A 72089-nucleotide genomic window follows, 5' to 3' on the forward strand; every position below is an offset into this window, starting at 1 on the left:
AAAATAAGTTACTTACAAATTATTTTCGAGCACGTAAATATTATAGCGGCACCACACAAAACACGTTTATCTCTGTCAAACAACTAAACGTGCTTATGGCTGGCGATCTTGTTGCTCGCTTCTCTCGGTAGTATTGTGACGTCACTTCAACGTTGTCAAAGTTACTATTTCTCTATGTTTAACATATTGTATAGAGTGGGCGGTATTTGCCGCTGGGCGGTAATACCCGCATTTCCCCTACCATTTCTGAAATTATGTCAATTTTTTGTCATCAACTTCTCAAATTAGTATGTTTGAATAGGTATATTAAAATAATTGTAATTTCGCATGTAATTAATAAAAATATTCTAACGTTCGCTTCTGGTTAATTGTCAAAAAAGTTGACGTTGGAGCAAAAACTATTAGAGAATTGAAAAACGTCAACTTTTTGACAAGTAACCTGAGGCGGAGGTTTTAATATTGATTAATTAAATGCGAAACTACAATTTTACTATTTATTTAATTTATTCATGAAAATAAACTCAAATAAAATTAGTATAATTGAATAGGTGTTTTCAATACCTTTCAAACGAGGTATCACTTGCCATAAGATCCCATTTAAAATTATCTGTCTATATGGCGCCGTAACGCCATCTGTCACTATTACGTCACTTGTTATAACTAGTTAAGGAGCCTACGTCTGTTTATTACCTTCCTCCAAATTTCACTATTATAGGTATAACCATTCAAAAGGTACGATGGAGGAACAGGAGAAATCCTCTCTCCTGTTGCCGAACGGAACGTAGCTTCGATTTTTTTAAATAATTTTAAACTGTTTGGTTCTTGTTTAGTGTAGTGTTATGTTTAACTTTATGTTTAATTTTATGTTTATGACATTCTGGGATTGTTGGGTAGCCCAAAATTGACGAAATGCGCCTGAAGATGCTCTAGTGAGCGAAAGTACTGGGGCAAGATTTAATTATTAAAACTGAGCTCGATATCTGCCTTTATTTTATAAAGGCAGATACAGTATATTTTGTATATTGTGTATTATTTTATTTTGTTAATCCATTTTCATTTTGGTAATACACAATAAAATTTTTTTTGTCATCAGATATAAGCCATGGGTCTCTCAATTCCCTATGAGCAAAATTCACTCACCCTAAACACCTAGAGTATCAAACTTAGTAACCTCTATTGCGATACTTTCCTATTATCGAGTCCTAGGTGATCTAGTATGCTAAAGTAGCCGTAACAAATTTTCTGAAACATCTGAATATCACAATCATTAAACCACAAAACCCTGATTAGGTAAGTTGAGTTTGATACATGTAGTTGTGGTTCCATAATCGACCACAGAAAAAAAAACCATTAATTAAACATTTAAACATTTTAAGTTTGAAATAATAAAAAACATTAAATATATAATGCAACCTGGCAATCTGAGTACTTAATACTTGAACGTTTTGGCTTCGCTTTCGTTGAACAGAGTGCACAACATCTTGATGTTCCTTTTTTTGGCATATAATTGCCAACATCGTTTAGCCTCACCGTGCTTTTAACGCTTACAGTGTTATGTGTTCCTTCCATTGTCTTCAGTTTATTTCTTTCTATTGTTACCTTAGGTCCTGGCCTCTTTCAGTTATGAAAATTACCTATGAGCTCCTAGACTAATACACTTCTAAAATACACGTGACTCATTGGTTTCGATTTAATAGACCTTATTTTTATCGTAGTCTTATAAGTTATATATTAATTTACCACTGCTGCATCAATCAAATACTAAATAATCTTCATATACCATCTTTGGGATCTCCATGAAATTAGAGAAGAAGCATAAAGATAATCGACTAGACCGGCTCCACCCATATAACAATTGTAATCACTGCTTTTGAACACTTGAGACTTTATTGTTTATCATTCGCTTTTCTTCGCAAAATTGAAGTAATCTTATTTCGATTATGTATAGTACTCTCAACTAGAACATATTTGCGCCCCCAATCTTTCCATTTAACAACAGACATATCATTGGACATGAAATAATCGTGTTTTCCCATTTTCCTTGTTTTATCATTTCTCATTTGTGTTATAAAGCTTTTACGATTTATTTTAAAAGTTCCACAGCAAAACAAATCATAGAATTATCAAAATAAATGAAGTAGTTTCCGCCTCTAAGAGACTAAGTAATGTTTAATACCGTTTTGGCACCTAAATCATATTTAGCATATTGTGATTGAGATTTGCCTTTATATATGCAAAATTTTTGACCGTATCCAGTTTCGGAGCATGCAACGACCGAGATTTCGAAGCCTCTTTTTATGGTAGTCTTGGTAGTCCATGGTAGTTTCAAAACGTGTACACCTAGAAAAACTGATGATGGAATACAGATTCCGAAAACGTTTTGTGATGTAGCCCGATTGGGTATTTTAATTATATACCTTTTATAAAGGATTTTAAATAATTTTTTTCTTTTTATGGGTTTTTTCGGCATATATTATTAGAGAACTTCGACCCTTCAAAGCAACCATACTTTCATCTACCGCAACATTTCTACTTGTACAAAAGTTCTTTCAAAAGTGTTACTGCAGTTGTGTTATTAAAGGTCTTACTTTAAACAGTTTGTCAAAATTGAAGCTATTTTGATTTCTTTCCATATTTTCGTTATTGTTTAGATAAAGGGAACGACAATTTTTTAAGAATCGTTTTTGCGTAAAAATTTGCGGAACTCTTGGCACGTGCATGTTGATATCTGTTGACTAGTAATCTCTCAAACTAGGTAGTTTATGAAATCGCATGATTATAAGAACCCCTAGAAATGATTTTAGTTCTTCCTCAGTTAGGTCGAGATTATTATGATTTTGTTGAGCATAAAGGTTTGACTGTGTAATTATATTAGCTATAATATCTTTGCTCAAAAACAAAGAAATCACGTCGAATGGTGAATTTATATTGACCAGTTTTGCTAAGCTAAATGGTCTGGTAAATGGCGCATTCGAATATTTTTGTGCATCAGAAGCTTTCTTTCTTCATTTATATGTTTCATCGCACTTTACTGTATTCTTTTGGTTCTTTTCTATTTCGTCTTCGCCTGAGGAAGTATCTTCTTCTTCTTCTTCTTCGTCTAGCCATTCACGTCCACATCTGAACATAAGCCTCTTCAAGTCTTCCTTTCCATTGTTTTTAATTGTACGCTACTTGTAGCCAATTTTTCCCGGAAGTCCTTTTCAGATCATCTGTCCATCTCATAGGAGGTCTGCCTCTGGGTCTTTTGTGTTGGTATGGTCTCCAGGTTAAAATTGATCTGTGCCATTTGTTTAGATCGCTCCTAGCTACATGTCCAGCGTATTCCCATTTCAACTTTAATGATTTTTGCACCACATCGGTGACTTTGGTTTTCTGTCTTATCCATGTGTTTGTTTTCTTGTCCTTAAGTGATATACCTAGCATTGCTCTTTCCATCGCGTGTTGAGTGACTCTAAGGATATTCATATTCTTTTTTGTGATTGTCCATATTTGTGCCGCATAAGTTAATATCGGAATAATGCATGCATCAAAAACTTTAGATCTAAGATGTAATTGAATAGGAAGTATCTACGTCGTCAAAAATTCGATTTGTTCTTACCTGAGGGTGGAAAGCTGTATCATCCATGGAATCATCTAAATCAATATCAAGAAATTCAACCGCCATCTGTTCTGTTGGAAATTGGAAGATTGTCTTCTACATCAGAATCGCCCTAAAAATCTGAATTTATGGATTGTTGATATGAAAAACCATCTATGTAATCAAATATATCATTCTTAGTCATATTTTGTAAATTTTACAGTATATTGCGGTGTTCCATTCTACTGCAAAAGATACGTTTAATTGTTGTATCAAATAATTTGTAAAATTTAATGGCTTGAACTACAGCACAGCAAAAAAAATGTAATTGTACAGATTTAGAATACACAAGAGCACAAGAGAACAATACATTTCAATAGAACAATTGTAAAATCAACATATGGTACTTTGAGGTTATGTTCAGTAAATCAAGATATATTATATTAACGGTAATAGAATCTGAATAGATAATAAAAGATTATAATACTGCAATGTGTTACCTTGAGTTTGATGTATAAATCCTCTGTTAATTATTTTTCTAACTTTTACAAACGGCAAAAACCTGTGATCACGTTCAACGGTAACTTAAAGTGTATGACAGGTTGTGGCTGGCAAATCGACCACATTACTGCCTGTCGACGGATTTTGTTCTGTGGTCTTCATTTCGGGTACAGTTCATACAAACACTGAATTTGCACTTCGGTAAATTTTCATGTCAATTACTATACTTGAGAATCAAATTTGTAGGCATTAAATTCTCCGAACTGTGAATGCGATAAACCAACAACATCGTTGCCAGTTTGTAATGATAGATATTCTAGCAATTTATCATTTAATCATTGACATACAGCAAAATTATCATATTAATAATCTTTTTGTATTTGTTAAGGTATATAATAAAATGTATTTAGTAACATCAATATTTATGTATAATATTATATTTATATACAATACTTATATATAGAAAACATCTAAAGTACGACAATATTCTTTGTAAAAGTAATACATGACAACATCGCATTCTAGGACTGGTAGAAAGGAATAGTAGATCAACGTTGTCATAATATAGAGAGAGATAAATTGCTCATTGACTTCCTAGCTTAGCATTCAATAGCGTATCGTTCACACTATTGCAGTGACTTTTAAAAATTAATCTTAATATAATATGATATGAGACTTATATTTAACTTTGAAGTGTATACTTCTTATCACAAAAAAACACTTACTTTTAAATTCCATAATTTTGTACAAAACATACGAGACAAAGAAACTTTGACATTTTTTGTTTGTTACAAAAAGTTATCAAAAAGGCAGGTAGAGAGTTTTTTTTTTTTATTTTAAATTAAAGTGTCTCGGCAACTATGGGCCATTGACACTGGTACAAGTTTATTACAATATACTTATGTTTACATACATATACAATCTGTTATGTACAAGTTAAGATACATTAACAACATCTTAATATAGTTACACTAAGTAGTAAAGGTGACAGTCTTTTAGGAAACGAATTATGGCACTGTACATGTTTGTAGAACCAAGTAGATCACTTAAATTATTTGGAAAGTTATAGTAGTCTCTTTGAGGTTTGTAGTGGACGCATTCTAGTAATATGTGCTGGACTGTTAAGGACTCATTACAATGTTCACAGCGAGGATGGTTTTCAGACGATATCAGATATCCATGAGTAAGACGAGTGTGACCTATTCTGAGCCTTCTGATGATAATATTGTCTTTTCTGCTCATTTGTGGCATGGTGGTGGAGGTAACAGTTGGTTGAATTGTGCGTAGTTTTGTATTTTGTACATTCCAGTGTGTTTGCCAAGTGCTTAGTACGTTGTTCTTGATATTGGCCTTTAGGTCTTGGTGAAGTTGTATGTTTTCCATATTTTCTAAGGAGCAGGCCAGTTTTGCTGCATGATCAGCGTTCTCATTTCCATTGATACCAACATGGGATGGTATCCAGATGATAGTTACTGAAACACCATTCTTTGACTGCTCTTGGCAGATACTGTGGATGCACTGTACAATGGGATGGATGGAGTATATGTTTCTGATTGAGTCAATGGCGGAGAGAGAATCGGTGCCAATTGCTAATGATTTCTCATTAGCAATAGGCGAGTCTAATGCCTTGAGTATTCCAAACAGTTCGGCTGTGTGTATACTGCATCTGGGAGAAAGCCGATATGATGCTACTGTTGTATTTGAGGTACTGACAGCACAACCGACGGCCTGTTCTTCTTTGGAGGCATCTGTGTAGAGAATTTTGTCATAATGCTGTGTCTGTATAAGTTCCTTAAATGCTTGCACCAAGAGAGTTCTGGGCGTTTCTTCTTTTTTGTATCGGTTCAAGCTGGTAAGGACAGTAGGTAGCTTTTTGGTCCACGGGGGAATTCTGGACGTAGTAAACGGAGTTGTGAGTTTTAGATCTGTGTCTTTTAGCAAACTTTTTAAAATTTGTGAGAGAGAATGTGCTCGAGGGTGACTATTATCTGGGACAGAGTGGGGAGTATTAATTAGTTTAATTACTGGGTTTTTTGGATTAGCAGAAATTCTAGAGAAGTAAGATAGAAGTAAACGTTGCCGTCTTATAAAAAGTGGAGGTTCTGAGGATTCGATATAAAGACTTTCAGAAGGACTTGATTTAAAGGCGCCAAGGCTAATGCGTAAAGAAGTGTTGTGAATTGTATTTAGACTTTTAAGGTGAGTATCGGAAGCAGATATGTAAAGAATGCTTCCGTAATCCAACCTAGAGCGGATCAATGTTCTGTAAATTCTTAAGAGGACTTTCTCTTCTGCCCCCCATTGATGATGAGCTAGAGTTTTTAAGATGTTGATTCTATTTAGGCAGTTTGTTTTTGTATTCTGTATCTGATCTGATAGAGAGATTTACCCTGCTGTTATTTCAATGAAAGGCTTGTTTTCATTGGAATTACTTATATTTTAAACATACTAATTTACATAATTATGAAAATCCACTTCTGAACTTGCCGATTACATGAAGTGAACTTTTACTTTTAGTGAACATATAAACACTCACACATATATATTATAATTAAATAAAATAAATGAAATCGAATATACCTAATATATATAAGAAGTATTCATTTTTTTTAAGAGCAAAGTATATTGGTACAAAATGTATTTTAGTTTGAAAACTAGGTTAACAAAACAAACTTACTTACATACGAAAGTAATCTTAATAAAATGGTTCGACCTCCACAGGAAGTTAAAATATTAATCATCGTATGAAGACGACTCGTCGGCTGATGAAGAGCTATCGCGATCACTATTATTTACATTGATAAAAAAATGGTTCAACCGAAATGTCCATTCTTGTGTCCAAGTCCCACATTTTATCTTCTTCTTTTATAGTGTGTCTTATACAATTTTTCCAAGACTCAGGTGTGACATTTTGTATGGCAGTAGCTAACAAGCACTTCACCTCCTCCATTTTAAAACTCAAGTTTTCCCTTGCCACTTGGTTTTTTATTTGAGGCAATATGAGCTCGATATGGTTCAGCTCACAATGATAAGGAGGGAGGCGATGTACAATTATGTTTTTTGCACGAGCCATTTCATCGATTGCACATTTCTTGAAAACGGGTATATGTATCCTCGCGAGGTTTAATAATTGTACTTTCAACATATTGTCATTGATTGGTATATTTTTTTGAGAGAGCAAGTTGATTATTTCACCTGTTCGCCAGGCAGTCGTTGGTGATGGCTCAAACCGTCGACTGTGGGATGACGCATTGTTCATAAAAACGACAGAATTTGCTTCAAGGCTTGGTAGAATATTTGAAAACCAACCTTTGAATCTTTGAGCGTCTATTTCCTCATGGTAATCATTGGTTTTCTTGGATACGAATAGTAACAAGCCGTTGTCCAAAAAACCCGAATCGCTGCCTATATGTGTTATTATGAGCCTCCGTGCTTTACCCACTGGTGTTTTTAATCCTAATGAAAGCTCTTCAATGAAGGCTTGTTGACGACTTTTAATTTCCAAATCTTGCCACACCTTTGAGACAGTATGACCTTGATTTAGCCAAGTTTCATCTAAATACTATACTTTTCGTCCTTCACGACGATGCTCTCGGATTTTTTGTAAGTAATTTCTCCGCCACAAAACAATTTCATCTTTTTCTGAAAGAACACTATTCCTGCTTCTTTTTATATATTTAATGTTTATTTGTTCTAATGTTCGCAATAAAACACGTCGTGATATTTTGGATATTGAATTATCGGAATTTATTTCAACTTCAACTTTCTTTAAGGTTGGGATTTCGTTCCGAAAAAAGAAAGCACGGAATTTCCTCCGAATAGCATATTTGGTTTGATCTTCAAGCTGTTTTCTACCTCTGGTTTCAATGGTAACAACAGGTCCATCATTCAATTTGCCTTCACTTTGTTTAAAATTGTTTACAATTCTGTATACACTTCTCGTCGAAAACTTTAGTTAAATCACTACACAGGGTAACTACATCGTTGACCGACATACTTTTATTCCTTTCAAGGAGTTCACAATGCACATTGAATATAATAGTTTTTTCTCCCATCGAAAAATTTGGACGTTGTTTACTTTTACTGCTTTCACTTTCCATATTACTCACAACAGTAAAATAAGTGTTCACTGCTTAGATAATCTAATCGATATGTGAGTCATGTCCTGCGGTGGGGCTACGATAAGTAGAATACTATTTTGCTGACGTCACGTTGCGTAGCAACGGCGAATAGAATCGACGGTTGCTGAGCAACGTGACGTCAGCAAAATAGTATTCTACTCATCGTCATCACACCACTGTTTACTTCGATAGCAAAACAACTGAATACCTGAGTAGCCGACTTTCACCGACTATCGCGGTTTTAGGGAGGTGTGACTATTACCTTCTAAACTAAAATTATTATTTATTGTAATTAATTCAAATTTATAAAACAATAATAAAAAAATAATGGGTTGTACAGAGATGTAGTATATCTTTTCTAAGTAAAAATATTAAGAGAATAAAAGTTTTGATTCTAAAAGTATGTCGAGTGAGAGATAAAAAAAATTGAACGTATTAAACGAGCACTGAAAGATGTATGTGGCGTCCTTCATCAGTTTTAGTGGCGAATTTTGATTTCTCGTCCCAAAAAACTCCAGCTTACCAAATTTCGTGTTATTATCCCATGCCTATCACGAAATATTTAAAAATAAAAGTTTAACTTTGACCCCTTTTATTTTGGTTATTATCAACTTTCGAACTAAAGTAAGTTAGTTTAAATCGGCCTATTTTAATCTCAGGAATCTAAGATTAAGTTATGGCCATTCGTTACCAAACACCATGTATATTATGTTAATATATATAATAACCCAAAAGTCAACAATAATCATTTTAAAATTAACATAATTATAAATAGGTACATATTTATTTAATACAAATAGCTTTGTCGTAACTTCTTATGATATTTTTCGTACGCCATTGGAAGACCTACAATAGCAATGAACCATTACTATTACTTCCAAGAATTTACTGCCTAGATTTCTGACTATAGCTCATATGTATTATTAAGTGCAGTGGTCGAAATATCGACCACAGAGGAGCTATAAAGGGTTAAGCTGTAAATTTTTATAATCGGCTGTAAATGTTGTCAATTTATTATTTATAGTTTTTCAATAGCTCTTACATACATACATATATATATATATATATATATATATATATATATATATATATATATATAATATATATATATATATATATATATATATACATAAAGCAAATTAAAATATCATCCTAAAATTTTAAATCAAAATAAATATTTCTGCGTAAAATATCCAAACGAACAAATCCGTTACATAAGGTAAATTCGTTAGTTCAAATAGATAAAAAAATGTTTAAATTAATAAACGAATCCAACAGACAAACATTAATAACTCTCACTAAATTAACTGTGTTTAATATTTTTATATTCAATAAATGTTTCCTAATCAGTGGTCGAACTTTACCTGTATTTCTAGTTTAAGAAAAAAATGTTACAGAAAAAACCCTAACAATTTTGAATAATTACCTTAAAATCAAAGGCTTATTAAGAATGAAGCACCAAGTAACTTGTGAAAAGAATAGATAGACAGTTATAAGAGTATCGTTCTGAGAGAAGACTTTGCTTTGTTGTTTTAATTTTAAAAATGAACTTAATTATCTCAAACATAAAGAACCACTAGAAAAAGGGATTCAATGTTAAGGAATTATAAAAATATGAACCTTTTTAAGAATCTGTATTGAAAGCAAACGGCGCGGCGTCTCTTAAAATAAACGTAACAGACTCTTAAAACAATAAACAACTGAGGCATTATTAAAATAGAAATTGTGATGGGGTTGCGTTCTAATACTGCTAAATATACAGTACGGTGCCATTGAAACCAATAGATTAATTATATTGAGTATAACAGAAAAGCCGGAAAAAGCTTTTTCAACTTTTAGTTTTTCTATCCGTTTTTTTCAACTTTAATTTTTCGAAGGCCCGTTATATAGTTTTTAGTCAGAACGTCATTATATGAGCATGATGATTTCATCTATTTTTTAAACTGGAACATGCCTCATTCAATATACTTGATAAACGTACGGAATTGGAATTGAATGAGTACAGAGTAAAGTAAAGGTTTAGATATTTTTGTAATAAAGTTTTGTTAGGTATTTTAACCAAATATTAACTAAAAACCGAGAGGAGAAACCATTGTACGCTGTTGTCTTTTTCTTCTATCTTCTTATAAGGTAATTCTGTCTGTTTCTGTTTCTGTTTCCTTGGATTGTGCCTTCCTTAGAAGTGGTCTGCCGACATTTCTTCTGCCCGACGATTTGTTTCTTGCTATCTTGACTAGCCTATCGTCTGTTATTCTGCTTAAACGACTGTTTCATTCTCTCTTCCTATTTAGTATCTAGTCGCCTATTTTTTCCACTTTGCATGCTGTTCTGATTTAGTTTCTTCTTTTTGGATGCTTCATTGTGGTTCCTGTGATTTTTCTTAGTATTCACATTTCTGTTGTCTCTAGCATCCTGTTTGTTTTTGATGTATCAGATCTCGTTTAAGCCGTGTATGTCATTATTGGTATTACTGCAAATTTTTTTTAGCAGATTTACCCTCTTCCAGTACATAAATTACCTGTATATAAACGGTTATTTTGTGAATTGTAAGCAAAAATGTTATTAGGACTTGAATATACGTATAATTTAAGTACCGTGAAATTGATCCAAAGAGGCGAAATTGATATTTGCGAATGGTTCTGATTATTTTAATTTTCCCTGAAATCTAATAAGCTTAACAGACGGTTGAAAACGTCGCTTTAGTTAGTAAACACTAGCGTGAAACCTACGATTGTTTAGTTGAAGTAAGTATATTTTTTTATGGAAAGTTTCTTTAGCTTCCTTTTCTTTTCTTTTCGGTGACGCAGAAAAACTACAAAAAATGTGCGATTTTAACTAATTATCTTAATAGTTACATGTTCCCTGTAAACACATGTAAACACGCTATTGTTCTGAGTATCATAATTTACGCGGAAAATTTAAAAATTCACAATGGGGCTAATTTGGTCAGATCTGTGAAGAAATTTTAAATTAGTGCTTTCGTTATAAGTGATGGTTGAAAATTATATAAGAAAACTTGTTGCTCGCCCATATAAGGACAATGACGAAGTAAGGGTGGAAAATGCCCCCCAGAAAGTTTCTAAGGAAGGATGGTCCTTACATCGTGCTTCCGAAGAATATGAAATTCCCTATAGAACCCTTTATAACTGCTATAATGACCGACATGGAAGAAAAAAATGATGGGCAGACTGTTTTTCCGCGAACGAAGAAAAAACCAATATATAGCGTGCTGCAATATGCAGTGAGTTGGGATTTCTGCTTTAATTGCGAGATATAAAATATTTAGCCAAAAGTGTTTTGAATGCCCAGGGTCGACAAGTGCCTCTTTTAAAAAACAATTTACCTGGAACTGACTGGGTATATTCGTTACTGAGACAGCATGAAGTAGAAATTACCCAAAAAGTGCTAAAAGACCTAGAGCTAATATTTCAAAAGAAACACTAGTTGCCTGCTTCAACAATCTTCGTAGAGAATTAGAAGATATTCCACCCAATAACATATTCAATTATTAATTCCGGTAACCCCGGAAATAAGATAATGATATTTCAATGCGGCACCAAATATTCCGAACGGGATTTAATTATACTAAAGCAGCAACGACTTTAAAGATGTGTGCTTCGGCTTCAGGATTCAAAAATGTGGTTACAATGCACTGAAGATGGTCCAAAAGGATCACCTGGCTGTACTGACAAATGCTGCTCTGTAGGTTCTCGATATAATCGCATCCATCATTGATGGATAGATTCACAGACATTTACGGATTGATTTACTTTGACCTTTTTACCACATGCAAAACGTCTTTGAAGGCCGAAAAATCCTCATAGGAGATAACCTTTCCTTACATTTTGCCGATGAGGTGATATCTTTATATGAACAAAATAATGTGGGCTTTATATGTTTGGTTAAAAACTCAGCATGTTTGACCCAACCACTTTAAGGTAGGTTTTTTTCGTCCCATTCAGATGGCTTGAAGGGAAACTCTTAGTGATTGGAAAAATTGTCATACCACATTAACCATAATCTTCTTCTTCTTACGATGCCTATCCGTTCCGGATGTTGGCGATCAACATGGCTATCCTAACTTTGCTTGCTGCTATTCTAAATAGTCCAGTTGTCGATGTATTAAACCACTTTCTCAGGTTTTGAAGCCAAGATATTCTTCTTCTCCCTGGTCCTCTCTTTCCAAATACCTTGCCCTGAAGAATGAGTTGCAACAAGCCGTATCTCTGTTCATTCTTCATAACATGGCCAAGATATTCTAGTTTGCGCTCTTTGATAGTGTTAATAATCTCGCATTCCTTGCCTATTCTACGTAGGACCTCAACATTAGTCACACGATCCACCCATGAAATTCTCAAAATACGTCTGTAACACCACATCTCGAATGCCTCGAGTTTTCTTAAAGAAGCTTCGGAAAGTGTCCAGGCCTCTACTCCGTATAATAACGTAGATGATACATAGCATCTAATGAGAGAGATTTTGGTAGCAAGTGGTAAATCGTGACTTCTGAAAAGAGACTTCATAATTATTATTAACGCCGATCTCGCTTTTCCTATGCGTTGTTTTATTTCACTGGAGTGATCCCATTGGCTGTTAATGTTGGTACCAAGGTATGTGTAGCTGTCCACTATGTCAATTGGATGTTGGTTAACCAAAAGCTGTGTATTTAATATTTCGCGCTTACTGACTACCATGTACTTTGTTTTCTTCGCATTAACCACAATAGATAACAAATATTTTTTAAGCTTGTTAAACACTACCCTTCAGCACATGGACAAAAAAAAACAAAAACAGCGGACGAAAAGACCGCTATAAAACGAATTATTGTTTCCTTTTTTGCAGCCATTGTAATTTAGCCTTTCTACACCGAGAAATTTTTAAATAAGTTATCTAGAGAAGATGAAGAAATAGAGGGCCAAATCGACAACCTTTTGGTACATTATCTAAAGAAGAATAGATATTCAGCTGCACCATTCAGGCGAATATTAAGCGATCCCAACTACATGTCGAACCAGGAAAGTGTTGTAGCTCAGCAACCCGATGAAACTGAAAGCGACAGTAAAGAAGAGCCACCAAGTGATAACGAAATAGAATATAAAACGTCTAACTTGGATGAGTCTGACAATAATGTGGTTGAATATTTTGCCTATAGCAAGGATGGCATCGAAGAAGGAGTTCTGTTGGTAAAGGTATTGGAAGCAAGAAGCAATATTATCGCTATGTTGCTAAAATTCAAAAAGCCAATGAAAAGGACCTAGACGTTGTAGGATGTAAATCTATGGATGATGATAATCCTGAATTCCTTAATTCAACAGCTTCAACACATTCAAATAGCTTGTATCTTAAAAAAGTTGATGTAATAGAGATGTAGAATATCACTTTAAACTTAATATATATATATATATATATATATATATATATATATATATATATATATATATATATATATATATATATATGTTCAAAGATCTTTAAAATTGTGTTTTTTAAAATTCTAGATTGCTTACTTTTAAAGTTTACTTTTCATGACCTATTTCTTACGATTACAATTGTTAGAAAATATTAGTTTTTAATGAATAAATATGTGTCTCTTTGGTTCAGTTTTTTTAATACCATTGGTACCTTTTGTTAGTAAAACCTAATTTAGAGCGTATTAACATATTTTTGTTTTTTGTGTGAAAAAAATTAATCTGTAGAAAAGCAACTTGTGGTTTAAATCGTAATAATTAATTTCGCCCCAGTATACATTTTTTAGAATGCTTACATTCAATGATGAATATAAAACTCTTAATTGTATATCAAAAATGCAAAATAACTATTTGTTAAAACCCAAAAAATTTCAAACATTTCAATTTCAATTCTCAAGCGGTTTCAGAGTAATAAATAAATTATCAGTTTGTAAGAAAAACATGAAAATGAAAAGAAATGAAGCGTCTAAATATAAGTATCTTTGAAATAAGTGAAATGAGATGGCCAGGGTCTGGAAAAGTAACTGTAGATGATCACATTGTATACTATTCAGAAGAAGACAGCTCAAAACACAAAGATGGTGTAGCAATAATTTTGTCGAAGGAAACAGATAAAGCTGTAAAAAACGTCGTCCTATTCTCAGACGGGATACTGATAATACAAATACAATCAACAACAATCAATGTGAACATATTACAAGTATATGCACCCACACAAGACTATAAACAAGAAGAAATTGAAAAATTCTATCATGATTTAGAAAAAGTATTAGCACCTACAAAGAAACACGATCTCAATATTATCATGGGAGATTTTAATGCAAAGATTGGTGAAGGTGAACAGGAAGATATCATAAGAAAATATTGGCTGGGAATACGAAATGAAAGAGGAGATATGTTCTTGCGTAGAAAAGCAATTAGTAATAACAAACACAATTTTCGAACTTCCAAAACGTCGTCTTTACACCTGGAAATTTCCAGCAGATACACCTGAACGAGTTGTTCGTAACCAAATAGACTTCATATGTATAAATAAGAGATACAGAAATTCAGTATTAGCAGTAAAAACATATCCAAGCCCAGATGTACCAACAGATCACAATATTTTAGTAGGAAAAATAAGACTGAGATTAAAAAGAGTTGCAAGGAAGAATAAGCAAGCAGTTACTATTGATAGAGAAAAGATGTTTAATGATACTGTAAAACAAGAAATAACTAGTATATTAGAACAAAAAATAAAGTTAACATCAAGCAAAGAGGAAAGTACTAAGGAAAACTTTACGAGAATTAAAGACATCTTAAAGACTGTTCAACAAACAAAATTGAGTGCGCTAAAAGCAAGAAAAAACAAGGGTGGATGACAGAAGAAATACTGAGACTTATGGATCAAAGAAGAGAAGACAGAAATAAAGATAAAAACGAATACAAGAGGATCCACGCAATAATCAGGCAGAAGATAAGACACGCGAAAACACAATTTCATAGTAAAGAATGTAATGAAATTGAACAATATGAAAAGAAACACGATATATTCATCTGCGCAAGAAATTAAAAGAGGTCACTGGAAACAAACGGAAACAAGTATCCCAAAGTTTAGAAGACAGAAACGGACACAGAATATTAGACATCAATGATCAGTTAAAAGAATGGGAAAAATACATTTCTAAATTTGTTGAAGATGAGAAAGTAGAACACTATACACCGATTGCTATATCAGGTCCATCTATAACAGAAAGTGAGGTTACACGTTCAATACAAACTGCAAAAAATGGAAAAGCACTTGGCCCCGATGAAGTAAGTGCTGAAAAACTAGTAATCTCTTTAACAGAATTTATGACACTGGGATATTACCAACTGATTGGTTAAAGTCGACATTTGTCACAATACCTAAGAAACATCGTCCAAAGACATGCGGTGATTATAGGACAATAAGTCTGATGAGTCACGTTTTGAAGATCTTCCTGCGAGTAATACACAGCAGAATTTACACGCTGTTAGAGGACAGAATTAGCAATACTCAATTTGGGTTTAGGAGTGGCTTGGGTACAAGAGGAGCCTTGTTTAGTATACAGGTGCTAGTACAGAGATGTAGAGATATAAATCAAAATGTGTACATTTGTGCAATCGATTTTGAAAAGGCTTTTGACAAAGTCCGACATAACAAAATGCTAGAAATACTGGAAACTGCTGGATTGGACGATAAAGATCTACGAATAATTACAAATCTATACTGGCATCAAGTGACAAGAATAAAGGTTGAACAAGAACTGTCGGATGAAATAAATATAAAAAGAGGAGTGAGACAAGGCTGTATATTATCGCCCTTTCTTTTTAACTTATATTCTGAGGAAATATTTAAAGAAGCCTTAATGGAGACAACCGAAGGTATTATTGTGAATGGAGTAACTGTCAACAATATTAGATATGCCGACGATACCTTAGTGCTTGCTAATTGCGGAGAAGACCTTCAACATCTAATAAACAAAATAAAACAGACTTGTGATCAGTATGGATTAAAACTCAACGTTAAGAAAACTAAATATATGATAGTTAGCAAACAAAATTATATACAGGATGACGGTATAAAAGTCGAAGATGCCACACTGGACAGAGTAGAGAAACTCGTGTATCTCGGCAGTAATATCAATAAGAGCTGGGATCCAACCGCAGAAATTAAAAGCCGAATAGAACAAGGCCGAGCTGCCTTTGTAAAAATAAGAAACGTACATTGCAGTCACGATCTTAGCATTGACCTTAGAGTTCGAATGACATCTTGCTACATCTTTCCTGTTCTGCTGTATGGAGTGGAAGCCTGGACTCTAACTGAGGCTATCCTTAAACGCTTGACAGCCTTAGAGATGTGGGTATACAGACGACTACTGAAAATAAGCTGGGTCGACAGAGTTAGAAATGAGGAGGTCCTTAGGCGGCTGAACCAAACAACACAACTGGTCAATATAATAAAGAAACGCAAGCTGGAATACTTTGGTCACATTATGAGACACCCTGAAAAATATGATCTTTTACATCTGATCATTCAGGTAAAGATCCAAGGTAATCCCGGTCCTGGTAGAAGAAGAACATCATGGCTGAAAAATCTAAGGCAATGGTATGGAAAATCAACTACATCGTTATTTAGAGCTGCTATCAATAAAGTCACGATAGCGAATATGGTAGCCAACATGATACCCAACGATCGATAACGGTCATGGAACTAGAAGAAGAAGAAGAAAAACATATCGTATCTCGGAAAACGAAGCATTTGCGGACATACATTTATATAGCAAGCTATCATTATTTTTTCATTCAGAATCACCCATTTAAGTTTGTTGCACTTATTTACTAAAATCTTGGATATTATTCAAATAAAATAAAAAGCGACATTTTGAAGATCTGAAGGTAATTGAACTGAAACCATTTTCACATAAAAAAGTGTTGCGTTCCTTTTTAACTCCCTGTAAATATTTTTCTAAAAGTCCAATCTGATCTATAAATAGATGCAGATCTTAGTCGCATTCAGTAGATATTTTAATTTATTTTGTAATATCTAAATAAATATAAAACACTACACTGGTGTTTAAATACCGGTTTTAAAAACTTGTATTCTAATAAACAAGAACTAAAAAGATTTATTATCAGAGTCTCAAACTATTAAATAGATGAAAATTAATACATTTTAATACTTATATTCAGTAAATTCGTAATTTACATCCGCACGAGGTGTCAATGTTTAAGAAGCGATTAATTAGAAATATCTGACCTTCATTAGCGATAATGTATTTAGATAAATATCATCCTTGATATCTACAAGCATTTCTCCGTTGAGTAACGTATCGTCAACATCAAAATATGGCTCCAAAATTATACAAAATGAATCTTAGTCCGCCCGCAAGGGCTGTGTTATTGTGTGCAAAAATTGCAAATATAGATCTAGATTTAATTGAAGTGGATTTAATCGCTGGAGATCAAATGAAACAGGATTACATAAAGGTGAGTTAATTAAAAAAATGTAACATTTTTATTTGCCTTTAGATCGTTTTGTGTTTATATAGCTTAAAAAAATGTTTAGAGGAAAAATACCACTTAGTATCTAAAGTAATTAGGATGGTATATTTTAATTTGCTTAAATATACAGGTATGTTTTAATCTTGTAATTTTTATTCTTTGCAACATTAATTCTAGTTCCGGTTTCATGTACTTTAGGCTATTGATAATGTACTTTAGAAAGGAACTACAACGTTAAAAGGGTTTTATTTTTGCATATGGTCAATGGACCCCCAAGTACAAACAAACCACAGAGTGCTACCATTTAAAGGGATGCGTTTTAAGAAAGGGGTGAATTAGTCGCTCTGCATTAGGGTGCATTTGGGTGAATTATATACACTTTTCGTACATATACACCTACAGAAGAGTTGTTTAAAATAAATTTCTTATCAAAATGTCACCTTTTAAAGTCAAAAATTATTTTTTTTACAAAAATATATTCAAAAAACTAAGCAAAAAACACGAAAAAACGCGATTTTTCTTTTTTACCACATTACTTTTTTCCATGGGGATATAGACATTTCTTTACAGAAAAGAAATTTCTATCCTTTTTACTTTAAAATGACGTTTGTTAGAAATATTTTAGATTTATAGTATCCATGATAGGATTTTTTTAAAATTCACCACTCTACCACCATCATTTTTACGAGTCCCGGACAATTGCCCGAAAACAGTTTTTCGAAAGACAATTCCCCGAATGCAATTCACCGAATGGACAAATCCCCTAATGGACAAATCCCCGAATGGATAATTCACCGAATGGACAATTCCCCGAATGGACAATTCCCTGAATGGACAATTGCCCGAAAAGAGAATTGACCAAAAAATATATTTAAATAGTTATTGCTTTATATGTATTTTCTATATACTAATACGGTAACTTACGTGCTATTTAAATAGTTATTACTGCTTAGATTGTGTTCGACCTAGCTATCTCGTTAATTAATTTATTATTATAATATACATTTTTTAAAATGAAAAAGACAGTCAAGATTTGATTTCAGGTACAAAGCGTCTATTTATCTGTTTATACGTATTTCTCCTTAATAAGGCTCATCAGAACAGATATTCATAGGCGTTCTCAACGTGAAAAATAAATCTTTCCTGTCTTTAAGAAGCAACACTAAAATAGCTTCGAAACGGACGCAATAGCGACATCTGATAATAAATCCGTAAAATAGTTTCGAAACACAATTCAGATTTCTGCCTTAATCTGAGCCTTCTAAAAATTGCAAGGCAAACCAGACGTTGATAAAGATATTAATAGAGACATGGGGAATCTAAAATTTGCATTCCATGTGTTTCGAAACTATTTTACGGATTTATTATCAGATGTCGCTATTGCGTCCGTTTCAAAGCCATTTTAGTGTTGCTTCTTAAAGACAGGAAAGATTTATTTTTCACATTGAGAACGCCTATGAATAGCTGTTCTGATGAGCCTTATTAAGGCGAAATACGTATAAACAGATACATAGACGCTTTGTACGTGAAATCAAATTTTGACTGTCTTTTTCATTTCATTCGGATCTACTCTGTATGAGTACAAGAAACCAATTCGCTAATGATTTCTGCTTAGTTGAGGAGACATGTCGTGGAATGCAAATTTTAGATTATCCATTTCTCTATTAACATCTTTATCAACGTCTGCTTTGCCTTGTAATTTTTAGAAGGCTCAGATTAAGGCAGAAATCTGAATTGTGTTTCGAAACTATTTTACGGATACATTTTTTATTTCACGTTCCCTTCACACTTTACTCAGGCTTAGGACTGGCAGCATACCGCTGGCGTGTCTTGGAACAAACATCCAATTTGTCATTTTTTTTGAGATTTTTTGTTTGTTTGTTGAATTTTTTTACAGTTTATTTTAGATTTTATTAATCTTTTTATTTTTTTTTACAGTTTATTTTAATTTTTATTAATTTTTTTAAATTTATTTATGCATATGATCTTTATATGTATTTCCTATATACTAATACGATAAATTATGTGCTTAAGTATTCGTAGGGTCGTAATTGTTTACCAGACTTGCAATCCGCTTTGCACAATCTCTGTATTTTTTACGTGTAGGAGGGCCTTCCAAGCCTCCTATATACTGTTCAATTTAAAGTTCATGTAAGTTCATGTAAACGACATTGTCTACATCTTTGTGGATGCCCGATCCAGGTATATTCAAAATAATCAATTACTGACTGGTCTTCTGCTGGCAACACATCTTGCTCGCAAATCGTTTCAAATGCCTCCACTACGTCTGCAGTAGAAACGAATGCTAAGGCCGCTAATAATCGGAGCTTTAAAGTAAAATCTGAATCAGTTTTATATCTTCTTTTTAAACCGTCTGACTGGATTCTTCTAAAGAGACACTGAGTGAAATGGAAAAAACACCCACGATGTCTTGAGCCGGGATATTCTTGTCTTATAGCACTTATCACACCGCTTTTAAAATCTGTTAATATGGTTGCAGACGAAGCTCCAGACAAAAGTTCTTGTAATTTTGAAAGTAGCCGAACATAAGTTTCTTATGTCTTGTTAGGCAGTAGCGCGTATACTCAAGTAATCGCAGTATTAATAGTGGACTGTATATAGTTGATAAAAAAGCTGAGGTATAGTTTTGAAAGTTTTGTCGGCAAACGAAAGGTAAAGGTAAAAGGGTAAAGCCGGAGCGGCTTGCTGAGTACTTCGTACACGCCTTATTGTTCTTTTATTGCTGCTCACTTTTGGAAATGTGACAGCTGTAACTTGACTAAGCTAAACAGATGCAGTGGATATTATATGATGTTGCCCATCGTAGGTTTGAGTAGCGTTTTCACGTATTTCATTGAAAAATTTAAAAAAATAAAATAAACTGTAAAAAAAATTCAAAAAAATAGAAAATCTCAAAAAAATGACAAATTGGATGTTTATTCCAAGTTCTAAACACGCCAGCGGTATGCTGCCAGTCCTAAGCCTGAGTAAATCCCAAGTCAATTCTATTTTCGGTCAATTCCATTTTCGAGCAATTGTTTTTTTGTCAATTGTCTACTCGGACAATTTTCCATTCGGTCCATTCGTGTTTCAGGGAATTGTACATTCCGGGAATTGTCCATTCGGGGAATTGCTTTCGGGGATTTGAATTTCAGGAAACCGTTTTCGAGCAATTATCCTAGATCCCATTTTTACACCATTTTTGGTTAATTTTTTCTATTTTTTCTCAAACATTGTTCTATAACTTTTTTCTACCCAAGTTTAGGTAAGTTTAGTGGTACGTTTAATAACAAAAAATAATTTACCTTTAAAATTGTCTGCTGTAGAAAATCATATGATTAATTTTAGTCAAAATCTTTTATGTCTTTTTTTTTAATTCCTCATTATAACTTTTTTCTTGTATATTTAGGTGGGTATATAAAACATAAAGCTTATTATCTGTACTTTAAAATTGTATATTGTAAAATATTCTAGGACTAACGGTAACCAAGATTATCACCATAAACTAGTATGCGTCCACTGTTGGACATAGGTCTCCCTCAGCTCTTTTAATATAGGTAACCAAGATACGGATTAAAAAATTTGCAAAAAATGTCGAAAAAATACTGTAAGGTAAGTTACACTGGATTAAATCGGCCTAAAAAATGAGGTCACAAGTGAAAACATAAATCTGGATTCATATAAGTTTGAATTACTGGCAACAACTTAAAAGTATACTTGTAGTATACATATTTTCTTTTAGGCAAAGAAAAAGCTAGTGTTAACAGCAAAACAAAAACAACACAGGTTCATTTGGCAAAATCTAAACTTTCTTGGTCGGTAAAAGATTGGTCCCGAGTAATTTTTGGTGAAGAATTAAAATTCGACGTATGTGTTGATGATTACCGCAAACGAGTTATTCGCACTATATTACAAAAAAGAAAACCCTACAAAAGTTATAAACACAAAATTGACTAAAGGGGGAGTTATAACTAAATATACTGACGAAGTCGAAATATGAAAATGGCGTGACAAGAGAGAAATATATTTTATTTCTACAGAATATAGCGGTGAAATAATTAGTGTACAGAACAAGAGAAGGCAGATGATCTCAAAACCGAATGCTATTGTGCAGTATAACAAATACATGTGAGGGATTGATCGCAAAGATCAGATGTCACATTATGTCAGTGAACGGAAAACGATTAGATGGTACAAAAAACTTGGCATTAATATATTGTCGACAATGTTACTAAACAGTTTTCATTTATTCAATAAACACTCTATTAACAAAAATCTCCCCTATTACGATTTTCGTCATAAAATTATAAAGATTTTACTATCAGAAATTGAGGAGAAACCTGTCAATGTAGAAAAAAATAATCATCAGAGCTCTACTACTCACCTTCCGGAAAAATACCATTCTGATCCCAAGTGAAGACAAATATGAGGCAAATATGTAGAGTATGCAATGAAAATAATATACGTAAGAACACTCCATGTTTTGTGATTTTTGTACCGATAAGCCTGGGCTTTGCCTTGGAGAATGCTTCAGACTATATACTATCAATTAAAACATATTTCATGGTTTTTTTTTTAATTTGTTGTTGTTTAATATGCAACATAAGTTTATATGATTGATGTATGTTATTTTTATTTCTAAATTTAGATTGTAATTGTGGTTTAGTTACATGACTCCACTGTTGAGTCATCGGCCTATATGTGTGGATACATTTTCAAAGGCCTATGACTCAACTGGTGACTCAAGGTTCAAAATACTGTTTGACATATATATACTTCAAAATGTATATAATTGTGATAATTTTGATTGGTTTCTATGTCCATATTAGTAATGCACTAGTACCGGTTTTTCCGATACTCTCAACATTCTTAACGGCATTGAACGTTTTAAATTGGAATAGAGAAGCTAGGTAAACTGAAATCGTTGTTGTTGACATATTGTCATTTGTTATAAAATATTGAAACTTTTGTTTCTACAATATTCTTACAAACAAGTAAAAAGATGTTATTTTTTATTAGCAACTTTTAATTAATACTAAGTATACAGGGTGTTTCAAAAAAAAGGTAATCCCATCTCTAGGGTAGTTAAAAAATTAAAAAATAATTGGGGTTTGCTTAGTTAAAAATTTTCTTTACGATTTTACCGAAACTACTGGCAACATTGTAATGAAATTTTTTACGAATATGTTTTGGAACCCGATATATCCCATGAATTTGTTTTTATATCTGATTCTCATAGAGGGCGCTAGTTACACGGATCGTACTAAGTATTAGTCAATATAACTTTTTTAAGAGTATAATTATTAATCAAAATTTCAAGTAAACTTAAACATCATTCAATTTTACACGAAAAAGATACTCTTGGTAAAACTCGATACTGTGTACCGTTTTCGGAATATTTTATGAAAATTATGAAGTAATAATTGATGCTGGTAGTAATGATATAGTTCTAATAGGTATACCTCTATTTTCTCCAAGTGTGCCATGGAAATCTGACATTTATTGATTGTTATGACGATAAATCAACAATAATTAGAGTTTTGAAACCTTGTTATTTGTAAAATCAAATCAAAATGTACTCAAATGTTGAAGACACTGACATGTTATTAACCTTAGGCGAATGTTTGGGATGTTCTAGTGCAGCTGTGACACGTTATGCAGAAAAGTTTCCTAGAAGAAACTTACCAAGTAAAAAAACATTTAGAGCCGTTGAACGACGTTGTCGAGAAACTGGGAATGTGAGACCAAATAAAATAAATTCTGGTAGACCAAGAACAACAAGAACAATTAATAAAGAAAATAATATTTTAAATTTACTTGATCAAGATCCAACAGTTAGCCTAAGGAATATAGCAAGACAAACAAATACTTCTTCTTCAAGTACTTGGTGGATACTGAAAGAACAGCAATTACATCCTTATCATTACAGACAAGTCCAAGAGCTCTTGCCAGATGATCTACCGGTTAGAGTGGATTTTTGTAAAACATTGCAACAAAGGACAGCCCACAATCCAAATTTTTTAAAATGCATTCTTTTTACGGACGAGGCCACCTTTACGCGACAAGCTATGTTTAACTCCCATAATGCACACTACTGGTGTGATGAGAATCCACGAGTCAAAAGGGTAACACATTACCAACACTCATTTAAAGTTAATGTTTGGGCAGCAACTTTAGGTAACAAATTAATAGGTTATCATATTCTACCTGGAAATTTAAATGGTGATATGTATCTTGATTTTTTAAACAATTCCTTATTCGAGATATTAGAAGATTTAACGCTAAACAAGCGAAGATCTTTATTTTTTATGCACGATGGAGCTCCACCACACTTTGATAGAAGGTGTCGTAATTGGTTGAGTAATCATTTTCCGAATCGATGGATTGGTAGAGGTGCAGAAGCTCCGATTCATTGGCCTCCTCGGTCATCCGATTTTAACCCTTTGGTTGGACTACGCAGTTTGGTCGTATATTAAGGAATAAGTCTATGCTACAGAGGTAAATTCACGCCAAGAATTGGAAGAAAGAATTCAACGTCAATTTAATGACATCATAGCTGATCCCCTACCGTTTAAAAGGTTAATGGAATCTTTAGAAAAAAGAATAGACTTGTGTATTCGCGAAAACGGAGGGCATTTTGAACACTTATTGTAATTGAATTTTATTTTATGTTCTTAGTCATTAATTTAATTTTCTTCTTGTGAGTTTTGTTTAATTACTAACTATTTTATACCAGCATCAATTATTACTTTATAATTTTCAAATCAAAATATTCCGAAAACGGTACACAGTATCGAGTTTTACTAAGAGTACCTTTTTCGTGTAAAATTGAATGATGTTTAAGTTAACTTAAAATTTTGAATAATAATTATACTCTTAAAAAAGTTATATTGACTATTACTTAGTACGATCCGTGTAACTAGCGCCCTGTATGAGAATCAGATATAAAAACAAATTCATGGGATGTATCAGCTTCCAAAACATATTCGTATTAAATTTCATTACAATGTTGCCAGTAGTTTCGGCAAAATCGTAAAAAATGCGTAAAATTTTTTTTCTTCAACGCCCTGTATCTTGAAAACGGATGGCGTTACAAAAATTTTTTACTAAGCAAACCCCAATTATTTTTTAGTTTTTTAGCTACCCTAGAGACGGGCTTACCTTTTTTTGAAACACCCTGTATATCTGTAAATATTCGCCTGTTAACTGTCTCCTAAATTTATAAATAAACTTTAAAAACAAATTATAAATTTTTGTTGACATAATGCGTATTGCATAATTATCTATTATACTACTATTATACAATAATTGTACAGTTTTATGTTTAACTATCTAATTTTAAAAAAATTTCTTTTGTCCTAATGTTGTGAGAAAGTCCTTTGTACCATAGTTTCATATAATTAAACTGCTTGGCCTTGCTCCAATATCAGAATTTATTCACAAGAATCAGTTGACAAATAAATAAATAATTTAAATAACTTCAAAAATTAAATATGTGTTAAGTACAAGATACAAGTGAAGTAAAAAATAGGAACTTATATGTTGCACTGTCATTTGTCATAAATTTTGTTAGCATAAGACACTTTTTCAAAAATTGCCGGTTTTTGTTTTTTTTTAACACTTGTACCGTTGTGCCTGCAAATAAATTTATAAAACTTGGTACTTCGCAATGTTTTATTAGTGAAAATAGCAAACTTATTTATAGCTTAGATAATAAACATAATAACATGAACATTAATTAATTAATCATCATATTCTTAGTCCAATAAGTCTAGAACATCGTTGTCTATATCACCTTTAATTTCTAACGGCTGAGTTGATAGTATATTTACATCTACGTCAGGAGACGGCGGTAATATCTAACTTTGTTGGATTAGCTGTTGGAAATCAATATAAAATTGGTGATGGCAAGGCGGTATATAATATAATATTGTCCTTAAATTCTCATACTTTTTATATGAATTTTTAATGCGTCGTTGTAGAGTTGTTTATGGAGGTTTTCCAATGTGAAGGTTGGTCTTTTCCTGGTTAGCTTAGAGCAACTTTCGGTGTAAATTGGAGTCCAGCTTTCATTTCTGGACATCCTAAAAGAAAACTTTAAAAAGTCATTCTTTGTATAAATAAACCAGACATTTTTACGCCATCTAAATATCCGGTTTTCTTGTTTTTCTTTAGATCTTTTATGATGTCATGAAGATATTGGAATGAGATAAAGTCGTTATTACTCATGCATGTGACAATGAAATTTTTGAATGTCAACCCAATCATCAGGTGCAAATACATGAGGGTATTTCTTCTTCCTTTTTTTTAATTTGGCCAAAAGATCTATCGCATTCCATATATGAATCCCCACTTTCATAAAAATGTTTCTATTCTTTCCAGATTAATACATTGAACCAGATAAATGAATAGCTTAGCTATGTATTTATTATTATTTTGTCCTCCACAGGAATCAGAATAGGCAATTAGATGTTTAACATCAGGGGGCAGCTGCTTAACATACTAAAAATTGAATAAAAAAGTTAACATTAAATTTTCAGACAAATTCAGAGTTTAAAATTTACCTTCACCAGACAAGAACCAACTTCTTGAGAGCCTCGTCTAGCAGTTGTTTCATTTCAAGAATACATGTAAGATTTACCAGAAATTACTTCATGTATGCAAAAATTATATGTCCACAGCTGTCTGAGGTAATATACCTTATTAGTAGTGAGCAGGGGCATGGCTAGCGTTTTTTCTAAATCGAAGCATATTAAACAAATTGAGGGAGAGAGAGTGTCCTGAGCAATAATCGATGTCTTATTTCTTGTCAGCTACGACACTATCTACAACTCTATGATGTACCTCCAGTTCTGTTTTACTTTGTGAGATAACTTCGATACTGAAGCCATTTTTTATTAAATTGTTCAACCGATCACATGTATCTGAATGAGATTTATGAAATTTCAAATTAAACTCAGTACAAAAAATATGCCTATAGTATGTTTCCTTTACTGGTACTTTGTTCAATTCTGAGCACCATTCAAGATAGAGCGTGTACATCTTTTTGATATTTAGATCAGTTGCTAGATATCTAGAGGAAGAATTTTGTAATCGAGAATAATGGCTCTTATATCTCGGAAACATTTTGATGTCTCTCTTTACTTATTTTGTTCCATGGAGGATATTTGCCAAGTTGATCGGCTTCCTTCCTTGGATAGTTTTTTAAACACCGTATTAAATCTGCGATAAGTTATTCCTAACAGTTTCAAAAAGAACGTCTTGCAGACTCTAAAACCCATCAGGAGAATATGGGTGGCAAATTCTTTGTGATAGCGTGCCTCAGCTTTTACTCTCTTGGGAGGGACCTTCTTAATGCAGGAACCAATGTAATTTGTTTGTAAGAGATATGTCTGAAGTTCATAAAACTTTGTAAAAATATTTATTGTATCATTTTCGGATATTTTCATGCGGTCATGCAAAGTGCCATTTCCCTTTTTTTGATAAGCTACCATTTGGAGCTAAAACGGTACAAGTGTGCTTGTACCGATTTGCCGGTAAATGTTTCAACATTTTTAATTTTATGCAATCTTCAATACACAATAGATGGCACTACAGGTATTAAATTCATTTGGATCATTATGCCAATATGTAATTTGGTAATTTAACTACCCAAATCTGTACATAATTGATTTTATGGCAAATATGCACTTGTACTCTTTTGCTTCTAACCCCTTCAAATGTACAATTTCAATGCTTATTTATAATAGACAAAGTGAATTACAAACTAATTAAGTTATGCATAAAGAGAATAAAAATTTAAATTTAAATAAAAAAAACAAAACATTTCTTTACAATAACATTAAATTAAATTTAGGCAAAAACTACACGTTTTTAACAAAAAATATTAAAAATAGTTTTTGATTCCTCAAGCATTTAACTATTTCACTATCATTGACCGAATATGGTTATTAGATTTCTTATAAGATCGCTTACTTACCAATTTCTTAAATTTTATAAACTTATTTTCCATTCTAATCAGATCTGTGATAGGCAGTCTCTGTGCAGGCAAATTCTAGTTGATACTGTGGCTTCGTCTACTAAAGTTATGCTTTATGATGTTTATTTCAAATATACTGTTTTTATTTTTGAAGTCAAGTAGTAAGTAAATATATCTATGGTACAGTTATGTCATTAAATTCTTTAAATTTTCCTCTGCAAGAATCTCTTAATTTCCAACAAAGTAATATCCAAACTATTTTTTTTTTAATAATATAAACTGGTTTAGCTTTGGTACTTTCTCCCCAGAAAATTATCCAAAGTCTTATAAGTTAGTGGAAGTTTGCAAAATAGACAACTCTTTTTGCGGTAACATCTGTATATTAAATTACTCCAAATCCTAAACTGTTGTTAGCTTAGCGCATAATTTACCAACCTGTATTTCGAAGTCTAAATTCTGGTCGATGTTTCAATTTCAAATTTAGCAATTTGGTGTTATCTACTAAAAATACTTCCTTTTCCTTTATCTGAATATTCTTTGGTATTGTACTATTATTCATTTTAATTTTGAAAATCATGTAATTTGTTGTGTCCTGATTTACTTTCAGTCTGTTTATATTGAACCACATCTGAGCCTCCTTCAAAGTATTGTTTGTAATATACAGAAGGTTTGTTTAAAGACAATCTAAAAATCAAAGTATTCGTGTCATCGGCAACAAGATTAATGTTGTACCTATTATTTATATTCTTAATAGCTAGATCTTCTTCTTCTTCTAATGGCGCTTGAACTCTTTGTGAGTCTTGGCATGCTTAACAACGTTCTTCCATTCTGCCCTGTCGGATACTTTCCTTCGCCACTGGAGCCTTCCTCATGTCCTGTTTTCTTGTGGTTTTGATTTCTAGATTACTTTTACATATTGCTTATCTGGCATACTTTTTAAGTGGTCAAGATAGTTTAGTCTTTGTGACTTTACAAATCTTACGATATCTGCACTCTGCATTAATTCGTCCAGCTCATAGTTCATTTTTATTCTCCATTAACCATCGCTACAACGGGTTGGGCCAAATATATTTTTTAATATTTTGCACTTACATATTTTCAATTGATTTTCATCAGTGGTTGAAAGGGTTCAAGTTTCACATTCATATGTGATCGCTGGTCCAATTACTGATTTGTAGATTCTAGGTTTAGATTCATGAATCAGGGATGTACTTTTCATTAAACCTTTGTACTGTTAAAAGCACTTTTAACCGCCAAAAATCCGTGCTTGTATTTTTTGACTGACGTTGTTGCTGTCATTTGTTATTGAGCCTAAATAGCGAAAGGTGACCACATATTTGTAGGTATGGTAACCTACTTTTAGATTTTCATGCCGATTCGATTTTGTGCACTCCATACATCTTGCCTTCCTTTTATTTATATTTATACCAAATGCAACGGCTCACTGGTTTAAATATATAGCTTTTTCACTCAATACCCTTCTAGTGCGGTTTATTATGGCAACACCATCCACATATGTGCATATTTGAGTGGATTTTACCCACTCTGCATAGCCTCTGTACAGCCGTTCATATCTAATTTTCTAACACTAGCTTACAAAGTTAGATTAAAAAGTATTGTTGATAAGGCATCACTTGTCTAACTCTGTTTTCAATAGCAAATGCCTGTCATATCTCCATCTATTCTCACCATGGTCTTGGAACCCTTCAAAGTCATTTGTATAAGTTAAACTAACTTTTTCGGTATTCCTAACATAGTTGTTTTAATATTTTTTGTCTATCTACTCCATCAAAAGACTGTTTGAAATAAATACCTATACAAGTTTTAAATTCGTATGTTATATTCAATACATTTATGTATACCTCTTAAAATGTGTATTTGGTCTATAGTTGACCTCTCTGGTCTAAAACAACATCGGTATTCACCAATTATTTCTTTCGAAAATGATTAAAGACACACGTATATAATTCCTACTTTTCTATCCTCTGTGATGATCTCTAGTATCCATCTGCGGCAGATTAGTTTATGGATACGCTTCCATAGCACGTGTCCACCATTCTTTATCAGTTCTCCAGTTATTACATATGTGCCAGGCACTTTATTATTTTTTAGATATTATACGACGTATAGTTTCTTTTAAAGTTGATTTCTCAACTAGTTGTTCTGCTGTGTAATGAATTTTTTCTTCTTCTTGGTTTTGTTCTTTTTTTGGGTTTAAGAGCTCTTGAAAATGCTTCTTCCACCTTTTCATTAGTTCCTTTTTCTCGCTGATAATTGCCCCTTTTTGTTGTTGGGCACTGTTGTTTTTGTCAGATGTCCTTAACGTATCGCTTGATTTTCTTGTAAAATTTTCTAGTTTCTCTTCTGTTGTTATAGTCTGTAATTTTTTGTATTTTTCCATTTAACACTTCTTTTTTTTCCGCTTCTTAGATACCTTGTATCCTTGCATCGTCTTCTTAGTTCTTTATATACCCTTCTATTTAATCAAGAATTGCTTTATAGACATTTCTGCCTAGCTCTATGTTTGCTATTTAATATTTGTTGGCAATATTGGTCAAACCATTCCTCATTTCTTTTAATTGAGGTTTGGTCTAATGTTTCCCTTGCTGTATTGGTAATTGTCGTGTGAATGATATTCCATTCATCTTCGATGTTATTTTCTTCTCTTCTTTTATGTAATATTAGCTTTATTTTCTGCTAGTACTGATTTTTCTTCTTATAATTTTTAAACATATATGTGTTATGTTTTCGTTGTTATGCGCCTTTCTCTTTTCTTATTATTGATAACCTTTATGTTATCTTAGATGTAACCAAGAAATGATTTGAATCGCAATTTGCGCCTCTATAAGATCTAACATCTATTACGGAGGTCGCCCATCACTTAGATATAAATCTATCATCAGTTTGATTAAATTAGCTACAATCAAGGTATCAACATAGCTAGATCAAAATAACAAATGGCTTATAATACTGCCCTATGGGATGTCTATAGTCAAAGAGACCTCCTCGAAGGAGGAGACCTCCTTAACAGGACCTTACGTCCTGTTAAGTAAAATTTTGTTCAATAATAAGCCATTTCCCTAATACCACATCTTTCCCATTTCTCCAGTAAAATTGAGTTGTACAAACTGTCAAAAGTCTTTGACAAATATAAAAAAATTCTCAGAGAAAGATGTTAATTTTCATAACCGGCAACAATACTGTCCATAAAATTGTAAGCAGCAGTCTCCAATAATTTTTCCTTTAATTAGCCATACTGTGCACGACTTAATAAATTTTGAGGTTTAACTAATGTTAATTTCAGTGTATCGGGAACTACACTTGTTGAGAATGTGTTATTATTCAAATGATATATTGTATTGCTAGTTCAAAAGTACAAAACTTTATTAAGTTATTTAATATTTTATCATATTCTGATTTGCAGGATTACCAGGTATTTTAAAACTTCTGGTCGTTTGATTAATACCTCTAATTTCTCTGACTATGATAAAACTAATTGCAGATAACGAAAGTAAAGGCCTAGACTTAATAACAGCGCTATTCAATAAGATATATGACACAGGTAAAATACCAACAGACTGGCTAAAATCAACATTCATAGCATTACCAAAAAAAAACGAATTCCTCACAATGCGATGATTATCGAATATTAAGTTTGATGTCTCATGGCCTTAAAACTTTTCTCAGAATTATCCATACACGAATTTACAAGAAGTGCGAATTCCAGATGAGTGACACTCAATTCGGATTTCGAAACGGATTGGGAACACGAGAGGCTCTTTTTGCTTTAAATGTGTTAACGCAACGATGCAGAGACATGAATGTAGATGTATATGCATGTTTTATTAACTATCGAAAAGCATTTGACTGCGTTAACCATCAAAAGAGGATCGAAATTATGAGAACAACGGGAGTTGACGAACAAGACTTGCGAATTATCTCAGAACTATACTGGCACCAAACGGCAACAATTGAAATAGAGCACACAACATCCGAAGATATAAAAATCCGACGAGGAGTGAGACAGGGTTGCGTCTTATCACCGCTACTATTTAATTTATATTCGGAATCTATATTCACAGAAGCATTAGACGAGGTCCAAGGCGAAATTAAGATTAACGGAATCAGCATAGACATCAGATATGCTGATGATACCGTCTTAATAGCAAGCAACGCACAAGAACTACAAAATATAATAAATGCGGTAGTTCACCACAGTGAAATGTTCGGTTTACATCTAAACGTTTCCAAAACTAAAACTTTAGTATTTTCAAAGACACCAATAAACGTACATGTGTATGCCAAGGGTCAAATCATAGAAAAAGTAAATTCCATAAAATATTTGGGAGCAAATATCAATAGTCAGTGTAATCCAAAAAAAGAAATTCTATCAAGAATCGAACAAGCAAGGAAAGCATTCATGAGCATGAAAACATTTTTTACAAGATCAGACCTTATTTTGCAGCTTAGAATCCGAATGATCAGATGTTACGTTTTTTCTGTCTTACTGTATGGCTGTGAAAGTTGGACAATGGGCTCTGAAATAGAAAAGAAAAAAGCATAGATGCTTTTAAGATGTATATATACAGACGAATGCTGAGAATTCCATGGGTACAAAGAGTTACTAATGTTGAGGTACTTCGTTGCATGTGTAAACAAATAGAATTACTAAGAACAATCAAAGAGAGGAAAATGCAATACTTGGGTCATGTGTTGAGAGGCGAAAGATACGAATTACTTCAAGTTATACTGGAAGGAAAAGTACAGGGCAAAAGATCAGTAGGAAGACGCCAGAACTCGTGGCTGAAAGACCTGAGGAGATAGTTCGACCGCTCATCCGCAGAAATATTTCGCGCAGCAGTTTCTAAAACTACAATTGCCATTTGGATCGCCAACCTTCGAAAGGAGACGGCGCCATAAACATTTTGAATTTTAAATATTTTATTTATTATTTAGTTTTTACCTATTAATTATTTTCACTGTTTTAAAATCGATATTGTACACTGCAACTTCCGTGACTCTACTAACAAATTGTTATAGTTTCGTTTTATTTGCTGATACAGTTCCACATATTTACTATCTATCCTGCTAAGCACTAATAAAAAGTCAAGGAGCTGTTTACCTTGTTCCTGTTCGCTTTCATAATGTGTTACCTTTCTTCTGTTAGAGATTACCTTATTTTAAGCATCAATTGAAAATAGAAACAAGTATTTGCATAAAAATTTACCATAATTAACATCTTCAGGTGTATCAAATATTTGTCTAAAGTGTTTCTTCGTATTTTGTTGATTAATAACCATTGTTTTCATATTACTCACATTGTGGTTGTCAGACATCTGAAAGGTTATCTTTTGTGCTGAGTGCTCAGAGATATATGTGTGACTGATACTTCAGCTTTAAAAAACTCACTGTTTTTAGTGATTTCAATATATGATTCAGAGGTTCCTAATATGCGTGTATAATCTAAAATTAAAGAAAATATATTAAAGGTCTTTAGCTTTGAAAGAAAATTTATTTTGTTGTCGTTTTCAACACTCAAATTTATGTTAAAATCGTCTGCAGTAAACACAAGACTATTCTCGGTAAAATATATAAAAGATCCTGACGGATGAGACACACACAAAAATTTATACTTTCTTATTACTCAAAATTATATTTAAAACTCATTGAACTCAATTGAAAAAAGAGGATTAAAATAATAGCCAATATTAATTTTTAAATGTTTATACACACATTATATTAGAAGGAGGCAATGTTTTGACTCCTCTCTTAGTCTTTTAGACATAATCAATAGTAATACAATTACACTAGTGATTCAATTTTCGCGATAAGTCTGTCGATTTACTTCTAAACGAAACTGAGTTGCTTGAAAACACCACGAGTCCGTAGGACGAATGGTGTTTTCTTTAAGAAACTCAGTTGAGTTTAGAAATAAAAGACAGACTTATAAGCTTAATTAAATCACGAGTGGTATTTTATTAGACTATTTCATGAACAAAGTGATAGGTCAAAAATTCAGTAGAATGAGAGGAAGGAATTTAATAATAATACATTTGATCTAGGTAACCCAAATCTACCCATTTTTTGAATAATTCACAATTAGTCATAATCATGAAATATTTATTATAACATCATAAATTGTCTCCATATATAAGATTTAGATTTTCTTGTGTTACTCGGTATATTTTCTTCAATGTTTTGGTTTATAACTTCGTTTGAAGTACCACCGAAACGACTCATTTTGACGTATACAGCTACAATCATTTTTTTGGCAAACGTCAAACTTTGCTTTGCGATCGGTATCCATGGTTACGTCGTTGAAAACACGAAGCTGATAGACCAATCAGAATTGAAAGATAGTTGGTGTTTTCGCGATAACACAAGCTGTCTTTGGTTTGTGATTGGTCAGATTATGTGAAAATTTTAAGATGAGTGAAATAGTCGTCAAAATTTAAGATGCATTTACAATATTTACACGCATTAATGAAACTCCCTGTATAATTTACTTCATAATATATAAAAAATAAAGAAAAATACAATTTATCATTATAATCAAAATAATAAAATAAATAAAAAATCTGCCCCCATAGTACTAAATGTTCATTATTATATTCTTGGGTACTTTGCTTTAATGGATCTCATTATAGATAAATAAAAGTTTGAAGTATAACAAATTTTCATTAAAATTACAATTTTGGATCGAAATGCGATGTGACGTTATATATACGGATTAAATAAAATATTTATAATTTTAAATTGTTGATAGTTACCAAGAATAAACATGATACAATACCTATATTATTAAATTTTGTATGTACGTAGTAGGCTAATAAAAGTTAACATTAAGAGTGTCCTTGTAAATAAACTACACTTATTAAATCAGTAAACAAGTATTTGAAGTCGAAATCGAAAATTTAACACCGCCGACTATAATCCGGTGATAATAAAAAGGTATGTATCCGAACTTTTAATTTTTATTATTAGTCCAGGATATGGACTAATAATGAAATTTTCTGTTCAGAATTCTTTTTATACCCATTAGTCTGAGATCGCACTGCAGGATCACTACGTTTATAAAGTAATAAAATTGTCAAAGTCACATTTGTACATACATTTAAAATTAGGGGAATACATTGGTACAATAATAGGTTGCCAGTCAAAAAGTGGCAGCAAATATTTTTAATTCAATTAATACTGATTCGTTTTTGACAAAACTCTTATTTTGTTCATTTATTTTTTAAATAAAATACACTGTTCATGTATTCATTCATAAACACTGTTCATATGTTCAAATTTACGATATTTTTTTATTTTTTAATATGATGATATTAAAAAATAAAAGTTGAAGTTGAGAGACTTAATTAGAGATTAAAAGAAGGACACAATTGTCATGGGCTGCTTTTGGTAAGTTGAGCTTCATTTTAAAAGACAGAAAAAATCCCAATATACTTAAAACGAAAAACCTATGACACTTGTATATTACCAGTTGCAACTTATGGATTGGAAACTATGGCAATAACAAGAAAAATGGAAGAACAATTAAGAGTAACTCAACGGGCCATGAAGAGGGCTATGTTAAATATAAGCCTAAGAGACAAAATTATTAACACCGAAATATGCCGAAGAACTAAAGTAACCGACATCATGGAAAAAATAGCGACATTGAGATGGCAATGCGTAGCACATGTAGCAAGACAAGACACCAACAGATGGTCTCATAAAGTGACATTCTGGAGACCTCAAAAAATAAAAAGAAGCGTGGGAAGACCCAAAAAGAGATGGATAGACCATATAAAAGCTGTAGCTGGAAAGCAGTGAATGAGAATTGCAAAAGATAGAAAAGCGTGAAAGCAATTGGCGGAGGCGTATGTCCAACAATGGATAAATGAAGGCTGCAGAAGAAGAAGTTGAGAGACAGTTGAAGATCTAGATTTCAAAAACTCGAGTAGATTGTCATCGCGTGCCTCAGTCTGTGGACCAATGAACACGTCGATGCACATCGCCTCGCCTTGAATGCCTTCCTATTAATTAATCGACCTGAGAACTCCTAAAATATTATGTATATATATTAGTGAATTTCAGGCCAAAAGTGGTGCAATAGATGGAGAGTGACTATTAACGCCTCCAAAACTCAATTAATATTATTTAAATTTCCCCACTGCCGTGATGCTCAGGGTCGGATAACCCTGCTAGGGGAAGATCTTAATTTCAGAAACTCGGTGTCGTATTTGGGAGTTCATTTTAGCAGGACTCTCAACTGGAAGACCAACATACAAAACACCCTAGACAGGGTAAAAAAAAGGACAAAACTCCTGGCCGCGCTGTCCGGTAAAATGGGCAATACAATGGGTCAAATAAAACACTATTGCACGCCTACAAAACCTATATAAAAATAATAATCGAATACAAGTCCTTTCTGTGGCTATAATGAACACCATTATGGCCACAGAAAGAAAAATACTTACATTCAGCAGGAGGAAGAGCAGAGACTACCCGTCAGTACTCATCCACCAAGTAGCCAACATAACATCAATTTAGGACAGACTCCTGACCCTCAACAGGATATCTCCAGCCAGCATGTCCTTCGCACTATAGCTGGCTCAAACAACCGCGCCAAACAAACACTTAAAACTCCCTACCATCGCCGAGGGCAAATACTTATCAGGATTCCCAAAAGAAAAGTTTTATTCCCACCCATAAAACTTCTTCATAACACTACAAACCATCTTCCTGATGAGTATTCTGATATATTAGTATTAATCCCCATGAAATATCGCAGGTAACAACTGCAAGCCAAAAACGCTAATTAAGAGCCGTTCGTAGTATGGCTGGTAACACCTTAAAGTACCTCCCCTTCTCTCCTTCGTTTGTTTGGCTTAGCAACAATTCCGCTTTCTGAACCCCAACTTTTTAGCACTCCACCACTAAAATCACCACACGCATATCACCCTGACTTTAACCACAACCCCCTGGCTCCACAAAAAAAATGGACCACGCCTTCCTGGGCAAAAGCCTAAACAAGATAAAACATGGTCTATCTATAGGCCAAAAGTCAGTTAATTCTCCGGTCTCCTAGAGTTCCTTACACTCAAGGGTCCTCCTGTCGGGGCTCTACCCCATTCTACAACTTACAGACTCTTCTGTATTTGCATGTTTCATGGACTTCGAAAGGGCATCCGATAAAGTACAGCATGTAAAATTAATGTAAATACTAAAAAACATCGGAATAGATGACAAGAATATTCGTGGCATTAAAAATTTATACTGGAATCAAACTGCTATCGTAAAAATTGGAGATAACTACACCGATAAAATCTCCATACAACGAGGAGTCAGACAAGGTTGCATTTTATCGCCAACATTGTTCAATGTTTACTCGGACCAGTTATTTAAAAAGGCACTCGAGTGACAACCGGGTCAAAACAAGCCTGGTCACTACTTCTAAAACTAGGAGGCAGTAACCCACCCGACCCCCCAGCCAATCTAGTAACACCTCAAAACAGACCTGTACTTAAAATCTACTTGTCTACTTGAATCAGAGTATTCCAATCCTTTCACCTCTAAAGAAATTACAGGAAAGCTCTTAATGAAATGAAAACCAATCAGGATTTCGACCAAACCGTAGCTGTACAGATCAAGTCCTAGCATTGACTAATTAAAAATAACTAAAAATATCTACTGTTTTCATTGATTTATCAGCAACGTACGATACCGTATGACAGGGTAATATATAAATGAATATGAACGATTCCATGCAAAAAGATCACTAATGTCATTAATGCTATGCAACAGATGTTTTCAAGTCATCATCGACGATAAGACAAATTTTAGGATGATAGTCTTTGAACCATTACTTTTTCTTTTCGAGCTCTTTCTCGATAAATATTCGATCTTTATAACATATATAATAATAAAAAAACGATCGGTATTCGCTCCGTGCGTGACTACGATACCTACGGCCTTCATCTGACAGTTTTGGACCTTCCAATTTCAGGTTAAACATATGTTAAATACATACGAAATTGCCAATTATTAATAATTAGTTTTTTAATTATATTTGTTCAGTTTGTGTACAAAATGAATATAGTATTAAGAACTGGATTTCTAAAAATTCATCATAACTGGCAATTGACGTTTGTCATGTAAAAGAGCATGTAATTAAAAACCATTATAGCACAGAATACACCACCCAATAATAGTAAAAGTTATGATATAAAAGCTAAAGTCATCAGGCACGCTGCAGTTAGCTTGAAGCCTTATGAAATATCATTTAAGGTATTAAATATAAGATAGGTCCAATATTGTTATATTTCGCCGCTATGCACGCTGGCATCGTTTCAAGGTACCCCTACCTTGAATACGCACGAAGCGAATAGTGTGTGAAATTTATTAGAATTATGTACAATAGAATATTTTTGATAATTTTAATATTTTGGATCACTGTATTTATCTCAATATTTTTAGGATACCTCTTTGATATACAACATGGCTACGAGCAAGCTGTGGTCGGTGGGAACATCGGCACTGGGAAAAGTTTGCGCACTTCTCCTAATTCTACTTCGATATCTTTAATTAATTACTATCTAGTCTATCGGATTTCTGATGCAATTTTCTTTATTCTCTTGTAGCGGTTTCCAGATTTCGCAGACATAATCTGCGAGTTGGCAGTTTGAACCATGTATTCATAACAATCATGATCTGTTCTTGGCAAAACTGAAGTGCTCTGTCGCCTCTTTTATTCTGTAGTCGTTCCGTAATTCATTCCATAGTAGATGTGTTTAGTTTTGCCTGTTCCCACTTTTGTAGATCTCTACAGAGCTGTTTATTCTCAGTATCGGGTTTATCGGTTGTTAAAACATAGACTTGTATATTATTTATGTTGATTAGGTTTCCTTGCAGTTGTAGAAGTAGCATACGATCTGAGTGATAGACCACATGTATAACGCTTTTTTCTATAGCTTTACTTATAATTCCAACACAGTAATAATACGTTTTCTGTAGGAACCTGTGTTTCCTACTATTACCTAAAAGGTATACTATAAAGTATACTATTTTTTGTTCAAACGTAGCAATTTTCAACCATAAATAGTACAATTCATACGCTATTTTTACTCGAAATTAACTGTGACAACTATGAGAGAAAAGTCGTCTAGATGTTAGAAATTAAAATAATTAAGTCGTCGGTGGGATTTGCGTCTCCCTGGTTACAGTTGTTTGCAATTATTAAAGACAGCTTATTGTTGTTGCAACCGCAAGCGCAAATTTAGTGCGAAAATGGAAAACCTAAACGTCCGAAAACCTAAATTGAGTCCGCGGCTAATGATGCAGTAGCTCGTTTGGGGCCCTCCAAGTCCGGAATAAAGTATCGGTTAGCGTACAAGTACTTCCAAGAGTGGTACGATACAAGGGATTTGCGATACAAATTTTAAACCCTCATGATTCGCCAACATCGGGAATGATTGCTGAAAGTTGTTCTTGACCATCAGTATCATCAACAATTACCAATGCTTATCAAGAGTCGGTAACATTTTTTCACGGTTTCAATTTTGAAAATGCCTCATTAACTAATTGTACTTTTAATATTACTATAAATAAAAATGATGTTTAATTGTTGTTAATGATATTTGTATTGTTGCTTTGTGACATGTTTCATATTGTTGCCATGACAACATTTTTCCCTCCGCCGTAAAGAAATGGGAAAAAAACTGCTGCCGGCGGAGACATCAAACTTTGACGGGATCAAGTTAGATAAGTAATGTCATCATTATTTGACGTTTGAAGAAAAAATAATTTTATGTATTGCAGAATAACTGATACTTAATTAATAATGACTGGCATTTCATCTTGAACCATTACCAGATAAGAATTATAAAATGTAAAGTGTGTTATTTAAATCAATTATATTCGCATTTTTCTTTTAAACAGATAACATTGTTTGCAAAAAAATGTGGATAAATTAATGTATCTTTTTATTGAAAATTTGCCCATTTATAGTCTTAAGTGATAAAACTTTTAAAATAAATGTAGGTACCTATAAAGTTTTAATTTTTATTTTCCGAATCAAACGCACACGCGCGTTTTAATTACCATTACACGTATGAGTATGTGTTTCACATCGCTTATTAGAGTTGCTAACAGTTACAGCACAATATATTTTATTATTCACAGTGATAAATACACAGATAAGTTTTTAAAGTTATCATACATTTGAACAATTCTATGTGCTCTTTGATTAAACAAACATGATTATTTTGAATGTATTCATCGATATAGAAAAATAATTATTTTCAGAAATCGTGATCCAAAACACAATAAATTATTATTTTTAAATGTATATAATGTCCCATTTTCATAATGGTATTTTAGAGGAGATATAATAAATACCCACCTCGAGCCTACTGAAGATCTAGAAATAAGTCAAACTCGTAGAAGTCACATTCGAACCATTAATATACTCGTAACTAATCTACTTTATATAATCTGTATTTGGAACATATATATGTACACATATTTTTGTATATGGCATTAAATTTCATCCAATATATTATGCAAAATTAACGTTGAAGGTTCCAAAAATATCAATTTTTCTTCATTTTTAGTTGCGAAAATAACTTTTGTAAAAATTATTTTTTTTGCAAAAGTCATTAAATTTTATCTCTTTTAATTCTAAATCGAATGAGACTTTCTGAAATCCGATCGGTGAATGCTTTTTTGAGAAGTTTAATTGTTTCTAAAAATTCTGAAAAATTCCCTTTCTATTAGCGAGATCTTTTCAGTTTGAAGCGAAAATTCGTGTTTTGCTAAGTACAAAAATCATCTGGCTCCCAAATAAATATTTTCAAAAGATTCCAAGACAGCTGAGCAACCATAAATAAAAAGTACTTTTGAATCGGCTTTCACAGATTCTGCTATTAAAGCTATAATTTCAAAGAATCGCAAAGACATTTTTTCTATCGCCATAAAACATTTGCAGGGAGTTTAAGCAAGAGATGACTACAAAGAATTCTTGGAGTTATTAGTGATTTTTCTAGGTGGAGTACCAAAGAAAGAGGTTCGTTTCTATCATCCTAGAGCCACACATATCGCGAAATTGATGTGTTAAGTCATATATGTGACAAAGATCTGGTTTAATTTGTAATTTAACAGTTTTCTTAGTCATCGTATAGCTAAAGGCCTGGATATAAACACCATTACCTATTGAAGTGCCATTTGATGATTTTCAGCTTATGCAACAGCTCCTTAACTACCTGCACCAAAGAATTGCCACTGTAATGATTCAAAAACTTCAGAAACACTTATGGTACCTCTTCGAACACCTCATCCCTATGAGTCTTTTTGATTCCATGATACTTCCACTCACCTTTCTACCCACCAAAATATACTACTGATATAAAATCTTCTGCATTTTTGGAGAGCAGAGGTCTGGAGTAATTTTTTACTGTAAACTCCAAACAATTCTTTAACATGCTTCTACCTCCTGATGACTTTTTGAAAGGAGATCGAATTCAGTGGAAAGATGATGAAAGTTTCAAGGTAGTCAAAAGATAGTGAAGAATTTTGTGACGACAAACGATAGGGCAGAAAGAGGAGTTGCACTAATTGAAGACCTCAACAAAAAACTCACTAATGGAAGAACAGCTATAATACCCCTTGCAAGTAGTTGCAGATCACTGAAAAATATTTCTGGGCTCTACAAAAACCAAAATCTTAAAAACAAATCAACATAAGAAGTAGGAGCTAATGAACTAATGAACTTTTCATTGTGTTAAAGATCATCGAAATTTGAAGGAAAAAAATTATGCAAATTTCTTTATTCTATAAAATATGATTTACAATAAATTCACCTCAAACGTGAAATAAATAAATATATCTCATATCTACCAATTATTTTATAATGGCAATATAGTTACTAACTTGAATAATGAATATACGAAATTTCCCAATGACTTGGGGGTCACCTATAAATATTCACCGATTTTCGTGAAATTTCGCACGTTTAAATTTTATGTATAGTGGAACACTTTTAAGGGGGTTAGAGGTTGAAATTTCAAAACTTAAATTTTTTCACATATTTTAAGGACCACCCTAATCGTATTACTTCTTCTTACTGAAAACTATTAAAAGACGCTAGGAATAACCTTTTACATCGACATGCATCTACAGTTGACCCTTGAAAACACTATCTTTTTTAGCCTTTAGGTAGAGAGAAGACGTTAAAATTAAATTAAAAAATTATATTTCATTTCAATTCCAATTCCGCCATTGTTTTACAAGTGTTTTAAGTTATTTCACTCCTTATCTGGGAATATTTCAAATGCCTCATATTTGTAGCTAAAACTCAAAATCTAAATTTCATGTTATATGTTTTGAAGATTTATCAATGAAAATTCCATAGCGACAGGTCAATGAAAGTGATAAATTTTATTGATCTCATGAGAATCGTAAAAAGTGGCAAAAATCGCGCAAAGTTTATTCATTTAACAGCTTTTTTTAAAGTTTACTTTAATTTTTGTCGATAGGACACTGATAGTCAATGGACGACCCATTTCTGTTGTATAACCATAATGGCACATTATATTGGCATTTGGCACATTATATTAAAAGCATTCGAAGATTGCTTGAAATTAAATTAAAACTTAAGTTTTAATTTTGAAGTCGTCTATATTATGGGATTTTTTAAACTTTTTTAACAACGAGTGGCAAACAAAACAGCTGTTGTCATTATCATTATCATCCTTTTGTTTCGAAACATTTGTCTAAGCTATTCGTTGCTCTTATATTCCTTCAAATATTTTCTTAGTAATTTAATATTAAAAGCTTCCAATTCTATTTTGGAACGATTTTTAGACGAACATAACTAATCCAAATTCATCTATATTTGTAACTAAATCACGTGCTTAAGTGAACGGTAGCATAGAAAACCAGTGATTCCAAAGTGAGTGTCAGCACACGCTGGCCATGGTTAGGCGCAAGTACAACTTCAAATGTGCGCTTTTGACGCATTTAGTCAAAAGCGCACGTTTTTTAGACTTTTATTTATTTTTAATAAGACTCATTTGCATGTATACCATGTTTCATATGCTTCGAATAAAATTTATATGGTTGGAAGCATGCCTTAGCCTAGTGCCCGTTAAGAGCTAGTCATGGGAACTAGCTATAATAGTCTAGAGCACCGGTAGGCAAGCTTTTTTGTATAAGGTCCATTTACTCCCGTTTGAATGTAATGGGTACAAAATTAACCCTCCTTCCCACGGGTGGGGTCCATCAGGACAGCTATAAATCAAATTGCTTAATTTTTTCAATTTTTTTTTTGTATTTTTTTCCTACACTCGGTGTACCTTTTAATGGCAATGAATAGTACACTTTAGCATAATTTGGTGAAATTGTATGAATTCCTTCAATTGCTACCTGTAAGAGTGTCCTGACAGACCCCACCCGTGAGTGGGCGTTTCTTGTTTTTGTGCTATTGCTTGGCTAACATTGCAGCTATAAATGCATTTATTATATACTGATTCAATAATACGAATGCATAATTTCGGTCTTCTCGTCAATTGTTTCTGAAGTCTTTAGTAATTGCGGTAGTCCAGAAAAAAATGAAAATACGAGCACCAAATATGCGTATACCGAGAACAACACGGTTACTTGCTGCAACATTTTCTGGAATTGAGCAAACGACGAGGGATGACCCAGCCCCAGGGATGTGTAAGTATTGTAAAAAAAGAAAAACTAGACATTTTTGCCAATTGTGTAAAAACTGCTTTTGTATGGAACATATATAAGCGTGTTGTGCTGATTGTGTAGAAACAAAATTAACATTATTTAACCCCCTCTTGTATTACTGTAAGTATATAGAGTAATAATGTTGTCTTTTTTATATTTTTCTTTTGTATTTTGCCGTTCATAATTTTTTTAATAAACTCTTGTAAACAAATAATGGTGTTAGTTATTTTGCACTAAACTATATCAATACATATTGATACACATATTATATGTACATTTAGGTAGTACAACGTTGTATCAGTAAGTTTCCTTAAAAATATTAAGAAAAAATTTTTTTTAATGAGAAATAGGATGTTTAAAATTTGGTCCTGATAGACCCCACCCATGGATTTGTGTCACAAGAAAGTCACCCGTGGAAAGGAGGGTTAAGTAAGATTTGCAAAGGTAATGCGATTATTGAGGTTGTACTTGAAAGTTTTTTAATGTCTGCTTCCCTTTGAGACGTAGAAACGCGCAATATCGTATCCAAATGTTTATCGGTCAATCGAGAGCAATTCTTGTCTTTTTGATATTTAAGGACTGAAAAAGTCTGTTCACAAAGATATGTAATATAAAACATTGTAATCATTTACTGAGCAAACTTTTTTTAATTCCCTAAAGAAACCCACACCTTTGTAGTAGTGTACCAAGCTAGCGCTTTGCAAATCTACCATGTTCATTTGTACTAGCAGATATACTGAGAGACTTTAAAATCTTTTTTGTTCTCTGGACATAATTTTTAGCCGATTGCTAACACACAATATTTTACGAGTTCACTCTCTGACCCGAATCTGCTAACCCGAAATTAACACTAACACTTGATTTATTGTTGTCTATCACAACATTGACGTTTTTTTTTTATTTTTATAGTGATGGTTTCAAACAAAAAAATTTATATTTTTGTTATTTTTTTTTCAATACAGCCTTTAGATTTAACTTTATGATCAGTATCCTAATGTCGCTTCGGGTTATATTCCTTTACAACACAAATATTCTTTGGCAAATTATATAACGGTTTTCCATTAAACTTAAAAAAAAAGTGAGTCGGTCCATGCTTCATTAAAAATCATATTTTCTTCAACAAGCTTCTTTTTTTAAGTCATGCTTAGCCTGTTATTCTAAAGAAAAAAAATGAAGACATAACTTCAAGTACTATCCTAGGCTCCACAAAAGAGTAAAATAATTAAATTATATAATCTATATATATATATTCCTCATACCGTGTCGGTGTCGTTGTGAGGATCAAAACAAAGACTGTCAAATAAATAATTTGTGTTAAAGATAGTTCAAACACTCCTGACCATGGAGCTGCGCGAAGGCGGAGTCAAATTCACGTAAAGGCAGAAAGGTTCTATTGTAAGTGGAATTATACAGTGCATAGTACAATGCGCTTTGCATGGAAGTGGGGACTAAACCAAATTTCGTCTACTGCGCCGTGGTCAGGAGTGCTTGCACTATCTCTACCTGTGCCACTACTGACGACAAAGTGAGCGAGCAGAAAAGAGGAAGCGAAGAGGTAGTGGTGACTGAGATAGGAAACACAACGCGCGTGCGTTGGGTATTATAATAAACAGTGCAACATCGCGCGTGAGCTTTGACTACCTCGCGCTCATAAGGCACATTCTCAAACAAAATAGCGACAAATCGCGTCACAATCTAAAGGCAAGTTTTCACGCTACGTCTTATTGTACGTTTTGTTGGATAGGACAAATCTTATACAATAAAATGTGGCATGTAAGCAGCACAACGTACGTCTTGTCGAATCGAAATGAAATCCAAGGTCAGATCGTAGAAATGATGGGAGAAGCATAGTTTTCCGAGAACTGATAGGATAAAACGTTACGTGAAAATAAATGTTCAGACAAGTCGTCCGATCTTGACTTATTTGACGACTAGTTTCACTGCAGTTCGCTTCATTTTTCTTAAAAAAACCTAATAATGTCAGATTTGCGGCAATGCATCCACGATTTTCTCGGGGAATTTATTGAATTGTATAAAAGTTTTTAAGTAGTTCTGTTTAAAATCAAGTAGATTGCATTACAGGTTTCAGGAATTATTTGGCTTAACGCTGGTTTGGATATTATGGTTGTGAACTCTAAGTCCTTGACGCTGCGTCTTGTTGTAAGATATCTGAGAGTTGCTGTGACCTTTTCTTATGAGGTGTCTTATTTCAGTATGTATGGTGTTACCAACTCTAGCAATTGACAATAGGCTGACATTCGCAAATAATTGCGCCAGTCATCTGGTTCGCCTCTCAGTTCTCTTAGTAACGAGACGTGGGAATACTGGCTTCTTTTTAGAAGCCCACTCTCCTGACCATCTTGTCTTTTCCCTCCTCATCCCCTTTTTCCTCAGTCATAGTATCGTTATGGTTGAAAAAATAAACTGTTTCATCCATAATAAAAAAAAATCACTAAACAAACTTCACACAACTCAAGACTCTGAATTAGAAATGAGGTAGAAAATGGAAGGAAAAACGTAGTGTGTATGCACTGGAAAAAACGTACATTTTGTCGTACGTTTTATATGACCCACAAAACGTACAATAAGACGTAGTGTGAAAACGGGCCTTTACAGTTCTGCTAGAACGGGATCGATTAAACTGAATCTCCGGATTTCGCCTATACAAAATCATGAAACAAAAAAGTGTTTGTTTAAAAACCCCTGGTCTAGAGTAACAGATCAAAAAAATTTTAAAATATCAATAAGTTATTTAAAGATAAAGCTTAAAGTACGTTTATTTGGAAAAAAGGAATAAATATTGTTTGATGATATAAATATTTTTTATATAAATTTTGTCCAAAAACAGCAGTTAAATAAAAAAAGAAATTAATTTATGTTACTTTTTAGTCTAATCCACAACATACCGTGCCACTTTTAGATGACGACGGATTCATCTTAGCTGATAGTCATGCTATTATGCAGTACCTGATCGAAACATACGCTAAAAATTCGTCTTTACTTCCAAACGATATAAAATCGAGAGCTACTCTTAACCATAGACTACATTTTGACACTGGCTTTCTCTTCGCAAGGGGACTAGCAATTACAGTAAGTAAAACACATTTTTTAAAAATATGCTAAATATATATGTCTTTATAAAACACCTATTTATTTGTCCTGTAAAGTTTCATAACCTAGAAAGTAATAACACAAATGCATTAAAATTAGAAATAATTTTTAATGAAACATATTGACTAAAACAGCATAAGTTAATTTATATTTTTGAATTGCCAATAAACGCTTTAATTTCTAAGTTTATTAGCGGTATAATTATTTTTATGTGGTTCGTCTATTGAGTAAAGGGCTTGTTGCACGTATAAGTAAAGTCGTCTTTTAAATTGTGAAGAACTTAGATTGAAATTCTTATTTCTAGAAAGCCATTTATTCATGATACCCATTCCAGAATTTCTGGAATGGGTATTATTCCGGAAATTCTAACTGTATTTTGCTGTATTTTAGTATTGTAATGATTTCTGGAATGGGTATTATTCCGGAAATTCGAGCTGTATTTTAGTATTGTAATGAAATGATATTTTATGGTACTTTATTATTTTTTAAGTCCTGCCTATACATAATTTCTTTAATTTGTGAGTTATTCGTGATTTTTTGAGCCAAACATTAATATCAACAACAATTAGGTAAAATTTTATTAGATTGGCATCAAAATATTAAATCAAAAATAATTTTTCGAAAAAAAAAATATAATAATCTGAACTGATCCTTAATTTGTTAATATTGTGCGGTGTTTGCATACTGTTCTCTGGTCACAAATGACCAATTATCAGGTATTTTCTGACCTAACTTAATATACAGCAAATACTGAAATCTAAGGGCCTGCCCTATGGCTTGCTCTTATTTTATCTATCAACTAATGCACTACAACTAACATGCAATAACTTCACAGCACTATACTCTGCTTTTTACACTAAACTGTTACACATTTACACTAACTCAGATGGTTTTGTCCTTATGAGTCTTCTCTTTAGTTCAGTGTTGTCAAGAAGCTGGATTGCCTCGACATTCACATGACTATGCAGCCTCTGCTCGTGACTTGCTGCTGTTCTCTTGATTATTTCGATCACAGTTTCCATACCCAGGGCCTGGTGGAGGTTGCTGTTACGGATATACCAAGGAGTATCAACAATGTTTCTCAGTACTTTGTTTTAAAATCTCTGGATAATATTTAGATTACTAGCTTTGGTACAGCCCCAGATTTGGCGCCCATATACCCATACTGGCCTCAGTACTTGCTTGTAGATGGATAATTTCTTATGAATTGATAATGTTGAATTTGTTCCAATCAGAAAATACAATTTCTTATATCTAATATCAAGCTCCCCTCTTGTCTTTTTGACATGGACTTTCCAGCGCAGCTTCACGTCTAGGGTGATGCCCAAGTATTTTGCTGATGTTGCATAAGGAACTTCGGTATCATTTATTCTAACTGCGAAATTTTCTATTTTTTTATTTGTAAAGTTAATGTGTGCAGATTTAGTCTTATTTAATTTGATTCGCCATTTTCTGGTCCAGTTATGTATTTTATTTACTGATAGTTGCAACTTATCAGTCGCTTCTTCATTGGTGTCTCCTATCGCTTGTATGGCTGTATCACCCGCGAAGGTGGCAATAGTGTTTTGTTCCAGCTGTGGAATGCCACACGTATACAATAAGTACAGGACCGGACCTAAGACACTCCCTTGTGGCACACCAGCTTTGATCTACCTTAAATTGGCGTACAGTTCTTCTTGTTTTACTCTGAAATATCTATTCGCAATGTATGATTTCAAGATTTCTGAGTACTGTTTAGGCATGAACGTTCTTAGTTTATAGTTTAAATCCTCATGCCAGACTTTATCAAACGTCTGTGCTACGTCCAAGAAGATTGTAGAGCAGACTTTCTTCTCTTCTAATGGTTTTTCTATTATATTCGTTATTCTGTGAACTTGATCTATAGTGGAATGTTGATTTCTGAAACCAAATTGATGATTTGGTATAAGATTTTTTCTTTCCATTATTGGTTTTAATCTTTTCAATAAAAGTTTTTCAAATAGTTTTGACATCACCGGAAAGAGTGATATTGGTCGATAGGATGTCATTTCATTAGGAAATTTACCTGGTTTTAGCGATCATAATGACTTCGGCTACTTTCCAGAGTCTGGAAACATATCTCAATCTAGAAGCAGCATTTATTAGATATGTCAGCTTAACTATGGATTTCTTGGTAGATTTTTTAATAGTTTTCCTGTTATGAGGTCATATCCTGGAGCTTTCTTAGTATTTATATTCTGTTTTATCTCTGAAGATACTTCTCTAAATCATGTCAACGTTATTCTTTCTTCAGTTTAAAGTGGTTCTTCCCATCTCAGTTCTTCACCATCATTGTCGTCGTCTGAACGTGCTTTCTAAATGATCTGCAAATCGTTCTGCTTTCTGTTCGTTACTTCTAACTCAGTTGCCGTTTTTCAACTTAATAGTAGGAGAATGAATAATTGGTCTTTTCATTCTTTTTGTTGCCTTCCATAAAGAATAATCTGTGTTCTGGTCAGCTGTTAAATTACTTAAAAAAGAATTTGTTGAATTTTTTATATTCTGTGTCGCCCTTTTTAGTTTTTGTGTAGCATTATTTAGACTACTTTTGTCTCGTGGAGCTCTGTATTGCTGCCATTTTTTCTACTATGAGTTCTCTGATTTCTTTTGGATAGTTGTTCCCTTTTGTTCTAGAAGTTATTGTGTGAGTGTCAATTATAAAATTGCAAAATTTAAATTGCAAATTGGATAACAGTTATAATGGATAATAGAAAAGTTAATTGACAGAAAGTAGGGTGGAGACACAGGTGGAGACTAATATAAAGTTTGCACAGAGGACATAGGACGTAAGCCTATGATGGAATTAGCTTTTCTGTCAGTATAGAACAGAATATTTAGTCTACCGGACAGAGAGAGAGAGAAAGCAATATCTATTCTACCGGAAAGAAAGAGAAAGAAAAGAAAGACAGAGGGTGCGTTTGATACTAAACTTATAACCAAGTTTAGTATCAAAATCACAGCCAATTAGGTAGAATATTGTGTATTCTTATTATTATTTTACACATCAACAATTTTACTAATTAGGTATTTTGATTTATCATCCAATATTATTAAATTAGGGATCAGTCCAGATTATTATGTACTTTGTTTTTTTCGAAAAATACTTGTTGATGTTTTCATGATCAACCTAATAAACTGTCACCTAATTGTTGTTGCAATTAATGTTTGGCTTAAAGAATAACGAATACTTCATAAATTAAACTTATATGTAATGCTTAAAAAATAATAAAGTACAATAAAATAACATTTTATTATAATACTAAAATACAGGTGATTTGTCCTTTTAACTGAAAACTCATTCCAAGTTTCGACCAATCCTGTACACAAAAATTAAATATTAAATGAAATCTTCCTCTAAGGGTGCCTGTCCGTTGCGAACGTTTGCGATCATTCTGGCTATGCTGACTTTGTTGGTTGTTATACGGAATAGCTGTGTTGAGGTCTTCCTATACCATGTTCTCAGGTTAGCCAGGATATTCTTCTTCGTCCTGGCGCCCTTTTTCCTTCAATTTTACCTTGCAAAATGCATTGGAGTAGCTTATATCTGCCTTGATTTCTCATTATATGTCCCAATACTGCAGCTTGCCGCCCTTTACGATGTTGACCAAATCCGCAGGTGCGTTCATCCTCCGTAGTGCTTCTTCATTGATGACTTTGTGTGTCCATGGGTTCTTCAGCATCCTTTTGTATAACCATAGCTCAAAAGGCTGAAGTTTTGATAGAGTTTCCGTCTTCAATGTTCACGTTTCTACTTTGTATAGAAGCACTGAGTACACGTAACATTTAAGGAGTCTTATTTTTGTTTCTAGGATGAGGTCATGACTCTTGAACACAAAGATCATAGTCAAGAATGCACTTTTTGTCTTTCCGATGTTACATTTAATCTCTAAGGTATTGTCCCACGACTCATAAAAGTTCCCAAGTAGTTGTACTGTGAGACACGTTCAATTCTCATTTGGTTCACATACAGATTTGCTCCTGTTATGTTTTCCTTGCTGATGATCATTAGCTTGGTTTTAATGGTGTTTATATCCAGTTCATATTTTCTACTTGTTTCCGTTTTTTGATCATTAAGTCTTGCAGAGCTTTGATGGTATTGGAAAATACTATTGTATCATCTGCATACCCCAAGTTATTGAACTTAACTCCATTTATTCAGATGCCTTCATCAATATCTTTTAGAGCCTCTTTAAAAATGAGCTCCGGGTACAGATTGAATATCAGTGGTGAAATTATGCACCCCTGTCTCACTTTCCTTAAGATTTTGACCTGATCTGTATATTCTCTATCTATTCAGAGCACCGCTGATTGATTCCAATGCAGGTTAGCTCTTATTTTTAGGTCTCTTCCGTCAATCCCTGTCCTCTTCAGCACTTCCATCATTTGTTCATGCCTGACTCTATCGAAAGTCTTTTTGTAGTCAATCGGGCATGCAAAAACATCACAGCTGACATCTCTGTATTTCTGAAACAATACCTGCACGCTAAAGCTTCCCTCGTATCAACGGCGTTCACAAATCCAAACTGATTGGGCGCAATTTATTCCTCTGATTTCCGGTAAATTCTTTTGTGGATGACTTTTAAAAACAGCTTTAGCAGATGGCTTATTAGGCTTATGTTCCTATAGTCTTCACAAACTTTTGCTCTTGGTTTTTTGAGCAATCGTACGAACTCCGATTTGAGCTACTCTACTGGTATTTTTCCTGCCTTGTATATTTCATTAAATATTTCAGTTATTTTTATTTGTTCTGCATCTAATAACTTCAGCAGTTCTGCAAGAATTTTATCAAGTCCCGGTGCCTTCCATTCTTCATTTGTCTGACGACTGCCGTTATTTCTTTTGGTAGGATTTCAGGACCTGAATTTTCTTTAATGGTGAGTTCTTGTATTATTCTAAGTTCAGAACTTTACAGCTATTTCCTTTACCTTTCGATGGACAATGAAGTTATCATATCGACTCTGATACTCCTCTATTTCTTGACATTGTTCTGTTTTTTGTTTCTCATTGGCTTCTCTTATCTTCCTTCTGACGATGGTATGTATTCTCCTATATTTTTGTAGATTTTCTTGGTTTTTTTTCTCTTATCCATAAGTTTAAGTATTTTATCGATTTCCGTTTCTCTGTATCTTTCTTTAGGTGTCGTTCTTTTATTTCTCTCACGGTTTCTTTTATGATGGTCAGACTTTCCTTTATAGTTTCTGCATTTCTGCATTTAAGCACCTTTGTATTGAGGTTTTCACTCACCTTCAGTCGAATATTGGGATCTTTCAGTTTTCTAACATCATACTTCTTCATCGACTTACTTGTAATCTTTTTCATTCTGACTTTGAAATTACCTACAATTGGTACAAGATCAGAATTTATGTTTGCCTCCGGGTATGTTTTGACAGATGTACAGGTGTTCCTATACCTTTTATTTACTAGCATGTAATCAATCTGATTTCTTACAATCCTTCTCACACAATCCTGTGAAGATTTGCAGGTATACAATTCCCTTGGATGTAGCTTAAATGAAATCGTTAATAATGTTGGACAGTAGACTATATTAAAAATCGTTTGAATATTTTTTGATATCAAATCTCTACAATTCTACAGGCTGTTAATATTGCTACGAAATTAATAAAAAAAAACGTAATTTTCTTTTAAACTAAGTCTAAACTAAGTAAACTAAGTGTATATATAATTTATCTCTCGAGGTCCAAAAAGCCCATGGCTTAGTCTACTATTATTTCCTGTTATTAGTCTACTGTTCCTCTCGTTAGTATTCTTTTGAATAGTATTACATTTGGCATCCTTTCGATATGCTCCAGTCATCTCAGTCATTGCTATATATTGATTTTATTCGTCTACAAATTCAAATTCGATGCTATTTAGTTTAATATCTAGAATTAATTATTCTCCTAATGTTAAATATAATTTTTTTTGCAGAAATTAATAATATTTGAATCATTTAAAGAAGTGCCCGAAAAATATATATCTGCATTAGATGAAGCCTTTGGTATAGTAGAAAAATTTCTAGCTCAAAACAAATGGGTAGCTGGAGACCAAATGACCATCGCTGATCTTAGCTGTGTTACCAATATTACAACTTTTTCACACTTTGTTCCAATAACAGATGAGAAGTATCCAAAAATATCAGCATGGATCAAAAAGTTTGAGGATTTGCCCTATTTTAAAGAAATTAACGAAGGAGTTAATGATTATATTAAAGTTATTGAAGGAGCTAGGAATAAGTGATTAATATAATTTTAATTAATAAACTATTGTAAACCTTAATAATGTTTATTATTTTTTTGTTCTTATGCTCCTTTTAGAGTAACATTATGATCTGTTAAATGGTGGAACAATGAGTAGCTTATAATTTATTTCTATCCTAATTTAACTAAAAAATCAAAATGTTACTCAGCTTTATTCATTAGTTCCCATTAGGCATCGTATTAGACTACAAGCCCATGAGACATTTTGAATGGGTCATATAATGCATGAATGGCATATAAATCAATAATACAATATGTAATAATAACTTTAGAAACAATACCGCCAATTCTTATCGGTACTCAAAACTTGGGGCTTCGACTTAAGGGTTGCGCCTTAGATTTATCCCCCTACTCCAGCAAATAATATATATACCGATCCAAGACTTTGTGTGTGAATGTCGTACTGTGTCAAATTAAAAATTTTCCTTACCCCTGATATCAATATTTTTGTACGGCATTAGGCCGCAGGTCATTACTTTTGTCTAACCTACGTAAGTTGTAGGCTTCCCCTTGGGTGGCAACATTATCTTACCTGTGACTCACCTATACCGATAAGAATTGACAGCATAGTTTCTAAAGTTTTTATTAAGTATTGTAGTATTGTTTCATATGTACTTCTTGCTGAGTCAAATGACTCAATAAAAATCTCTCATGAGCTTGTGGACTATAATATACACGACAACATTTTTGCAATATCACTTCATTGTACTAACTCGAATGGTCTAATTTTTGTTGAGTACACGAAACAACCACGTGATGGTGGAGCCAATTTTCGTGTTTACAAACGTGTTTAAAATGATATGTCTAATGGTACCTTATAATACCCTATATATGCTTCATTTTGCGGACTATCAAGTAGTCATCGCACAGGACCAAGAAGATCTTCAGTTAATGACGTGATTATTACAAGAGTATGAGTGACAAAATACATCTTGCAATACAAGAAGTACGATGGACAGGCCATGGCATAATCCAAAAAGCAAACTACAATATATACTATTGTTGCCATAGAACCAGACATGAATTTGGGACAGCCTTTATAGTCAATAATAAAGTCAAGCACTTGGTTATAGATTTTAAGCCGATAAATCCGCGAATGAGCTGCTTAAGGATTAAGGGCAAGTTTTTTAATATTAGCCTTATTAATGTACATGCCCCAACAGAGGACAAGCAAGACGAAGAAAAAGACAATTTCTATGATGAATTAGAAAGAACATATGACAATTGTCCCAGAAATGACATTAAAATAGTAATCGGTGATCTAAACGCAAAAATCGGAAGGGAAGAAATATATCTACCGCACATTGGTAAATATAGTCTCCATAATAATACTAATTCAAATGGACACCGAGCAGTCACCTTCGCAGCCTCAAAGAACATGATCGTAGGAAGCACATGTTTTCTACACAAAAAAATACATATGGGGACTTGGACCTCGCCTGATGGATTAACGAACAACCAAATTGATCATGTGATCATAGATGCTAGACACTTCTCCAACCTTATGGATGTCCGCACCTATCGAGGCGCCAATGTTGATTCAGATCATTTTCTAGTTGGCACAAGAATTCGGGCTAGAATCTCAAATGCAAAGAAGGAGAGAAGTACCAAAACAAGGCGCCTTATTATTGAACTCCTCAAAAACCCGCAAACGGTAGAAAGGTTTCAAAACTATATCGAAACTAAATACATAACTAAAGAGAATCTAACAATTAGTGAACAATGGGAAATGTGTAAAAATTACATTAAAGACGCAGCAAATAACATTCTAGGGCCGCCGCAAAGACCACCACCACGCAATGAGTGGTTCGATGCTGAGTGCGAGGACATTACAAGAAGAAAGAACAATGCATATAAACTGGTGAAGCAAAGAAGAACCTGAGAAAAAGAACAAAAATATAAAGATCTCAGAAGAGAAGATAAGTACATCCATCGAAGAAAAAAGCGAACTTATGAAAATAAAATATTGGAAGAACTTGAGGCATTAAAAAAGGAAAATCAAACAAGAAAATTCTATAAAAACTAAATAAAGCAAGAAAAGAATTTAAACCAAGGATCGAACTATGTACGGATAAGGAGGGGCATATACTCAATACAAAAGAAGAAGTATTGAAAAGGTGGGTGGAACACTATAAAGAACTGCTTACTATCGAAGTAGAAGATCCAAATCAACCACCCACAGGAGCAAACAACAATACACCATTGGAGCCTCCATCAATTCAGGAAGTACGGGATGCAATAAAACACCTAAAGAATAATAAATCTCCAGGAAGTAATGGCATATCCGCGGAACTTATTAAATGTGGAGGTGCTACTCTGACTAATCATATATATAAAATCATACTGAGAGCCTGGAATGAGGAACAAATCCCAGAAGAGTGGTGTATTGGGATCGTTTGCCCACTACACAAAAAGGGCGATGAATTAGAATGTAGAAACTATAGGGGAATAACCCTCCTTAATACAGCATACACAATATTTTCGAGTATTTTATATGGTCGCCTGAGTGAATATTCAGAGGAGCTTCTTGGCGAATACCAAAGTGGTTTTACGCCTGGTCGATTTACAACAGACCAGATCTTTGTGCTAAGGCAAATACTGGAAAAAACCAATGAATTCAATATCGACACATACCATCTTTTCGTAGATTTTAAATCGGCCTATGATAGTGTCCTAAGAAATAAATTGTATGAAGCCATGGGTGAATTCCACATCCTCGATAAACTGATAAGATTTGTTAAGGCTACAATGCGTAAAGTTGTTTGCAAACTCGAAATACAGGGCGAACAATCACAGGCATTTGAAACGCATGTTGGGCTGCAACAGGGAGATGCGCTGGCGTGTCTCCTTTTCAACATAGCTTTGGAAAAGGCGGTCAGGGATGCCCAAATGGACAGCAGAGGAAATATTTTTAATAAATCATCCCAACTTTTGGCATATGCAGATGATGTTGATCTAGTTGCCCGCACAACACGCAAGCTATAAGAACGCCTCAAACGCCTCAAAAAATATAGGCCTGCGAGTAAATGAAAATAAAACTAAGATAATGGCATCAACACCCAACAATAGAGCCAGAAGCATCGGCCACCAATTCACGGTTGATAATTCTACCTTTGAAGTGGTGGACAAATTCACATACTTAGGCTCCCTAATCACCAAGGAGAACGTCATGACAAAAGAAATCAAGCGAAGGATAATCCTAGCAAACAAATGCTATTTTGGACTGAGTAGACATATGAGAAGCAGAAACTTAAGCCGAAAAACAAAAATAACCATATACAAAACCCTTACACAACCAGTGTTGACATATGGGTCGGAATATGGACCATTTCCAAGGCAGATGAAAATCTCCTGCTTATATTTGAACGAAGGATCCTGAGAAGAATATTTGGTGGCATCTGTGAAAATGGTGTTTGGAGAAGGAGGTACAACTACGAGATATATCACAGATATAAACATATATTTGGTGGTAAAGACGTAGTATCCTTTATAAAAATAGGAAGACTAAGATGGGCAGGACATCTGGCAAGATCACAGTAGAACAACCCTCCTAGAAGAATCCTTATGTCACAACCTGTGGGAAGTAGAAGTAGGGGTAGACCAAAACTCAGATGGAGGGATAGTGTAGATGAGGATGGTAGACAAATAGGCGCAGCAAACTGACAACAGTTGGCAATGGATAGAACTGACTGGCGTAATAGACTTGGGAAGGTCGAGGCTCTTTTATAGGGCTGTAGCACCAATGATGATGATTTATGTTTGACAAAAACGAAATATATGTGCATAGAGGGAGCTGAAAACGATTAACTTACCTTAGAATATGTAAATGTTCAATTTAATGTCAAAGAACATGTACAATTTGAATAATAACTAAAGGGGTCTAGATTGCTGTCCAAATTTGTTCATTACCTTGTCAGTAAACTCAGTATCAAACTCAACTCTTTTACTGTGAACACTGAGCAAACACAGATCGCTTAGGCTCGCGTCTCTTATCGTTAAGCGATTCCACGTCCTCGCCTGTCGTAACTGCTAAATTTACATTCAATGCTAAATGCTGTTGCTGAGCTAGTTAAGGCATTTTTTCTTGCTTAGTCAGGTGACTTATGCGTATTTTTCGTTCCCTCAGTTTGAGCGGTGTTGTGTCATCTCTGCGTCTGAAAATAGGTTCTTAAATTAGCAACCTGTGTATCCAGTTGCTCACCTATGTCTACAAGTCCTCTTCCTCCTTGATACATCGGTAATATTTTTGTCTTTACTGCGCTGCATGGATGGTGTTTTTTCGCCTTTGTGAGAAGTGTTCTAACTTTCCGCTGTAAACTTTCTATATCTGTTTTTGACCATTTGATAATATCAAATAATCGTCCGCATATCTATTCTTGGTTATTGGTGTTCCATTGACCTTTATTCCTGCTGTTTTTTCCTCAAGAGCTCTTTTCCTAATTTCTTCAGAGTATGTATTGAATAGTAGTGGTGACAATACACACCCCTGCCACACTCCTCTTTTTATTTTGAACTCTTCTGATGTGTGTTCATTCATTCATATGTGTGCAAGCTGTTTATAATATAGATTTGTTATAATTCGAAGGTCAGTGTATTGTAATTGTTTTGCTTTAAGGACGTCCATTAGCTCTTTGTGGCGGACTTTATCGAAAGCCTTGTTGTAATCTATGAAACAGACTTGGAGCAAGGAACGACAGGGGAGAGAGAATGACAGAATTCTGCCAACAACACAACATGGTAGCGACAAATACATGGTTTAAATTACACCCTCGCAGATTGTACACTTGGACTTCACCACAACACAATGAAAACAGAGTAATCCGTAACCAAATAGATTACATATTGGTCAACAAAAGATATCACAATGCAATCATCAGTGCAAAAACATATTCTGGAACTGACATCAATTCCGATCATAATCCTGTTGTTGCAAAAGTTCGCGCAAGATGGAAACTAATAAAGAAACAAAAACCTCAACACCAACTATTAGACATCCAATTATTGAAAAACGACACCATACATCAGACAGTAAATAAAGAATTAAACAAAAATTTAGGAAATATCGATCACAATAGAATTAGCGAGTACGATGACATAAACGTTCTGTGGAAAACTATTAAAGAACAAATGAACAATGTAACGGAAAAACATCTAAAAGTAACACCTAGAAATAACAAACAGGAATGGATGACAGAAGAGATTTTACAATTAATGAACAAACAAAGAGAATCTAAAGGAAAAAATGACAAGGACGGAGAATACAAAAGACTAAATAGAATAATTCGAAAAAAAATAACCGAAGCAAAAGAGAAATGGCTGGAAACAAAATGCGTGGAAATAGAAGAACTACAACAAAGGCACGATTTTTTTAATTTACATAAAAAGGTAAAAGAGTTTACATCGACCACCAAGAGAACGACTTTTCACACCATGCTGAACACGGATGGCAAACTGCTAGAATCAAAGGAAGATAAACTGAAAGAATGGGAAAACTATATTAAAATTCTTTTTCACGACATACGAGAAGAACCAAGATTGGAAAATAACAACGAAGGGCCAACAATTCTGAAATCTGAAATCATAAATGCAATTAATCACCTTAAAGCAAATAAAAGCCCAGGTCCAGACGGAATATACCCAGAAACGTTAAAATTAATCAGCGAAGAAAATATCGAAATATTTGTTCTTTTATTAAATCGCATTTATGATACAGGTAAAATACCCCAAGATTGGCTGGAGTCAATATTCATCCCACTACCAATAAAGCCAAACCCACAACACTGCAATGAGTTCCGTCTAATAAGCCTTATGAGTCATGCAGTAAAAGTCCTACTAAAAATCGTACATAATCGTATCTATAGAAAGTGCGAAACAATCATCGGAGACGATCAGTTTGAATTCAGAGCCGGCATGGGAACGAGAGAAGCCCTGTTCAGTTTACTAGTTCTCGCCCAAAAATGCTACGACCAACAGAAAGATATATTTATATGCTTTATAGACTTCGAAAAAGCATTTGATAAAGTAAGACACGACCTACTATTAGAACGTTTGCAAGAAGTCGGTTTAGATGGAAAAGACATCAAATTCTTAAAAAACTTGTACTGGAACCAAAACGCCACAGTTAGGATCGAAGGTTCCACATCCGCAGAAGTAGAAATTAGGAGAAGAGTTAGACAAGGATGTGTTCTGTCGCCTCTGCTGTATAATCTTTACTCCGAGTTTCTATTTAAAGAAGCATTGGAGGATTCCAAGGATGGAGTCGAGGTGAATGGCGTAAATATCAACAGTATCAGATACGCCGATGATACAGTGTTAATTGCGGATTCCGACTTAGGTCTACAACGACTCATCGACAAGACCAACTCGAGCTGTAAGCAATTTGGTATGAAAATAAACATTAAAAAAACCAAAGTGATGTCAATCCGAAAAAACCAAAACGTACCTCAACCTTGCACAATAAATGGGCACATTTTAGAACAGGTCAATAGATTTAAGTACCTGGGATGTTGGATCGATAGCAGCCTAAATCCTGATCTAGAAATAAGATAAGAGAATAGAACAGGCCAGAAAATCTTTCGAAAAAATAAAAAAACTGCTTTGTGATTCTCGAATAAAACTCGAAATTCGACTACGTTTATCAAAATGCTACGTCTGGTCGACTCTTCTATATGCAGTTGAAACGTGGACCCTTAAAACATCAACCGTAAATAAATTGGAGGCCTTTAAAATGTGGATCTACCGGAGAATACTCAAAATTTCATGGACATCGCATACCTCAAACGAAGAAGTGCTGCATAGAATAGGCAAGGAAAGAGAACTTTTTAACACAGTAAAAGTTAGAAAAACATCATACCTAGGCCACATGCTGAGAAATAATAAGTACCAATATGCCCAACTTATAGTGAAAGGAAAAATCGAGGGAAAGAGAGGCCTAGGAAGGAAAAGACTATGGTGGCTCAGAAACATCCGACAATGGACAGGGCTAAATTTTGAACAGCTAATAAGAACAGCTGAAGATAGAGAAGATTTTAAAATTGTAGTAGCCAACCTCCATTGAGAAGAGGGCACTTTAAGAAGAAGATGAAACAGACGTACATATCTTGGTTCACATCCAAGCATCTCTGGATTAGTACGTTGAATGCAAAGAGAGCTTCACGTCCTGAAGTGAGTAATGTAAATAGGGAGAAAAGCCGATATGTGGCCCCTACAGATAGGTGGCCTAACCGGAGTCATAAGAAACAGAGTTTGTTCCATTACCCAGGGCACCCGAAGTAACTTTCAAGGTCATAATCCTCCCCACGTAAGTTACACGTTAGGGAGGGGTGAAGGAAAAGCCTGGGGGTCAGATAGGTACAACTTCACAGTGAGGTAAGACCAGTTTGATCTTCGGACATATGGATGCCACTGTACAATGGTATACACATGTTCCTAGGGGCCTGATTGATCACTATCTGGTGTGTGTATGTGTGTGTGTGTGGTATGTGTGTGTATGTGTGTGTATGTGTGCGTGAGCTGTTTCGACAGCGTGTCTTTCTCAAGTGATCTATTTATATAATTTGTTTACACTTAATAGTCTTTAACTGAATAAGTTGGGAAGATGACTTAAGGCCTTTATTTTGGAATACTGTTCTTTTTTTTTAATTCTTCACATCCAAAATAAAGGTCTTAAGCTATCTTTATTAGAATCTATGGAAATCAACAAATTAAAAAATACAGACAGTTCTAAATGACCTACTTGAGAGACAAACAGTTCTCCCCTCCAGCTGTAGTGATAAGGATTTATAATAAATTTGGTGGAAGTTTTGAAAAAAAAAGTTTTCAGTGTTTTATTGTTAAATTTCTATTTAGTTTGTTTTAATTTCTATTTTTTCTTGCCAGTTTTCTATTTAGAGACATTTTTCTGCGAATTTAATTTTTTTGCCTTTAGAATTTGTTAATAATTTCTGTACTGTTTCAATTTTCTTTTATTTTCGTTTTATTTATTGACCAAATGTTTCCCTATAAATAAAAATACAGCCAGCAAAGTAATTACAACTTAAATTACTTTCAAGTTTATAGTTGTGTTCAAAGTATAGTCAATAAATAATATTTGTCGGTCTGCTCTTTTAAAGTTCTTTAAGTATTTATATTATTTATCAGTATTTTATCGACTCCAGAAGTTATAAAGTAGCTATATAGGTTACATGTGAACGAATTCAACAATATTGACAGGAAGAAATATTAATTATATTGTTATGTGTTTGTTTTATTTATGGACAAGAAATTATTACGATCATAAAAATAAACAATATTAATAATTGGAATCAAAACAATAATCATAATAATAAACAAATCCTGCGAATGGGGGATGCTCTCTGGGTATTCATAGCGTCAATGTCCAGAAGGTAGCAGGGATACCTGCTGTGCAACAAAAATTGACACCTGGCAATAGGTATAAAATGCACACCCATGAAAATGACGAATTATTTATGCTTAAGGTCGCTGCCTGGGGATCGCCGGGGTACATCTGGAGCCGGCGCTGGACGTCACAACATGCGGAACGTCGGTGGCAGGGTGTTGTGTAGGCGGGCCCCTGTCTTATAATGAGCTACATACCAAAAACAAGAATAACCACAAATGAGCCACATAACAACAAAGAACTTCACTTGCTGAAGGTGAGAAGGTGTTGCGTTGGAACATCAGCCAGCGCTCACTCAAGCGGAACGACCGAGGCAGCGCGTGAAGTGGACTGTGTCCAATAATGAAAATATTTTGCGCTTTTGGTATAGGGTGACAAACCTCGGTCAAGAAAGCATCGTCTATCGACATCACCTGTATGCCGAATTTTGCAGGGAGCACCCAGAAATCCAAGTATCTGAACAAAGAGTAGCATACCAATATCGGGTAATTATAAGAAACAATCTTATCTTAAACATTTTCTTTGTTGTTTTTGCATCGTTTTGTCTCTGCACATGTCCCAACCATGACAGTCTTTGACTTTTCACAAATCTTACAATGTCATAACCTTCATTTAACTCATTAACCTCGTCGTTTCTCCTGATTCTCCATGTGCCATCTTCCTTTTGTACCGGGCCATATGCTTTTCTCGATATTTTTCTCTCGAATGTCCTGAGTTGGGCTTCACCTTTTTTCGTCATTATCCAAGTTTCACATCCATAGGTTACTACGGGTCTAATCAGTGTTCTGTAGATAGTCATTTTGGTTCTTTTGTCTAATAATTTCGATGTCATCAATCTTTTATTAGCATAATATGTACGATTCCCGCTGGAAATACGTGCATTAATTTCGCTACTTACGGAGTTCTTCTGATTGATTTCTGTGCCGAGATATGTAAAGGCATCCACTCGTTCGATAGTATAGTTGTCTATTGTGATATTATTTTCATTGTCAGTTATTCCTTTGACTGTCATATACTTCATTTTTGCTTCGTTTATTTTGAGAGCTCTTCTTCTTGCTTCAGGATCAATTTGTTTGAACACTTCCATTAGTCGTGGCTTATTCCTACTAATGATGGCTACATCGTCTGCATATGCAATAATTTGTACTGATTTGGTGTTTATATGGCCGGTTATATTCTTTTTCAATTATGTGGATTACCTCCATGTTGATGATATGTTTGGTCGAGGATAGACAAAGAATGAAATTCAAAGTATAGGTCTCTTGGGCCTGGGAACATTTTTGATCTCAACAGCATTTTAAGCTGCTTTTACTCAAATTTCACACGCTTATTTCACTGATTTATTGTGGACTAAAAATGGCGCCACCTGTCACATGCCCTCTTAGACTTCTTAAACAGTCCAATCATCTTCCCCGCGTTTGTAATATCGTCGGTCATTTCGTATTTGTCAAATCGTTTTTTACGTTTTGTCTATTTGTCTTGTTTTCTTGTTATCCTCTATAGAATTGTCTAATTTCTTTAAAACAGAATTTAAAACACAATAACATAGATACGTTTAAGTCCTTTTGATAACACATCGAGGTAAGTTATTTGTCAGCAATTTGTCAGAATTTAGATACATAGATATCTACCGGAATGGTGACACCTAATATACCAATGTCATCATTATCATCACTCTCGGCGTATTCTAAAGATTATGGTGCAGCCTCCCTTACATAGTTGTTCTTCATTTCTGACGAGAAAGCCTTCTCGAAATCAATAAAGATTAATGCTAGCGGTATTTAATATTCTTTAGTTCTAGTCCCTACTTCTCGAAGCGTATGGATATGATCCAGTGTACTGAATTTACTTCAGCATCTGATGCAGTTGTTAATCTGTTGTGTATGATCTTTGTGAATAGTTTGTATATGATTGGTAGTAGACTTATAGGTCTGTCGTTTTTGATATTCTGTTTTTCACCTTTCTTATGAATGATAATTATGTTTGCTGTATTCTAGTGGTCTGGTATGCATTTTTATCTTAGACAGTTCGTAAATATGACTTCTAAGATTTTGCAGGTTTTTTTGCCATCGTATTTTAGCAGTTTTACTATTATGCCATCTATTCCAGCTGCTTTACCGTTTTTCATTTTTGTATTTGTTGATTGAACTTCTTCTGGGAGAACTTCTAGTACGTCTTCTTTGTTACTTATTGTTTCTTCGGGAGCTTTGTATATAGTTTGCTATAGAATTTAGTCACAAGTTGTACTATTCCATTTCTGTGTGTAATTATGGTGTTTTCGTTTGTTAGAGCACCGATTTGCCTATTTCCAATAATTAATGCTGTCCTTGTTTTCTTATAGTTTTTCCTGTGGTCGATTGCATTTTCTTATAACTATATTTTTCAGCAAAAATGTCATTTTCATTGTATGAATATCAGGAGATTCCTGAGATAACCCACACCTTGTAGCTTCACTTGTAAGGCTTTTTAGGATTGTATGTTTTGATAGTTACGCGATAAATATATTGCATGCTGATATAGCATTAACATAAAATATTTCCAAAATTTCTTTAGTTTCTACTGCTTTCTTTTTCTCTTGCAGCGCATTTCTACTCCTACCACTTCTAAATCCACTTTGAGCTTCATCTAATATGTCGTGTTATGTCAATATTCGTAAACGTTTGTTCATTATTTTTTTAAGAGTTTCATACACTTACATAGTAACGTTAATCCTTGGTAGTTATTATATTCTCCTCTATCTTCTTTTTTGTATATGGGTACTATTAATGCCACTTTCCAATTTTCCAGGATGTCTTCAATTTTACATATTTTATTCATTATTCAAAAAGTGTTTGTTCTGCTTTTTCTTTTCCATATTTTTTATAATTTCTGCTGTTATTCTATCCACTCCAGGTGCTTTTCCATACTTTAACGTTTTTAGTACTCGTTCTAGTTCTTCCACGTTAATTGATTTTTCTGTGTTATCTTTCAATATATTATTTCGTTTTTTATTAATGTCTTGATTCATTAATAGTTCTTCAAGTTGTTGGTTCTATCTTTTAACTATTTGTTTTGTTTCTATTATCTTTAGTAATTACTATTTAAATGGGAATAAGCCACAATTAAAGGTTAAAGTACGTTTATTGACGTTTCAATTTCCACTTCGGAAATCGTTCTCCTTTTTTTTTTCGAAAAGAACGATTTTCGAAGTGGAAATTAAAACGTCAATAAACGTACTTTAACCTTTAATTGTGGCTTATTCCCATTTAAATAGTAATTACTTTAAAATGCCACAAGAAAATAGCTTCAGAACAATATTATCTTTAGTGCTGTATATTTCATGTTGTAGGATTTTATAGGATAGCTTTTGGTTACATTTGCGATCTTCTTTTATTTCATCTCCAAATTTTTCTCAATTATCTCTCTACCTACTGTTAGTAACATGTTTACCTTTTTTTTTCATTTTACCACGCTTTTTTCTTCACTTTTACTTGCATTTTTATTTCTTCGGACTATCTATGTTGTCTGTTTCTTTGGGCGACTACGAACTACTTCCCCCTCCCCCCCCCCCATACAGGGAAAGTTTTATCTACATTCAAAAGAGTCTACATTACACAAAAAGTAAAGATTTGTGAAACAACTAAAAATTGCGTAATTATTTTTCGTAGATAATAAAAAGTTTTCACCTGTATTTGTTTTTAAATTTAAGTTCACTAACACTTATAGAACTTTTTCCTGTGACTTGGGCAATGATTGTGTGAATTTTCGTCTTTCAGCATAGATATTTCTTCGAACGCAAGAAATGTTTTTCGTCGTCAGCGGTAAATTGCTGAAATTTTTCTTCCTCAATTCCTTGTGGACAATCTTTAAAGGTCTTTCACATATATCTTCTACAGCTTTCCTCTTTGCAGAATTACTAAAAATTTGCCGGTCAATGTAGATATCTGGAGCATGATTATGCTCCACCGATGATTTTTTAAGAATAACGTAATTTTCATCACCTTCCTTTTTTGTTCACATCTTTTTTTGATGCATGGCCATCTAACTTCTTAATCTTTGGAAACATGTCCTTTTGAATATTTATATTCATTAATTATTAATAAAAGTTCTCCCCTTTGACTAAACATAGTCGTTGGATTCGCCATTTAAAAGTTAAACACTAAAGGACAAAACTATACCGTAATACTTGCAACTGAAGTGAATAACTGAAAATATTTATATGCTTACTTTCAACTATATTTAAATTTGGAATTTCCGGTGATTAAGACTGAATCCCCAACTTTCTTTCAATACAACAGCTTACAAAACAAATCCAAAACCAAAAGCAAAAAATTGATTTCGGAATATGTATGTATTTGTACTACGTAAAAATGGCCAACCTTTCTCAACGTATCTATAATGTACTTTAGTTAAGGGCCTTTAATATTCATAGACTCCTATTTCATTACATTGACTTTGTAGCTTAAATCTCTAATACCATTGATTGTATTAGCTATGTGTACTCCAACATGCAATAATTCACAAACATAATAGCCATAATGGAATCAAAGCTTTTAAGTTGGAAATATAAATCGATATTGCTATCTTCCTTTTTCATTGATAGTAATAGTGGTGATTGTTTTTTTTTTGTTTTCTTTTTATTAGTACCAGGAATGGATTATAACCCGTAATAAAAATTTACCATAGGAGCATCGCTAATCAGCGTAACTAAATTAAAATAAAGAAACCAAAATTTACCAAATTAAAGACAATAAATGCAATTATAGCATTTTCCGCGAAATTCTGCTCGAATTTGATTTTACAAGTTTTAGTCTTTAAATAAGAGATGAAGGGTACTAGGAGTCTTGTTATGGGAAAACTCCTGTAACACTGGTTCAACTTAACCGATTTCTGTAAACTTAATCTTTTAAAAACAGTTATTTTCCAGTAATGAAAAATTCGCAATTTTAAGGAAATCTAATTTTGTTTTTTTTTTTGTTTTTATTACTTAGAAATCTATTTTTTTTCTGGAAATTAATAAATATGAGGATGCAGTTGTAACGATATATTAGACTTAAAATATAGTCATCATATTTTTGTTTTTTTTTTTGTATTAATTCTCGTGCCTATTGTTTTGCATTGTGGATGTTTTATGTCTTGATTTAAGCAAACATTATAGAAGAGGAGATAAAGCATGCATTCTTCACCCCTACCCTCTATATCCTATCAATATCCTATTATAATATGGATGTTTTCTACTTTTATTCTGATTTTTTTATATAAGACTTGTCTAAGTTATGTAAATTATTCTTGGTCGCATAACCAACATTCTTAAAGGGTAAATGTTGGGTTAGATACATATATAGCAATCATACAATAAGACCATTATTTACTGACGAAAATTTGACACCAAAGAGGACGTTTAGTGAATAATACAAGTTGTTACTGTTCTTGTAAACTTTTACTCAAACGCCTATATCTGAATTTGTTAATTAAATATCTGAATTCATGATATTGCCTATGGAGCTCAAAAGTTGACTTTTGCATATGTAAATTATATTTATATGATTTGATAGACATATGCATAATGTAATATTAACAGTACAAAAATCTTAATAATTTTTTAGTTTTACAAATTAAATAGTTATTTTATATTTAAAAAACATTTAGCCTAATTTAAATTAAAATAAGTTTAAGGTCTTATGCCGCTATATTTAATTTTTCTTTGTCATTGTATTCTATTAGATAAGTCTTATCACATACGCATATGTCGCAATACTTCCCACGTCACGATTGGCGCGATAGTAGCAAAGACATGTATAAAGCACTTCTGGCATGTCGTTATGTTTGATTTTTTTGGCATTGTATTCTATTCGCTTAATTTTGTCATACGACATATCACATTGTCCTTGCGTTGTTTTAGCACTATAAGCAGAGAACTCCGAACACAAGTCGTAGTTCTCTGCTATAAGTCTAAGGTCTTTTTGACAATTCAGCCTTTAGCCGGCCACTCACCTTACTGCGGCATTGTTCAACTTCGTCGAGTTCGACGAATTGACAAAAATTTTGATAATGTGTGACCGTGCATCCAATGAAATCGTAAAATTTGACCGCATGTAACGATGTTCTGAACGTTCAACAGTTCGAAGTTAGAAGTGAATTGAACGTTACCGTCAACTCTGACGCAGAGTATAGCGTGGATCTGCACAACCGAATATTTCGATTACGAGTGCGTTTGGCGCTTCCGCTGGATTGAGGTGGAAGCGAGTATAAGTCTGCGTGCGATTAAATTCGCGTATTCCTTTTTTTTTGTTAGTAATAATATTTTTTCTTTTACAGGGGTCCGCCGGGGAATTCACTCTCGCGGGATCCAGACGGAGACATAGAATACATTTTTATTTTTGTATATACGTTGAAATTAATAGATTTATTTTTATTTCAACCTGTGTTTTACTGAGTCTGTCACTTCGAAAGAGCTACCCGTTACGCGCAGACAGACTGGCCTCTCTGCTGCAGTACTGCAGAGTTGATCTCATCAATTTGTTGAGCTTTTGTGACCGTTTACAATTTGTCGATACTGCAAAAATAGATTTTTAACTACACACTTGCTTTGATCATATAGAAAATCGACATGGCTTCGTTTAGCGAGAATTTTTTAAGAGAGTTTTTTTAATTATATAAAGAACAAGAATGCTTATGGCGAATAAAAGGTAAAACGTATCACGATAGAAACGCCCGAAAACAAGCAATGGACATTCTAGTTTTAAAGTTGCAAGAAGTAAACAAAGAATCGAATGAAGAGTATGTAAGAAAAAAAATTAACAATTTTAGAACATCCTATAAAAGAGAATTAAAATTAGTATTGCAGTCAAGTAAATCGGGTGCAGGGACAGAAGAGATTTATAAACCTAAATTGTGGTATTTTCCGTTGCTTTTATTTTTAAATGATCAGGATGTACCCCGAAGAGCTATTTCAAATCTATCTGATGAGGAAGAGGCAGGTAATTAAAAAAAAATACACTCTAACAACTTTATTTTGCCAACTAACAGACCCTTCATTATTAAAATATGCCATAAAATTTTCTCTTGTAATTTTTGCGACCTGTTTTGAACTCTTAGCACTAGAACTGATTTTTAAATTGGTTAAATCATCTGAAGTAATTCACAGTCCTGGTGTAAATGTTCTATATTCTTCGTCTTCATGATCCAAATGGTGTTTTGATTTAACACCATTGATGGAAAAGTCCAAAAGGATATAATCCAGAGGATTATATCCTTTTGGACTTTTTTTACGCAAAAATTATGTAAAACGCAACATGCCATTACTATTTTCTCAGTAGCTTTCACATTAACCTGTATGTCTGTTTGAAATATTCGAAATCTAGCAGCTAAAATTCCGAATATATTTTTAATTATGCGACGCGCAAAGCATGTGGCGTGCTGAAACTACTTAGCTCATTTTAATAAAAATTTACACACTATTAATTTTGAGAACATACAGTTGTTGCTAATTTGACCTATATTTTAGAAGTGTGTACAAGTCACATAGTCTTTTTCCAATATTTTAAAAATTATTATAATTTACATAATCATTTATTTACATAAATGGGCTCATCTGTTACTGCAAACTTGTTACTGCAAACTTAACACTTTGTACATTTAAATATTGATTCAACATAGCGACATACTTGTCAAATCAAAAAAATTGATTTGTTTTGGGGTTTTCGCTTATTTTCTAAAATAACGTCAAAATAATTGTAATCCGTAAGTGACACAGACCACTATAGACGTTCCACGCAGGTAGCTCAAGGTCAAACTAAACTAAATGTCATTTGTAGTACCGATACAAACCTTTTGATGTCCCTATACTCTGTTCTGTCTATAGTCTATACTCTGCAGTTTAGGTTTAGAACCAAACTAAAAATTATAATTGTCAATCACCAATTGTCAGTCATTGATTAGTGTCTATATAATCAGATTTCAGATGGTTATTATTCGTCTAAATTGTTTGATTTGATGGTTATTATTGCAAAGAAATCAAACTAAACTTGGGTTAATATCTCTGGGTTATTGTTAGCATTAACCTCAAATTAATTTGTAAATTACAAATGACCTACCTTAGTGGTCTGTGTCTTAATGTTCCTGGCGTTCAAATAGTTTTTTTTGTAGATTAATAATAATTAGTTAAATATGGTTTTTCACAATAAATGTTGTATCCTACAATGTACCAATTCGTCAACAATTAGACATGCCTTTCCAAATCCTGATAAAGACATTATACCATTTAGGAAGTGGCTTAGTATTATAAAAAATCCTAATTTAGATATGATGAATTCCACAATTCTACTACAGTTTTTAAAACAAAACGAATATGCCACAGGTACTTTGAAGATAAGTTTGCCTCTTCATGGAGTCATAGCTTGTACCAAAATGCAATTCCCGAGAACAAATAGCTGATTGATTTTAGATTCCTCTTCTAATCTACATCTCAGAAGTATTTCAATGTTGTGTGCGGAAGCAAATGTAATAGAAAGTAATTAACCCTGATATGTAATTAATAAAAATTATTTTACTTGAAGTGAATCATGGTATAAATTAATATATTAACTTTTTGTTTTAGTTGAAAGTTCTTCAACAAGTATGCACAATCTACACACATGTTTCAATCATTTGAGATACCCTATTGTAGTAAGTATTGGGAAGATAACAATTAATAATTTTCCAGTTGGTTACTATTTTATGAAACTTTTTAGTTACACAATTATTCGCAATTACCAAACGAAGAGATTTTAATTATACAAACTGATAAGAGTAAGGATTTAAAATGTAATTGTATTTAAAATTTTATACTTTGTATTGTCATCAACAGATTTGTAAACATTCTCTAATATGATTAATTATAAAATTAACAGTTTGCTTAACCTTCGGAAAGTGATACTAGAGTTTTTTTATAAGTTTAGTTGCCTCCGTGTCATAGACTAGCTGGGGCTAAAATAGGGGCTAAAATAGAAATAGGAGCTTGCCTGTGTTCATAATTTTCTATTGCTAAAATCTAACAAAAATATATGAAGGTACTGAAACATTCTAGTACTTACAATAAATTGTTTAATACTCACATCAAAAAACAGTCTACTAAGTCTCTTACGCAGTACTGCCACTACACGAAGGTTAATATAATGAATAGATTTTTTCTTGTAAGTATTGAATAAAGAAATTAACATCACATTTACTTTTAGGTGTTTCCCTTAAGAATATTACACCGCTGAAAATATTGCAGCAGTGAGATATCAGATATCAAAAAGTACAATTAATTACCGCTAAAAAGAAAAAAATATATGAAGCATTAAAACAACTACACCATAAATATTCTTTGGAAAGAAATTAGTTAAAAGTCTTTTAAACGCAGACTGTTTGAAGCTAAAGAGTTTTATAAAAAAAATAAATTGGTTGATCTTCAGAACATTAATAGAATGGCAGCTATGCTAATTCAAATTCAATACAGAGAGAGCTGTAAAGCAAAAAAGCTAAGACGATTTACTCTTAATAAGAAATGTTTGGACTTTGTCTTTATAAAAACAAAGTGTTCGTTCATATAGTATTCTTTCCGATCTATTTATCTTACCAAGTAAGTCATCATTAAACAAACTTCTCGTTCCCACTATTCCAACTAAAAAACGTGTTGGTGGAAGTCATTTCTAATTTCTTAGAAGCCTCAGCCTGCTATGAAATAAGATGTGTTTCGAAGGAAATCAATTAAGCATCTTTCAAAATAACATATTTTTCTTTGTTCGAGTCTCATCTTCGATATGGTCTTATTTCTTGGGGTTGTAGAACAGCTGCCCCAATCTGATGTTGTTTTTAAATTTCAAAAAAGAGCAATATACATAGTTCTTTTTGGCCTCAGTAGAATAACATATTGAATAAGCTAGTTAAAAATCACGGGATTTGAACTCTTTCCTCTTTATATATTTTAGAAAGTGTTTGCTTAATTCGTAAACACCTACATATTTTTCCAGCAAGACCTAGTCATGACTACTCCACCAGAAATTCAACCTTTGATTTGTATTTACTAAACCCGTACACTGAGTTAGTAAAGAAATCTATATGATATTTAGCAAAAAAATTGTACAACCATCTCCCTTTGCAACTTAAATCTTCAACTTCTTTCGTTAAGTTCCGTATAAGGACAAAAACCTATCTATCTGAAAGACCATGTTATTCAGTAGAAGAGTTTCTGAACGAATAGCTTTATGTACAAGTAACTAAAGTATTTTTATAAATATATATTTCAGTATCACATGCAGCAACTTAAACTACCTATGCAATTTACATTTTATTTAAATTTTGTAATATATTGTGTATTTTATTATCTCTTTTATTTTGTGATATTAACTATTTATGTAATTTCAGTAAATTTTAAATTTTTGTTATTTTTCTGACTCTTTGTAAGCTTTGTCCATAAAATTGTACAATTTTCAGTAGTAATAAAGCATATTTCTATTGGATTCTAAATTTATATGCAAAGTTGTTTTACATGTATTAAATAAATAAATAAGTTATATTTGTCTTATTTTTTCGTAAATCGTGTATATTTGAATTTAAAAATAATTTGCACGTTTCAAAATTTCAAATGCAATTTTATTTATTTTTAAATATACCAAATTATATTTAAATATTTTAAACTTTATATAAATCTTCCCACCAAAATTAAATTTTGAAATTCCCGCGTAATTTCCCGCTTGAATTAGTTCCGATACAAATCTCTTGGAGCGCTGAATTTCATATCTAACTAAATATTGTGAAGCATCTAGAGGTAGGTGATTTGTGGTAAGTGATGTATATAATAATTATCTAATTGTATAATATTATCTGTTTAATTGAGTAATAAATAAAAAAACACAATATTTCTGCTTTTAGTTCGCAGAGTCGTACATTTTCGCTTTTTAGTTCTTTTACCAACTAGTGTCGCTACG

General features: G+C 33.2%; 1 protein-coding gene across 1 annotated transcript; it reads left to right on the plus strand.

The window, feature by feature from the left end:
- Positions 1-17373: 17373 nt before the first annotated feature.
- On the plus strand, positions 17374-52782 carry LOC140443807 (glutathione S-transferase 1-like). The gene is made up of 3 exons (XM_072535264.1): positions 17374-17660; positions 46264-46464; positions 52432-52782. The coding sequence occupies exons 1-3, from the start codon at positions 17520-17522 to the stop codon at positions 52738-52740; spliced, it is 651 nt and encodes a 216-aa protein (XP_072391365.1). The 5' UTR covers positions 17374-17519; the 3' UTR covers positions 52741-52782.
- Positions 52783-72089: the final 19307 nt, after the last annotated feature.

This window comes from Diabrotica undecimpunctata, chromosome 6 (assembly GCF_040954645.1).
Source record: "Diabrotica undecimpunctata isolate CICGRU chromosome 6, icDiaUnde3, whole genome shotgun sequence".
Taxonomy (NCBI): domain Eukaryota; kingdom Metazoa; phylum Arthropoda; class Insecta; order Coleoptera; family Chrysomelidae; genus Diabrotica; species Diabrotica undecimpunctata.

Bases quoted from the DNA above. Each gene is read 5' to 3' on its own strand.
- LOC140443807 (XM_072535264.1), top strand. From the start codon at position 17,520: ATGGCTCCAAAATTATACAAAATGAATCTTAGTCCGCCCGCAAGGGCT. The intron at 17,661-46,263 runs GTGAGTTAATTA...GTTACTTTTTAG, and splicing joins TGAAACAGGATTACATAAAG to TCTAATCCACAACATACCGT. The intron at 46,465-52,431 runs GTAAGTAAAACA...TTTTTTTTGCAG, and splicing joins CAAGGGGACTAGCAATTACA to AAATTAATAATATTTGAATC.